At 34.4% G+C, this 72,089-nt stretch overlaps 1 protein-coding gene across 1 annotated transcript; it reads left to right on the forward strand.

The window, feature by feature from the left end:
- The first annotated feature begins 10,099 nt into the window (after positions 1-10,099).
- LOC128213291 (uncharacterized) lies at positions 10,100-13,433 on the forward strand. Its single transcript, XM_052918891.1, has 4 exons — positions 10,100-10,119; positions 10,525-10,624; positions 12,833-12,877; positions 13,116-13,433. The coding sequence occupies exons 2-4, from the start codon at positions 10,580-10,582 to the stop codon at positions 13,404-13,406; spliced, it is 381 nt and encodes a 126-aa protein (XP_052774851.1). The 5' UTR covers positions 10,100-10,119; positions 10,525-10,579; the 3' UTR covers positions 13,407-13,433.
- The last annotated feature ends 58,656 nt before the right edge of the window (positions 13,434-72,089 follow it).

Here is a 72,089-nt window from a genome sequence, read left to right on the forward strand (position 1 = left end):
TCCAAAGAAATGTTTTATAAAGATATTCCGAGATAATCCATTATTGATTTCAGCTAAATATTGTGGGAATTAGTTTCAATTAACTGATAAAGTTCAACAAAATTTAAGCAGACTATCAAAGTTGTGTATCCTAAACAGTTCAGTCAAAATCAATTTTATTTCACATTTTAGTAGTCATATTGATAAATCACATTCTGGATTGTTGCTTATTGGTTAATTATATCCCTCCGCAAATTTCTTAATTTCTAGACATTTTCCTTCAATCTTGAAGCTTCGTTTTATGACCTGCTGATGAGCAGTTATAGGCACTTGAACAACTGTTGCGGATTTCAAGACAAATATTGATCTGATCTTGACACTAATGGGCTTTGCAATTACAAGGGTGATATCTGACATCAAGCTGGTGTTACTGAGTGTTTTAACTGGTAATATAAAACGAAGGTTTTACTATTGACTGATTTTAGCGTCAATATAGTCCAAACTTATGAAAATAGGCTCTGGACTGAAAAAAAATATATCTGGCAACACATTCAATCATAATAATGTTAGCTTTTGACTAAGCTGACAGTACAGTGACTAAAGCTGAAACAAATGACTAATAAGCATGGATAACAAAAACCTTTTCCCCATTTCTTGTCTCATACAGATCGCATTGTAACTGCATAATGTCAAATGTATATGAATGGTCAAAGGTAACATATTTTATTATCTGTTTAATTTAACACAGGTTATTGTTAATATGAATGCACATTTGTATAGTTTTGGGTCACCGGATCGATTTGTTGATTTGTTGATTGCCCTTACAGAAGTATACCAACCCTTCAGGTAGCTCATAGTGGTTAAGCACCTGACTTGCAAGCAGGGGGTTGAGGGTTCGAGTCCCGAGGTGTTTATAGCTGTGTATAACCAGAACTCGTTATGCCCTATATTGTATCAGCCCTACTTAGTTAAAAAGCACCATCTACAATTTTATTTAACAATACGTGTACATTATACTCATCTCCCTCTATATATGCACTTGTTTTCTCTTTATTCAACAGCATTGATACTGGTACTGTTAGAATGGGCGCTACCTAAGTAAATACCAAACAATATATCTTGTACATGTAAGAACTTGAATTTGATTGAGAACTCAATCCTTCCGTCTGTAATTTCAAAAAAGAAGTCGATTTTAAATCGAAACAATAACAGGATAAAACTGTTTTCATCCGTCTGATCGCGTCAATTTGTGGTGTATGCTCCTTTTCATAGTTTCAGACTAAAAGCATGAACATTGATATTGATATATGTGTATGTAACACGTGTAACTTATCACGGACACAGCTAATGTAAGTATTAACATCATTATTAAAATTGTTATACGAACGCGTTTTGATGTGCAACACAATTTTTTAAATTACTTTATGTACAGCTCAATATCATAAAGCATTAATCATTGAAGGTCATTAATAGCAACTTGATAATGCAGGACGTTATATGTATGCGTGCGTGTTTGTTCGTTCATCGGTCCATATGTCCGTGCGTATGTTTCTTCTGTCTGTACGTGTTCTTTTTTATATGAATGTTAAAATGTAGAGTTCCAGACACATAACCTTAATCTTGACATTGTTATATTCATATAGACATGAATATACGATAAATATAAATACAAAGACGACCACGTCGTCAATGGTTGCGACAACAATCAAAAGGATTATGACAACGGTGATAACAAAATGAACATGATATTGAAGACAAAAACTATTACGAATCTGCTGATAACGATGGAAATAATAATGATAACAATAATAATTTAATGATTATGCCTATGATGATGATTAATATTATTATAAGTATTATCACGTCCAAAGAGCATTCAACTTTAGCAATGGTACGTCACATTGCAACGAACAACGGTGTTCAAAATATTGACACGAAAATATGTAAGAACATGACTTTAATTTTTTGCCGAAAAATGTTTGGTTAAGTGCAAACAGAATAGAGACATAATAAAATTTGGACTTTTGCAATAAAACAAAGTGCCATATTAACTTTAATTACATACATGTACTATGTTTTAAACTACACGATTGTTCCAAGTATACTATTAAAGTCCGAAATAAAATCGATATTATAGTCACATGAAATAGGCGTCTATACGACGTCTAAAGAAACACGGTAACTTAACTGACTATCTAACAGTTAACATTTTAGATTTGCTCCATTGCAAATCTTCTTCTATAAGAATAAAGCTTGGCAGATAAACAACTTTTATAAAATACTTCAATAAGTATGATCGAAGAAATATATATCTTAAAGAAACTGTTGTTTTCCATTCATTATCAAGATAATAAATTGGCTCCCCGGGAGGCCGCTGACAAGATTATTTCAATATTGTACAAAATTAGCATAGGGACCAGCGTTTAAAGTAGATGAACCAATGTTAACGTGTATAAGAACTCTTGCACAAGAAAAGATGTTTGATTAATGACTTCATGTATAATTTTCAATGTGATCTCATGATGACGCAAGTAACATAGATAGTCTTAGTAATCTGTTGCAAACAAAAAGATTGCGTATGCCTTAATAAATAATACATATGTATTACAATTGCATCACCGTAAAATCAATATAACAATTCACTAGAGTGACAGGTACATTTGTTTCAAGCATTTGTTTTACTTATCATAATAATATTACATTTTGATTCAGTGCGGCGAGTGCCTTTACTATGGTTAATTTAACGATTCTCATTTTTCGTTGGAAAAATCTAGGAACATACTGAAAGATTAAGATGTTAAGAAAGTGTATAAGCTTTTTCACCAGTCAATTTGTAACCACGCCCCCTCCCACATATCCGGCGGGATAGCCGGGGAAATGGGCCGTATTTTTTACCTTTCAGGTAGCCCGGTAGTGCCGGGTGAATGAGGTGGTTTTGTCTTTGCGCCAAAAATAGCCAGGAATAGTCTTTACTTGGGTGCGGGGGAATTTTGCGAGGATTTTACCACTAGTTTTTCCCCGAAGGACGGGGATCATGGCTGGACCAAAAGTCAAAGTCCCCGCTAATCCACGGACCTGGGAGGAGGGGGGGGGGGTTGGGGCGTGGTTACAATTGACTGGTGCATTACGTTGATATACAAGTATGCAGTGTCTATGTAAATGAACGTTACCTCCGTAATATTGAATGCAGCAAACGTATGTTTTAGGTACAATCTATGCATTACTATTATTTTGTAACCGTAAGTAAACTATATATAATCAGCAGCATAAAATTACAAGTTTTCGTTTCAGAATTTTTTTGATATTCATTTCTTTTTTTAGTATCACATTTACACTTTAAGAACTTCTTATTGTTGCGTTTTCATCATCGTACTGTTATGTTTTGAACATCGTACTGTCCTCTTTTCACCATCGTACTGTTGCGTTTTGACCATCATACTGTCATGTTTTCACCTTCGTACTGTCACATTTTCAACATCGTACTGTCATCATGGGACTGTCGCCTTTTTGCCATCGTACTGTCATGTTTCACCAACGAACTATCATGTTTTCAACGTGTAATGTCATGTTTTCACAATAGCACTGTCGCCTTTTCGCCATTATACTGTCATGTTTTCACCATTGTACTGTCTTGTTTTCACCATTATACTGCCTTGTTTTCATCAACGTACTATCATGTTTTCACCATCGTACTGTCATGTTTTCACCTTCGTACTGTCATGTTTTCAGCATTCGACTGTCTTCTTTTCGCCATCTTACTGTCTTGTGTTCACCATTGTACTATCGCATTTTTACCATTTTACTGTCATGTTTTCACCTTCGTACTGTCATGTTTTCTACATGGGACTGTCGCCTTTTCGCCATCGTACTGTCTTGTTTTCACCATCATACTGTCGCCTTTTAATCATTTTACTGTCATGTTTTCACAATTGTACTGTCATGTTTTCACCATCCTGCTTTTATGTTTCACCATCGTAATGTATTTTCTTTATCATGGGACTGCGCCTTTTCGCAATCATTCTGTCTTGTTTTCACCATAGTACTGTCGCGTTTTTACCATTGTAATGTCATTTTTTCGCTATCGTACTGTCATTGTTTTCATCATCGTACCGTAATGTTTACGCTATCGTACTGTCATGTTTTCCCCAACGTTCTGTCATGTTTTCACCATGGTTATGTCATGTTTATGCCACCGTACTGTCATATTTTCACTATCGTTATGCTTGTTTCACCATGGTACTGATACCTTTTTTGCCATCTTACTTTCATGTTTTCACTAACGCACTGTCAGGTTTTTGTCATGGTAACTACATGTTTTCACAATTGTACTGTCATGTTTCCATCATGGTACTGTCATGTTTTCACCATCGTACTGTCATGTTTTCACCATCGTACTGTCATGTTTTATCGTACTGTCATGTTTTCTACATAGGACTGTCGCCTTTTCACCATCATACTGTCTCCTTTTCACCATTTTACTGTCATGTTTTCACAATTGTACTGTCATGTTTTCACCATCCTGCTTTTATGTTTCACTATCGTAATGTATTTTCTTCATCATGGGACTGCGCCTTTTCCCAATCATTCTGTCTTGTTTTCACCATAGTACTGTCGCGTTTTTACCATTGTAATGTCATTTTTTCGCTATCGTACTGTCATTGTTTTCATCATCGTACCGTCATGTTTTCACCATCGTACTTTCGCGTTTTCACCACTATACTATCAAGTTTTCACCATCGTACTGTCATTGTTTTCATCATCGTACCGTAATGTTTTCGCCATCGTACTGTCATATTGTCACCAACGTTCTGTCATGTTTTCACCATGGTTATGTCATGTTTATGCCATCGTACTATCATATTTTTACTATCGTAATGCCATGTTTTCACCATGGTACTGTTACCTTATTCGCCATCTTACTGTCATGTTTTCACTAATGCACTGTCATGTTTTTGTCATGGTAACTAAATGTTTTCACAATTGTACTATCATATTTCCATTATGGTACTGTCATGTTTTCTCCATCGTACTGTCATGTTTTCACCATCGTATTGTCATGTTTTATCGTACTGTCATGTTTTCTACATAGGACTGTCGCCTTTTCGCCATCGTACTGTCTTTTTTCACCATCATACCGTCTCCTTTTCATCATTTTACTGTCATGTTTTCACAATTGTACTGTCATGTTTTCACCATCCTGCTTTTATGTTTCACCATCGTAATGTATTTTCTTCACCATGGGACTGCGCCTTTTCGCCATCATTCTGTCTTGTTTTCACCATCGTACTGTCATGTTTTCATTATCGTAATGCCATGTTTCACTAATGTACTGTCAGGTTTTTGTCATGGTAATGTCATGTTTTCACAATCGTACTGTCATGTTTCCACCATGGTAATGTCATGTACTGTCATGTTTTCACCATAGTACTGTCATGTTTTCAACATCGGAATGTCATGTTTTCAGCATGGCACTACTGCCTTTTTTGTCATCGTACTGTTATGTTTGTGTCATTGTACTGTCATGTTTTCACTTTCTTACTGTAATGTTTCCATCATGGGTATGTGGGATTTACATCATTGATTGTTTTGTTTTAATAATCGTACTGTCGCGTTTTCACCATCATTCTGTCATGTTTTTACCATCATACTATCGCCTTACGGTGCGCATGCACATAAGATAATTTGCCCTTAATGTGAAAAAAATATCGGATACGATCACCATCATTGTAAATCTCCAATCATAATTGCGTCAAACTTGATGAAAATAATACAGATGTATAAGAAACGTCTCGTAAACTTATCGGTCGTTTGAAAAAAACTAATGATAGCACAGCCCTAAAGCAAATGGCACAGTCTGAAGTAAAATGACGTAACGTCATATTTACTTTATAAAAGCACCTGTCTTTTTATGAATAATAATACTTCTACAACACTTCCTGCTATTGGATCTGATACTGCTACTACTACTTCTACTACTACTACTACTACTACTACTACTACTACTACCACTACCACTACCACTACCACTACTACTACTACTACTACTACTACTACTACTACTACTACTACCTGCTGTTGCTGCTGCTGCTGCTACTGATACTGTTTCTACTACTACAACAACAACAACTTCAACTTCCACTACTATTACTACTCTTGCGATCTCTATTCTGACTATTTGCTTGCTCATGCTGCTATTCTGTAATACAACTATTCCATTCGGGATTTAACGTGTTTGAGAACCAAGGCAACCATAGAAACCCAAATATGTCAGTCTTATACGTTGAATTTGTAGAACAAAAACATCTGAAATAATATTCCACAAGCACAACCTAAATTTTTTTTTCCGGAAACCGACCCTCCGTAGCAAACTTGGTGTAAATATGATGATTATTGAACATCAAATCTATGATAACTGAACTATTATTTTGGGCACATTGAATGCTATGTAAAGTAAGTGCAAATGTGCAACATGATGATGATGATGATGATGACGACGACGACGACGACGACGACGATGATGATGATGATGATGATGATGATGATGATGATGATGATAATGATTATGCGTATTGTGATTATGAGAATGTTGATTATGATAGTTACGATAATGCCACATTGGCGACAATTTTTACAATAATACAAATCACAATGCGACGACGATGACGTCAACTAAGATAATGATAACCATATCACGACGCAACATGACAACAATGATTACAATGATTATGTGATGACCACAACTAAGATAATGATATTTATAGTAGCAATTAGGCAACAACGACATTTATGCAAATCATAATGCAATGATGACGTGAATGGTGCTAACGAGGTTATAATGCGTAGTTGCTGTTGTTTTTGATGTTGATGTTGATGATGATGATGATGATGATGATGATGATGATGATGATGATGATGATGATGATGAAGATAATGATCTTCGGTTGAAGATATATTTCAAAGACACGCACCCCTGAAACCAACATGTTAGCACTTGGAGGGGAAATCTTCTTTGCTCATGCGCACCGGAAGACAATAGAACAATGATTATAACACGACAATACGATGATGACTTCATGACAGTGCGATGATGGAAATACAGTTGTACTTCAATAAAAACGCGATAGTACGATGATAAAAACACTATAGTGCAATAATGATTACACGACAGTACGATGATAAATACAAGACAGTACGATGATGAAAACACAACAGTACGATGATGAAAACGCGGTGATAACAGCAGACAAAATAATGAAAGAAAATTAACATGCATTAAAAGAAACCATCCTTTTATACTACAGTTATCAATTTCCAAGAAAGATTCTAACATTTGTTAGTAGGGGTCAGTTCCCACCAAACCTGCTCTATCATAGTTTATTACGCTGTTAAACTAGTGACTGGCTGATTTGATTATCCATGCTGGTATATAGTAGTAAAATTATGATAGTTGAAATAATTACTACAGTCCTATGCAGACCGCTGTTTGTTCTTACTGCAGGATTGACCAAAGTTGGGGGATTTATGGAGGATGGATGACTTGCTAACTGAATTGCCAATCTCAATAACACCTATAATAAACACCTAAATTATTTAATCATTCTCTTCGTTCCATCAGATAAATGCTACTCAGTTGCAGTCTGAGGATTGAAAAATGCGTCTCTTTGTAAAGTCAAGTTCTGGTTGACTTGCCGACAACAATGTACAAGCACATATTACTGAAAATAGAAAACTGGTTAGATAATAATAGCCGTCTCCCCGGCAATCTGTCCATTTCGATTTTTGTGTGAGTGAAATTACAAAATTTGAGCGACTCAATAAAACTTCATATATTAATTGATTACGAACAATGAGAGAGAATACGAACGCTATTTAAGTATTTTGAAGTATATTTGCATCATGTTTAATTTTAATGAAATAAAAAATATGTTTTACTTGGAATATTGATGATTGATTTGATTTATTTAATTTAAACACGATTAGCTCAACTCTCATGAGTTATACACAAATACACCTTTTCGAAGACGTCATCATATCAGAAAGTTTAAATGGTTTACGGTTAAACAGACATTGTTATCCTTAAAGAATTCTTTATATTTCACACAAGTTAACTACACCATGATATAAATTGGTAAAACATTTCTTAAACGAGGCACTTAATGCACTATAATCAGTTGGCTTTGACACAAAGCCCCTGGGATGTAAATGGCAATTAAATTTTGGCATTAACTATCCAGCCACCAGAATGCTAGATCTTAAATTACCCCAATGCCATGCTTATCAAACTGATCACAAGAATTAGTTATACATCATTATGCTGAACAAACTTGCATCGTGTCAGTGTCAGTGGCTAGCAGGGGAAAGTCTTATTTTGCATACGCACTGCCCTCTCCATTCCTAAGTTCACTAAGCAACGCATGCATGTAAAATGGAATTTTCAATGAAGTGGAGTATTGATGGTCATATCTTCCAAACTATAGAACAAAAATTCAATGGAAGAGTAATCAAGCATGTCCATTGTGGCAGCATTGGTTGCATTAAGGTAAATACTACTATAGTTTTGTTTATTTGTAAAAAAGATATGATTATTATGGTGTTATTGCCTTTAACCCTTTGTAAAAGCGGATGCACAGTTTTAAAACAGTTGCTGCCTTCATGAAACAGTGTAAAAGATACCTTTGTCAAACAATTTTCGCTAAGTTCCACATTTGCATTCCTTACACATTTTACTAATTTAAAACATATAATTTATGTTTGGCTTTTCAAACAACATTAGTTTTTATTATCATCTTTCTATCAACAAATTGCAATGCTATAATTAAACATTTATCAAGTATTATATGAGTTGATATGAGCAATTTGCAACTAAGTTTTGCCACGCATATTTTCCTAGCAAAGTTTATAAACGCCTTTTTAAAAATAATAATTATAATAATAATAATATCATATAAAACTTTTCACAAGCACTAGTTGTGATGATTATATTTATCTTGTTTAAAATAAATATCTTTCACAATTTTCCACAAAACAGGTTTCCTTTGAAGATGATGAAAGCATTCAATGCAAGTTAGAACAGTTTATTTCCGGTACGAAGCCAGGATTCAGGCAAAGCAGATCCCTGTTCTTGAAATGGTTAGATTTCAAGGTAAAATTGTTCAATGTATGCTCACTTTGCCCATTCTTAATAACTTATAACTTACTTCAGGTCGTCTAACTATTTATTAGTAAAACATTTTAAAGTAAAAGTAACCTAAGCCTTAATCCCAGGTGCATTACGACACAAGGTGGTTTACATTTCTGTTACGCTTTGTGACTCTGGCTCATATACTTATAAAAAAGTGACAGTTGCACTTTCCTAATCACGAATTTTTAAAGTGACACATGGAAGCCGGGCAAATACCAAATAATTCGTATTTTTGTAATGCAGCATTTTTGGCAATATGTTTTTACATAATTGGACTTCCTGTTGTTGTTCTGTTTATTTAATTAGCGCAACTAGGTATCTTTTCTGAAGTTTTTTAATGTTATATTTGTCTAGTTGTTCTTTAGTCATCACTATTTCAATTTATTTAAATATTTCATGATTTTGAAATGGATCGTCTGTAGCGTTTGCTATGAATCCATGTCAAACATCCATTTCTTTGTATTTAGATGTATAAAACTAAATTAATATCCGTGGTTTGAGGATTGTTAAATGGTGTTACAAGGAATGATAATATTTTAGGCACACCTGTGAACAATCTCTTTGCCCAGATTATCACTACGAGCTGCCATACTTTGTTGTATTTTAGGGATGCGAGATGCAACATATATCCCGATATCAATCACCTCGAAAAGAATTGCATCGCTAAAACGCGGCAAATAAATGAGGTATAGTACCCGGACTGCCAATATAGTAATGTTTTAAATGTTTTTAATTTGCTGGGAAAATCACACACAATAAGTTGTAAATACAAATATAACAAGCAATTTCTTTTCACACGCGTGAAGACTACATGAGATAAATGTGAAATTCCATACATTATTATGTTGTTGAATAGTATAAGGGTTTAATTGTTATTGTTTATTTTTCAGTTACAAGGGGATATTCAAAATTTGAAAGAAAAACTGGTAAATAAAGACAGGCAGATTGCAGATATGCAGGTAATATGCCGTTAAATCTTAAATGCTTAAAATGGTAAATGTTTTAAACTATTTTGATTAATTATTGACATGTCTTTTTATTGTATCGTAATATTTCCATTTCTGTTAAGAGACCTTGTCGGTGTTCAACTTTTAATGTAGTGTAAATAAATAAGCATAGGCCCTCTATTTTGTAACAAGTATTTCATTATATATGAACAACCTTATAAAGAACATAAAAAAGGAAAGCACACATGCTTATCTATAAATATTATTCATAAAATGAACATGAATTCTCTGTGAATATACGCCTATACACATTTTCAGAGAGTATTATGTTTTGTACTATTAAAATGTTTATTCAATATTTCCTATGTCGATTTAGAAAAATATGGCAAATTTTGAGGCCATGAACATATATTTCAGGCAAACCAAAACAGAATGTATGCAGAGAATGATAGTCTAATGCTCAAGAGTGAAAATGGCAGAACAGACAGCAGCAAGGGCAAGGGCTTCCCTACCAAAGGTACCGTTTTTTACATGGAAATAAATTATATTCAATAAAGCTCGTTATTTCTCATGATTATTATGTATATGTGCATGTTTATAGCTTCAACTTAAATAACAAACTACACAGCCTCTAACCACATACATAAATGCCGCATCTTATCAACCTAGAAGTAAATGGGGTACCTATTATGACCATATTCCTTGCATTTGGTTTTAGCTCGTCTGTTTAAGAAAGATGAGCTTACATCATGAAAACGTGTTAAAGTTGATATATGTGTAAGATGATTGACAAGTATATTATAAATCATAGTAAACCAAAGGGTCAACATTCATAACTCATGTAGTTCTTATTACTAATTTGCATTTTGGTAAAATATTGTTACACCAGCAGACAATGCCAGATTCGATAAGGTTTGTTTTTCTGAAGAAATACAACTTAAAACTAGGCTGAATTCATTTATTACATATGACTGATAATATTTGATAGACATACTTTTCTCCTACCTCAGATAAGTAGATCCAAAAATTTGGCCATGCAGGAAATTAGTATCTTGCCCTCGGGCAAAGATAAAACAAAGACCCGTATGAAATACAGTTGAACACTGCTATTCCGAACACCGTTTATCCGAATTGATCGCTGTTTTTTTGTCCCGATTTTACTCCTACTTTGTTTAACTAAATTTTTAATCCTTAACCTGAAATCGCTTGTCCGAATTAATCGCTATTCCCAAGTAAAAATTACGGGCCCGATTTGGTATTTCACACCTATTTATCCATTCTTATTTCGAACCTTATCGTGTCATAGTTTTTCACACCATACTTCAATTACACTAGGGCATGGGCTTGGGGTGACAATGGAGCACAATTAGCGCTTGTAAAAGAATGAAATTGAGCACGCGTATTTTACAATCATCGATGTCAGAAAATTAGCAATTCATTTAGGTGATGTAGTGTGTATATAATTTCTGGTTAACACAACATGAATATCAATCGAAAATACGCATTGCTCACTTAACCCGCTACCGAATAATCCGTACTATGTTCCGAATGCATACATGTGCTGTCAATTTGTTTTAAACGTTTTATGTTTTAATAAAGAAGTAAAAAAAAAAAGAATTATTTGTCATTTAGTACATAATAAATCAACAAATATTTTTGTATACGAAATATCACTCAAACCGAATGTATCATATTGGTAACGTGTAACCGAAATTGCAATCTTCACGACTTAGTATATCACGTCATCTATTATTCGCGAACGCTGTCAATTTTATGAAAGTTGTTAATCCGAAATATCGTTATCCCGAAATAGTTTTGGGTCCCTATGATTTTCAATTAACGGTGTTCAACTGTACTTTTTTATTGTCATAAAGAGTTCCAGTAAAAAATACATTTTTACCTCATTTTGTTAAACTGAGATGGGAGAAAAAGCATATACCATAGCCGCCCGTATAAGAAAGGTTCGTCCCAACACTCGCTCAGGGTGTTCTGTAAAAACTCAGTAAACCTCGAGTAAACCTCGTTTCCACAAAACACCCGACGCACAGGTTGGTAATGAACCTATCTTACGCTCTCGGCCATGTAGGATACTAATAATAACGTTGATACTTAATCGAATTAGCTAAACACTTCCAACTAAAAAAAAGAAATTGCCAACCGCAAAATTAAGTTAAAGTTATAGTTCAGTAGTTGTAAAGATTGTATGAAAATAGTAATTGAATTTAAGAAAAACAACTTATACATGCTAAATTATTAATGTTTATTTTCCATGATTTCTTTACCAAAGATAACTGGCAAAATCTTATTTTATGTAACAATTATAACTGAGCATAATAAATGATTTTAGTAATGAACTGAAACTTTCCTACCAGTATTCAAATGAAAACTTGGCAAGTGGCATACATGTATTGCATATCACATTCATGTTGTATGCAAAATAATAACAATATGCAATATAATACTCAGCCATATTCATGAATTTGGCAACCGAAGAAATAGTGCAAAAAAAATCATACATACTTAAGAGCAAAGTATACTTTTGCAATTGCTTTAGAGCCCCGGTCCTGTGGTTAGACCATATACTTTAAAATCACGCTGTTGCGGATTCGAATCCCGCCTCCGTCCAGCATATTTTTATTATGGTTTCCCCACCTCTGTTTGTTATATGCTTTTCATAAAGTTAATCGTTATTTTAGTACAGCAGGATTCAAAAATATATTTCCAGACAGCAGAAACTGAAACTTTAGCCGAAGTAGCAGACCATATGACGGTATGTTCAAGTATAAATACAGAAATATAAAGCCATTTGTCTATTAAAGTATGAAACATTATATAACAAACCATTTGTCTATTAAAGTATAAGACATTATATAACAAATATACTGAACTTAAAATGATCATTAATTGGATTTTGGCTGTAATGGCAATATGTAGTATACACTGTAATTTTAAGAATACACCACATCTATAAAATCTAGGAAATACTTATATGTTTGGTTCGTCTTCAGGTGGCAGTTGTGGAATATACAAACCAGAGTGTGTATATTGGAGAAATGGAGGGAAACATGATGACCTTTGCCCGTCGGCCAGTCGGAAAACTAACAAGTTCTCTCAACGTAAAAAATAAACAGAGCGTGATTTTGAATCCCTTGGACAAAATGAAAATTAATCGTCGATTTTTAATTGCAAAATTCGAAGGATGTAAGAAAGACGACGTAATACAATTATCGGAAATTCAGATTCAACTTATAAATCAGTCCGTAGCTTCGTATTGTTCCAAACAAGCTTCAGACATCTAAAACCTCATATATTTGGTATGATCATAAATATCAGATAACAGTGTGCCTGTACATATCTTTTAAACCTTGTTTTTGTATTTCAGTAAGCTTACATTGTGTTTACATTTTGTAAATATTTGTACATATTATGATTGAGTTATTTTTTATTAACTTTTGCTTTGCCTTAAAGCCTATTTTATTTTAGTAAGTAAATAATTCAAGTTTCATTTTTTGAACAGAGAGAATCGGTCAATGGCGAAGTCGGGAATCTAGTCTTGGTCTCTCGAGAGCCATTCCAGTATGCTAAGCTCTTACCCTACATAACTCATTATTAAAGTTTTTCCTGTGATTTCTGTGATGGATTTTTTTTTATTTATCCACTGCTCTGTGCATAAAGCCTGACATATTTGAGAAAGAGCCGTCTTTGGTATTCATGAAATATTACATTTATATCCTTTATTGTCACTTGATAACAGTTCGAAGGCCATCATGCTTTGGCTCATCTACTCTGTGTTTATTATATTTTTTTTCAATTTTCTTTTCATAATTAGTTTGTATGAAATACCCCTTCTTACAACAACATTTGTGTCCAGCATAAGCTGACTCAGAGTCTGATATAATGACATCCTTGTAGAAAATATAAATCCACTTTTAAATGTTTGCTATAGGTTGTTTATCATATACTATAAAGTATTCCGATCAAGAAAATGTCTTGTAAATGACGAGAACGAATGATAGCAGTATTATTATTTTCTTGAATAGATAACTTTAAGCAGATACTTTAGGTTTATTTTAATGATATGGAAAGACACATAGAACAATAAAAAAGTATTGAACCTGCTCCATGTTTACTGATGGAACATTCACCAATTATGTTAATCATGTTCTCGATGACTTTTTTTTATTTAAGCATACTTTAAATGTACAGTTCATAACATACACTTAGTTGTTTGTCATTCACGTTGTGAATAATTTTTTAAAACTATATGTGTTATAACCGAAAAATGTTCAATACTGCTATTCATTTAAATGCCCCAGTCTGAGAGGCAAATAGATTTCCCTTGTCTGTATGTTCGTCGGTTCATTCAGCTGTCACAAAACATTTTGTCACATGTATCTCCGGCAGTAAATTAGCAAGAGTCGTAAAACCAGCATGTCTAGTTTTGCATCTTAAGTTCTATTTGTCTGTTGGGTGTTCGTATGTTTGTCAAATAATCATATTTGTATTTCACTTCATCTGGTAACATCCCCGAATTGTTTTGGTTATGTTACCAAACCTTTCAAGATTTAGTTGGTAATATTCCCAGAAATATATTTAACTCTGTCAATAAATGTGAGCTGGTTAAGCTCTGCGATTATGTTAAAGAATCAGTATGTATTCGTAATGTTATTCCTAATTATTATTATTATTATTATTATTATTATTATTATTATTATTATTTTAGTTCATCCTCTGATACTGCTGCCTTTACGTCAACATATTTGTGTCTTTAACCATAGCACTAACCATGTACAAGCATTTGATATCAAAAAACCTAAGTGTATGTGTTTAGACGATGTTCTGATGTATATGACTTATAAACGTCTGTTCTGTTCTTTTCTGTGTTTTTTTTTTAAATCATAATATGCGAAAGTCCACACTTGTATTTAAAATAATTATTGTCAAATTGTAAACTTGCAAGAAACATACCTGTAATACTGAAATAACATTCTAGTAGGTTTAAACAACCAGGAATATGTAATCTATGTCTTTCTATCAATCAACACTTATTAGAGTCAAACGTCATGGTCATAACTCATATTCGCCATTAAAATGTTGTCGTATTTACTTATTCCCTTCTAGGAGGACACATTTTATCTGCAAATATATATTATCATCTGAACACGATTGAACACAATGTCTACTATCCTCACACTTTGAATGGTCATAATCTTTAAACTGCCTTAAAGTCATCCAATGGCAATGACCAATCAGCTGTCATTTAAGTCCATGCATATTTCGATTGTTCAAATAATCCTGACAACATGGCGCTCAGGGGGTGGTGGGGATTAATGTTTGACAAACATCTCTTGTTATAAAATGTTTATATTTTTATTGGAAATATTACCAAACATTTGCGAATATTGCATGTTTTAGAAATGCTTAGAACAATTTTAGTCATACTTTAGATTATTCTGGGAATATTACAAACATGCTGAAAATCCTGCTGTTAATTTTAATACTATGCAATGAAGATTTTGGTAATATTTCCAGAATGTTTCATGTCCTACAGCAGCCCACGTGGAGCTTTTTCTTTTGGATTATTTTGCGAATATTGCATGTTTTAGAAATGCTTAGAACAATTTTAGTCATACTTTAGATTATTCTGGGAATATTACAAACATGCTGAAAATCCTGCTGTTTATTTTAATACTATGCAATGAAGATTTTGGTAATATTTCCAGAATGTTTCATGTCCTACAGCAGCCCACGTGGAGCTTTTTCTTTTGGATTATTTTATTTCAATTCACCTTTTGATATGCCCAAAAAAGTTTTGGTAATGTTTCCAAATATTTCAAGATAATATAATTGTATTCAGGATGAATTTGAGAACGATAACGGACAATGTTCGTAATTCATTTTGGGAATATTACCAAATATTTGTGACAATTCTAGTTGAAGAATGATATAGAAAATCTCTCGGCATAATATGGATTATTTTGGGAATGTTCTCAAAAATGTTGAAAAGCCCCAGTTTTCAATACTATACTATGAACTGTTTGGTCCTACATAAACTATTTGTGGAGTTTTCAAAGGCTTTTTGTTGAATTAGTTTGTTTCAGTTCATCTGGTAATATTCTCAAATAATTTTGGTAATGTTACCAAATATCACGATCAAATTGGAAACCTCTCAACATACTATGGATACTTTTGGGAATATTACCAGAAATGTTGAAAACCACACCATAACTCTTCGATACTATATTACAAAGTGTTTGGAAATATTTTCAAAATGTTTTGGTAATGTTACCAACTTTTCAAGATCAAATTGGAAATATTCCCAGAAAACCTGAACATTATACTCAGAATAATAGCAGAAAATGTTCATCACCTATTTTGGGGAATATTACCAAATATTTGTGACTTTTCATCGTTGAAGAATATTTTAGAAAATCTCTCGGCATAGTATTGATTAGAAATGTTTAAGTTGGGAATGTTCCCACAAATGTTGAAACTCCCACCACAAATTTCAATACTATACTACAAAGTGTTTGGAATTATTTTCAAAATGTTTTGGTAATGTTACCAAATTTTCAAGATCAAATTGGTAATATTCCCAGAAAACCTGGACATTATATTCAGATTCCTAGCAGAATATGTTCATCATTTGTTTGGGAATATTACCAAATATTTGTGACTTTTCATAGTTGAAGAATATTTTAGAAAATCTCTCGGCATAGTATGGATTATTTTGGGAATGTTCCCACAAATGTTAAAACCCCCACCACAACTTTCAATACTATTCTACAAAGTGTTTGGAAATATTTTCAAAATGTTTTGGTAATGTTACCAAATTTTCAAGATCAAATTGGTAATATTCCCAGAAAACCTGGACATTATATTCAGAATCCTAGCAGAAAATGTTCAACATTTTTTTGGGAATATTACCAAATATTTGTGACTTTTCATAGTTGAAGAATATTTTAGAAAATCTCTCGGCATAGTATAGATTATTTTGGGAATGTTCCCACAAATGTTGAAACCCCCACCAAAACTTTCAATACTATACTACAAAGTGTTTGGAAATATTTTCAAAAAATGTTTTGGTAATGTTACCAAATTTTCAAGATCAAATTGGTAATATTCCCATAAAAACTTGGCATACTATGGATACTTTTGGGAATATTACCAGAAATGTTGAAAACCACACTATAACTCTTCAATACTATACTATGAAGTGTTTGGTAATATTCCCAAAGATATTTCTAATCCTACAGAAATGCTTTGAGGACATTACAAAGGGTTTCTGTTGAATAAAAATGTTACCATGCTGAAAAGGGAAAGTTGCGTTTTCCCTTTTCATTTTGCGGTTTGTTACGTGATAACATCGACTAGCTAATCACGCAGAATAATGAATTCTACCAAACGTAATCTTTTTAACAGAAAAATACGAAAAAACTGCGAAAGATAAATTAATTGTTATTTGTGTGATACTTCGGTTATTTAGTTTCAAAGCATTGTACACATCGATACCAAATTTATGTCAGTTTACGACAATTTTCCTTTTTTTTCACTATTTCATTACACGGTGTATAGCCCCTTTAAGAAGAAAGTTTTGTTCGACTTCCCTCTTCTGGAACTCAATTTATGTGAAAGTAATTGATACAGTGAAAAGCTATTAATTTGTTTCACACTCACTGCTTATAAATTAGACGCTATTTTAATATTTCATTCCACGTATATTAATGCTAACAACAACAAAGACAATACGATAAGTGGGGAAACAAAACACTGAAACTCATTTTTTTTATATCTTTAGCACGTAATGGGATTATCTGGACGCCTCAATTGGGTCAACCTGTTAAGAACATGCGATTAAGGGTAATGTATCTCATAAAAACAAATCTTTGTCATTTGTTCTTGTGATTAATCTTATTTTAATGGAATTACAGCAAAACACAAATTAGTCGATGCTTTCAATATTCGTCTGGCCAAGAGCACAACCTTCATATCATTAATAGTTCGAAAATACGGAATAATTTAAAAAAAAAAAACAACAGGAAAAATGTATAGGTGTGAAGGTTAACTAAAAATCCATTTAAAGGACATGTTTAAATAAGGAAACTACTATTATCTAAAAATAATTGTAATCATTTGTTCATATGTTCTTCCCCTGTATTCAAATGCTTATATACTATTGCATGTTATTCATATCAGTTAAAATGCACCGCCGTATATTAAAGAGACGTTTTCTCTCAAAAGATGAGAGGTAAATAATGCACATTTATATCCATTTTTCAATATTGTGAAAACGTTTAATTTGCATTTCAACAGTATGAGACGATGTCTAACCATAACACGATCGCAGACATCATAACTGGTGGTGATGACAGACAAATGGACAGATAACATAAAAACCTTTGTTATTTAGTAGTGGAGACATTCCGTTTATAGAAAGAGAACATACGATAAAATGTAACTTAGTAGTGTAGAAAGACCGTTTATCATCAGATATATGCTTTCGTCTTAAAGGATCTACAGAAAGGACGTTTTTATAATATTATTTCAGAATCGTATTGTTGACGTGCAATCTCACTTAAGTACTTGATCTTGCTTGCTTGCACGAATGTAGAGCTTTTGAAGTTATGCCTTTAATGAGATTTTATGGCTTCACTACAACGAATGGAATATATGAGATAGAAGTCACTTCTACAGTTATCACACATAAACCAAGCATTTAGACGTGTTTGTGTTAACGAGCTTACACAAACAGAGGACAGGAGACATGAGACAGGCATTTATTACATATAACGGTATACTCTTCGATATCTTAGGCAACTCTTCGGCAGTGAAATGCAATATCGTATTGACTTAGGAATTTTAACTTCATTGAACACTTGAATGAAAAACATTACTTTTGCCTTAAAGACATACAAAACACTTTACAGTGAAAACGAATCAATTGTGGATATTATCTGATTTGTGCCACTTATTGAGGAATAAATAAAGGCGAAAAATCGTCAATTTCCAACTCTGTTGGCAAACCTAAGGCTGTCGGGGCTTTTTGAATTAAAGAAAACGCGTCGCACTAACGTCTTCAAACTTGGATACCTTCATCAGAGCGATTATGTTCCCTATAACCATGAAGGTAAAAAGAAAGTGGAAAAGCATCAAATTAGTGGGCGCAAGTATATCATACATGCGGGCGAAATCACTTTATTTTTATTTTTTGAACATTTTGTGTAGGTTACATTCGTTTGTCGCCCTCTGTCTTCTTTTTGATGAATGTCATGGTATTGCCCTCTCGCTCCAAAATGTGAAAAAACACGTCGTATCGTTGCGTTTCTAGGTAGCGTTGCAAAAGAGCAAATACGCTAACAGTTTTGCTTTTCGGTAGTGTGGTGGAATAAAAAGTATCGAGACAAAAGATACCACTATTTTAACTAACCATTTCATAAGCATACAAACCGCTTAATAAAATTACATTAATTAGTCAAAAGTTCAAATTTCTAAAAAAAACTTTAAGGGAATGGTTGAACAGTCGAAACGTAGGCGACACACTTCAAATACCCCCTGACAGGGGCTACAGCTGTGCCTTTTTAACACTGGTAGGCGATAAACTGCCAAAGCCCCCTGACGGGGACTACAACGGTGCTTTGTTAGCAATGTGAGGTTCAACACTGTCAATGCCTCCTGACAAGGGCTTCAACTGGGATTTGTGAGTAAATGTAGGTTTAACACTGCAAATGCCCCCTGACCGGGACTACAGCTGTGCTTTGTAAGCAATGGTAGGCGACACACTGCAAATACCCCCTGACAGAGACTTCAACTGTGTTTTGTTAGAAATGTAATGTGTAACACTGCCAATGCAAACTGTCAGGGGCCGTATTCAACTTAGCAACTTAGATTGAATTTAAATGTTAGATTATAAACTAGGTGTTTTGATTGGCCTGAATATTTATCTGTCCAGTAGGCTAAAAGAAATCACTGAGGCATGTCTATGAATACGAATACAATCCATATTGAATATGGGACAGGACTTCAACTGTGTTTTGTAAGCAGTGGTAGGTGACACTAAGCAAATGCCCCTTGGCAGGGATTTCAGTGGAACTTTTTAAAGTCTTCATAGCTTTGCAAGCTTCATTTTCTAAAGTTGTACTTAAACAGCCACCGGTTACGGATACTATTCCTAAATAAGTATTTTTCACAATCGTCATTTCTTGTCATTAAAACAAAGGTCTTATATTTCTCCTGACCTTCCCCTCTTTTATTAAAGCACATTTTCTGTTTTATTTATATTGACACTAAGTTTCGATTAATTATAATAATCTTCAAGTAAAACCGAACGATTTTGTAATTCACGCTTAGATTCTGATCAAATAACAATATTATCTCCACACAACAAGAGAAACATTTTTAATTTAAAATAACACCATCATGGCCAATAAGCAATAAATGTTCTTAGATACCGTTTAAGTGCATACATAATGAAATAGGAGAAAAAGACTCATCCTGTCGATAATACATAAGCGTACACAAGCAGTAAAACATAAATCTGATATGACACAATCTATTGGCAGCGAAAAATCAACTATAGAAGCCGGGCAATTTGCATTTAACAATCATAGAAGTGTATCGTTTAAAGCGGAAGGAGATTTCAATGTTTCATCCGTTAGAAATATACTATTTTGTTTTCAATTCTAGATTCCTGAACTCATATATCATAAGTGTTCTATTTACCCTGGTGTTTAGTGAGGTGAATAATTCTCAGTTGTATCAAATTTAGTAGAACATAATACTACAATAAAATGATACTTAAAATTACGGTCCCGATTTGGTATTTCACACCTACTACAGTATTCAACTTTTCGATTTTCTTTCATTGACTTTCTCCGTGACAAAGTCTTGATCTTGGTTTTGTTTTCGGTTGATAACGCTTTGAATTACTTGCTATACGTATGCTTGTATATATTTTGTTCTAACATCAATATTATAGTTTATATTCAAGAATAAAATGAAAAATGATGAATCAAGCACATTACATAAATACCATTAATTTTGCATTAAAAGCATTGGTATTATCAGTGAGCAAGCCAGTATAGATGCATTGCATTATTTACTTTAAATATTTGCTGTAAATACTAGTACAAATTTTAAGGCAATAAAACATACTTCCTTAATATGCGGTCGCTTTAAAAACTTTAAACTGGGGTCCCGTCTGCATCAAGAATTCAAAAGTATCGACGCCTAAAATCTTAGCATTATAATACCGACTTAGTTTGAAACGAGGTGATGGCCAAATGATATCTACGTATTTTACTTAAAATAAAGCTGTGTCTTTGCTGAAAGCATTCCCGTAACGGACGATATTAACTGAGGAATATGAATTCGGTAATGATACAAAATAACAGGAAGTCCAGGTCTATCAAGTATTCAAAAGAAATTTATCTTAAAGCTGTTATTTGCACTAAAATATCTCATGAGAGACATCTCTAAATCAATAGCTTAATGTAACTATCTTCTCTCCTTACTTTATTGTCCAGGGACGGACCCATGAGAAGGCTTTAAAGGGGGAGAGGGCGCAACTGAAAAATGTAGGCTATACATTTAACAAGGGGGAGAGGCTCGGGGTCCTGCCCAAATCAAACATTTGCTTATATCAACCTACCGTTTTGTAGATTGGTATGTATTACTAAGCATAATCTTTCTACCATATGGTCGTAAAGAATTACTTCGGCATTTTCTTTAAGTAGTGCGACTTGTTCGCCCCCACCCCGACCCGAAATTTGTGAAACTAATTGATATAGTAAAGAAAAAAACTATTCATTCGTTTCACACTCTTTGCTTACATATTACACGCTATTTTAAGATTTAATTTCCCGTATATTTACGATAATTATGCTAACAAAGACAATACAATTATCGGGGAAACAAAACACTGAAACTCATTTCCTTTTTTTTATATTTTAGCATGAGCTGGGCTTATATTGATGTATCAACTTGGTACATTTTGAAAGAACATTCGAGTAAGGGAAACGTATTTCATAGAAACAAATATTTCTCTTTTTTTCTTTTTCTTAAAAATCTTAATTGAATGGAAATACAGCCGCATACAGACACATTAGTAAAATGTTGAACAAAATTCGTCTGGTCAAAACCACAAACTACATAATGTTTAAAGCTAGAAACCATGGGTAGAAATTTTCGTTTCTAAAAAAAACATATCGATGTTAAATATTTAACTGCATTATATCTAATCAAGACCTTACAAACAATTTAAAGGATATCATGAACATCAATGCTAAATAAGGTAATTTCACTATTGCTTAAATATAAAGATAATTCTTTGTTCAATTATGTTTAATGTTTATATGTTGTTGTTTTTTGCATTTTATTCATAATAGTCAAAATGCATCGCCGAATATTAAAGAAAAGATTTCTCTCAAAAGATGAGGGGTAAATAATGCACCTTTATATCCATAAGTCCATATCCTGAAATCGTTTGATTTGCGTTTCAACAGTATAATACGATATCTTCGCATAACATGATCATCGACACTATAACTTGTGGTTAAGGCAGACAAATTGACGGAGAACATACGACCCTTCGTTATTTAGTAGTGGAGACATACCGTTTATAGACATAGAACATAAGATTTAATGTAATAATTTAATGTAGTGTAGTAGTGGAGAAAGACCGTTTATCATTCGATATATGATTTTGGCTTTAATATCTGCAAATCAATGATATAAGATTGCCGACAAATGATCAGATCGCAGATTTTCATATTTCCTTTCGAAAATTAATGTTTTATGGCTTAAACCGTTACTAACGGTTTAAGAAAAATGCATTAAACATCAATTAATTTTTAAACTTAAATATAAAAATCTGCGATCTAGTTTTTTGTCAGCAGTCTTAAATAAATTGTTTCCATAGATATTTTTCAAAAATTGGCTCGTTCCAAGACAAAAAATAAAAAAAGTTGTCAAAACTTTCAATCTGTGAGAGTGCAGCTTTAAAAAGATCTACAGAATAGAGATTATCATTATATCATTTCAGAATCGTACTTTTGATGTGAAATCTCATTATTAAGTCTCGATCTTACTTGCTTGCGCGAATGCAGAGCTTTTGACGATATGCCTGATTGATTTTTGCGGGTTCACTATAACGAATATAAGTTACTTTTTACAGTACAATCATATAAACCAAGCATATAGACATGTTAGTGTTTACATACCTAAACGAACAGAAGAAACGGGCATTTATCATAAATTTCGGTAAACGCTTCAACATCTTCGGCCGCTCTTTGACAGTGAAATGAATATACAATTGGCTTAGTAATATTACCTCAAATGCACACTTGAATGGAAAAAAATACTTTTGCCTTGAAGACACATAAAACACTGTACAATAAAAACGAACGACGTGCGAGCAAAGTATGACCTAAGGCCACAGCTTTTTTACTCAATGTATAAAACATAAAAGAACTAATCAGGATTTTAACTTTACAGCACTCCCAATTGAACAATAAGGAAATGGAAGCTGTAGAACAATCAAAGACACAAAATATAACCTCAAGAAAATTTCACGTTTACCATTCTCCAAGCTGCCAAAATGGAGTTGAATTACCATTCGGAACTCCTCGGCAAATTTTATCGAAAACAACATCGGATGTATATGGACGGTTTACAATGTCAGAAATCGGGTCATTTTAAGTCCGCTGCAAGTAGATCGCGTAGTAATTTAATTTAGCAGTTAATCTTTATAACTTAAATCTTGGTAATCTTAATTATGTTTGCAATAGCACAATGTCAATCAATTTAAATTTATATCAACGAATACAAGCTAGAACACTACATTCAATGAATGATATCATTCAAACTACTTCTACAGATGTTCCGGCATACATCCGAGGTTGTTTCGATAAAAATGGCTGAGGAGCTCCGAATGGTTGAATTACATAACCACAAGCAATTACAGATTCTCACAGGCTATGATTTTCCAATATTCACATTTGAAATGGTCTTTGCTGCAAAACAGTGTCATCTTTGTCTGTTCTTGCATTCAACTTAAAATTTAAATGATTTAATTTAATATCACAATAATCGGATTTGAGCCATTTTGCGTTTGTCGGGCGAAAGGACGAACACGCGTAAAAGCGATATTCTTCGCGTACATAACATAAAAGAACAAAACGAATCAATTCAAAAGTGTCGGTTTAAACAGATCGTTCTTTGATAGCAATGTAAGGTAACACCCTGCCAACGCCTCCTGACAGGGACTACAGCTGTTCTTTAAAAGCATTGGGGGGGGGGGGGGTTCTACACTGCAAATGCTCATTGACAGGGACTTCAATCGGTCTTTGTAAGCAATGGTTAGAGACACCATGCAAATGCCCCCTGACAAAAACTTCAACTATTCTTTGTAATTAATGGTAGATGCCACATCACAAATGCCCCTTTATAAGGAGGACGTCAACTGTTCTTTGTAAGCAATGGTAGGTGCCGCACTGCAATTGCCCCTGACAAAGACTTTAACTGTTCTTTGTTTGTAATGGTAGATTCCACACTGCAAATGCCACCTGACAGGGACTTCAACTGTTCTTTGTTAGCAATAGAGGGCGACACACTGCCAATTCCAACCTGATAAGAACTTCAACTGTTCTTTGTTAGCAATGGTAGGCTCAACACTGAAAGTGCCCCTTTACAGGGACTTCAACTGTTCGTTGTTAGCAATGAAAGGTTCAACACTGAATATCCCCTTGACAAGAACATAAACTTTTCTTTCTTAGTTATGGTAGGTTCGACACTGCATATCCCCTGACAAGAACTCCAACTGTTCTTTCTTTGAAATAGTTGGCGTCAAATTGAAAATACCCTCTTTCAGGGATTTAAGGTATTATGTTTTTAATTATCTCTTAAAGCAAAACAATGATCGTTCAAAATTAGAAAATACTTAACTACACCAAACAAGTGATTTATCAGTAACCTGTATTTGTACAACAACTACAATAAATATAAATAGTCAAATTAACACTCATACACTCCTCATTTTTAAACGGAACGTGGATGCGTATAATGCTTACCTAATTCAAAATGAACGTACCGTCATAAATATCGTTGGCGTTGCTAGCGCAAACGACGTGGACCATGTGATGAGGATGATTTTCCGCGCACGCGCCCATGTACATCTATACTGAACCACAAGAGGCCGACAGATGGCGTAGTACCTTCGTTTGAAAATACAAAATGAAAATGTAATAAAAGTATAATAAACATTAAGAATTGAATAGAATGTATTTACTGAACAAAACATAAACTGGTGTTTAACATTCTTATTTTTTTATAGTCATAACCTTTTTTAATATTTAAATCAAATTAAATTTTATGCGCCAACTGTCATGTAATTTTAACAAATTTCTCGGAAATATAACCCTCGATAATTAGTGATTTCACAATTTATAAGGCTGAATACGACGGATCACGACGTGCATAATTATTTCAGAAGATTTACAATTTAATGCAACTGCAGTAAATTATCCTATCTCAATTGTTTGTCTTTGTTTTTCATTCTTGGGTTTTAATGAGATATGGGACATAAAAAATACGGTACCGCAAAACATGTCAAGTCATTAAGACTTTATGGCTTTGCACGTAAGTTAAGAAAATATTAGTTATTATCATCAGTGTCAAACGTTTGTGGTAAAAGCGCTTTTTCTTGTGGTGTCCAGTTATAAAGGTATTTATTCCTGCATTTACAAGATACTGTTTCTAACGTTAAGGTTTCCACTAAATCACCTTACCAATAACCTTTAAAGTACCCGGTAGAAAAAACTATTAGACTAATAGGTTAAGACACGCATTTCCATTATTGGTCATAAAATATTTGGTTCAAATCTTGCCTTAAGTGATTCCGACAAGTCTGAATAAAACTAAAAGCTTTTCCTTTTAGAGTATCCGAGTGTTAAGTTGATGTTTATCAGTGCTAACACTTGTTATTTCGTTTGTTGTGATATATTTTTGTTTACTTTTTTTATCTATTTCGAGTGGTTATTTTCGTGTTCATTCCTAATTACGTAAAACCTCTTTCATTTCTTTTTTATATTTGTATTGGTGATGCTATTGTTGGTTGTTGTCTATTCTTGTTACAAACAGATTCTTACATTTTTTTTCTCTACAGTTTGTACCACTTTACATCTACCAGGCTCTTGGTTGTGAATATGCTACGCCATCGTCGTAGCCGTTCATATATATATTCATTCATCGATGGAGAGAACGAATATGAATTATGTCGGTTTTCGACCTTTCTGATCTTGTGATACACCCTAGTATTGTGCTGGTGCGGTGCTTCAATCCACATGTGTCAATTTGATGTTTTTTCTTCTTTTTTCATCTTTAACAGAGAAACATTTTGCAAAATACGTCCTTGCCATTTAACGTTTTTTTGTTTGTTCCAGTTTTTTTTTCCTCTGCCGCCTGCCTATTGTCCCAATACCCTGGCTTCCGCTAGTCATCACTGTGTCTGGCAGAACATCGGAAGATTACTTGACGACTGGGGTACTAACAGGTTGCCTCTGTGTTCCCATACAACACAGTTCTCGTTCCCCTTGTAAAGGATTGAAGCTCATTCCCGGAAGTAGAGTAACTTGTAGGTCATCCGCTGGTTCAGCTAATATCATAGTATCTTTTTCGTCTGTTAGACGAGAAGTCAATGATTGTAGTGCGTCAAAATGTTATTCGCTCTTCAAAAGCATCCCATTTCTTTCATCACGGGCTCGACGTTCTAGGTTCAATTAGAATGCTCATGGTCTTGGCCAGGTCCCGTGTTTCAGCTGCGGTCATTCGCTAGTGAGCAATGTTGGCCCTGGCGAACCAAGTCAGGCAGGCAGGCAGGCGAACAGTCAAGCATAAACGAGAGCTGGGCCGAGCTTCATGCCGCACTGGGACGCGAGGCGAGCCAAGCAGGCAGACACTTCGGCTCCTGGTCTCGGCCGGCTCCCCGAACAATAGCCGCGTCGATTCGTCGGGAGGTAGATGTTCTACAGGCGACGTTGGCCAGGCAAGCAGGCTCGCGGAAGGTACGGACAGCCAGCCCTTAGACGAGAGCTCGGCCGGGCTTTGCCTCGCAGGTCACCTATCACCTACCCCCGGTCACTCTCGGCTCTGTCAGTCTGCCTGCCTGATGGACCAAGCCGAGCCGAGACGAAGTTCTACTGGAAGCAGATGTGGTGAAGCCGCGGACTTTTTTAGCGAGTAGGCGAATATCGCGGGCCGGTGGCCCAGGCGAGAGAGCATTGCGGCGAAGGTTTAGCGAGGGTCTTCGTCCGCCGCGCGTATCTCCGTAACGCCTCGGCCAATCCCGACGTTCATGGATCCCTTGAAAAGCTGTTGGTCTTGGTCGGGTACCCGTTTTCTAGCCGCCGTGATTCGCCGGCGATCAGAGCTGGTCCCGGCTGCGCTGGTTAGGCAGGCAGGCAAACAGCAAAACATTGGCCGGGAGCCGGGCCGGGCCGGGCTCTTCTCGGAACTGCCTGCCTACGTATATTTTCAGATTATTAAAGAAGCTTGAAGTTTTGTTTAAGTTTGCGCAATATCCTTTTTATCCTTTGACGGTCGCTGTATATTTCTTTTTTAGCATCATCTACGGATATCTTAATAAATATTAAGAGATAAAGCGCCCACAGTTCAGATAATTCGGTAAGTTGCTCATGTCCACAAACTGTTGTGTTTTGTTGCATCGTAGCGCATAGTCCCCAAACGGACAACCAGATCGAAAATGCTAGCCGCAAACACCTATGAAACACACACTAGCTTCATTTTCATATCGTCTTATCCATTGCTGCTAGCAGCCATGAATAAACATGTCTAAATCGTCTTTGACTATATTCAAGTTGATGCCGCATCCGATAAGGTTTATATGTTCAAAATATTTATTTTATCGACAAATGTTTTACAAGTGTAAGGTTCAGGAAACATAAGCTTCTTTAGAACCACTGCAGCTCGATCAATATAAGAAAGATAATATAAAAATCTTTATTTTATTGTTACGTTTGTGTCTCGCGTTTAGTGTCAGCTAAGCAATAAACCTTAAATAAGACTTGAAAAAGCCAAAATATAATAGGTGAACTAAACCAAACTGAACGTTTGAAGAAAAGTTTACTTCAATTAGAATGTTTTTGTCTTTTGTACTTCAATCAAAACCAATGTGAAAAGGTTTTGACCTCCGTTTCCATGCCATAAGTCGACAGGTAATAATATTTGTGAAGGTGTCAAGATGTCAAAGAAATAATCGATTGTATGTCTTTATCTCCCCTTGAAAATATGATGAGAAAATCATGCTTGTCATCAAGTTTTTCTGTACAGATCATGTCCATTTTGAAATATAAACCGTTTGTTTATCTTTCGAAGGAAAAAGGTATATCAACGAAAAACAACGTCATAAGAATGGGAAAGACGTTTTGCTTGCGGACGGTTGGATGGAAGTCAAATATTGGTTTCCGTCGACGTATTTAAGATATCATTAATGTACAGTTATGAAAGTTGGTTTGATGGTAGCTTGTGAGAACAGCTAGTTTAAGATTGCTTTGGTGGGGGGGGGGGTTAAGGTCAAAGTCATTGTTAATAAAAGTACAAAACTACTTTGTAACCAATAAATTAGCTAACAATTGTTGAATAGTTATGAAAGTTGGTGTGTAGGTATGAAAAGCTAAATTTGGATTGCTTTTGAGGGTGGTGGAGGCAAGGTCAAGGTCACTGTTACTAGAATTAGAAATATGATTTCCACCCAATAACTTAAGTGAGAATTTATCTATAGTGATAAAAGTATGTAGATTGTTTATGTGCAGAGCTAGCTTAGGATTGTTTTTGAGTGGGATGGGGTCAAGGTCACTGTTACTAAAAATAAAAAAAATGATTTACGCCCAATAATTTAACTTAGAATTGAAATATAGTTATAAAGCTGGTGTGTAGGTAGCTTATATGAAGAGCTAGCGTGGGATTGCCTTTTAGGATGTTGGGTCAAGGTAAAGGTCACTGTTACTAAAAAAGTAAAGGAATGGTTTCCGCTCATTAGCTTAAGTTAAAAGGGATTGATAGTGATTAAAGTTGGTATGTCGGTAGCTTATGTGAAGAGCTAGCTTGGGATTGATCTTGAGTGGTGTGGGGTCAAGGTCACTGTTACTAAAAATAGAAAATTCGTTTCCGCCAAGTCCTTTAGAAGTAATGGATAGTGATGAATGCTGGTGTGGAGATAGCTTATGTGAAGAACTAGGCTAGCATGGAATTTCTTTTGAGGGTGTTGGGTCAAGGTCAGAGTTACTAGAAAAACAGTTTCTGTCCAATAACTTTAGTAAGAATTTAATGTAAGAGCTAGCTTTAGATTGTTTTTAGGGAGATGGTTTCAATGTCAAGGCTATTTTCAGCTACGTTTCCTTTTGATAAAAACGGAGGTAAACGCTGTTATTTTCCATAACTCATTCAAGAAGTAAATTGGCTATACTGTCTGATTTTCAATATCAAAAACCTGGGTTCGTTGCATTGCGGCACTTTAATTATTGAATTATTTACAGCATACCATGTGACATTCAAACAAACTTCAAGATGACAACTTTTAACCACATAAGTTATTTATTGAAAAATTAAATCCTCAATTCATAATTATTCTAGTGCAAATATTTAGTGGACTGAGGCCACTGTCTGCTCTGCCACAATGAGTTGCCATGGTAAGCGCCTCTGAGTAAAAATATTAGCTGATTAAAACTCCCTCCTTCATAGTCTAAAAGATTTATAATGTCGCCACATACTTTGCCACAGTTATGTCTATTGTTGTTTCTTTCATCTATTTAACCTTAAAGCTCTAGCTTAAGCTTTCTTTTAGGACTCCTCGCGCCCAACCCACCAATTCTTAAAGAAACAAAAAACAAAAACAACAACAACAAAAACAACAACAGAAAACAATAAAATAAAGATCTCTGTAGTTTGATATAATCATCTATCCAACCTCATCAATGCAGTCATTTGGACACAGCTCTCAATGGCAATTAGCAAGTACACAATACACAGTCGTGTGGCACTCAACATTGATAACATGGGATGCATAGCCGGTGCATTCCTTGAACTAAGCATTTAATAATAATTTAGAAAAGAATGCATGCTTACACCGGTACACGGGCGGTGACAGTATTGTTCACAATTACAATCAAATTTCATACTTTGTATTTATATATGCATAGATAAACAAGAGAGTGATACCAAAGGATGACCCTAAATATAGTCTTAAACCTTGTGTTTATTTATACGTTTATACATTGTGTATGCGATGAACTGCGTTGAGGTAAGGATTGATTCCTTAATTTTTGACAGAAACGATTTTGTCTTTGGTATTTTTAGGCGTGCTATAATCTTTATTCTAAAAAACCTTATATTTTTAAATCATCGAATAATTTTTTGGTGCGAAGTATCTTTATTCCTCTATGGTTCATATTGGACATTAACATGTCATATTGGAGTTTTTACTAAAGTGTGTCTCCTTTAATTTACTAGCTGGCTTGTTTTGTACAGAGCAATGTAATACATCAACGGATGACTTGCCTATTATAATAAAATTATAATTTACGATTTCGATTTTTCATATGTATTTGATCATGAACAAGTTAAGACTTTCCCTTTAACAAATCCTCAGACTTATCTAAATCAGTGTTTATAATCCTGCTGCCCATAACAGTTTTCCCTACGGCAGACAACCCACTTAAGCCATCAAGCAAACACTGAAGTATTGTGCTAGATGCCCTTTGGTTTGTAATCCCAGCAACAGGGGATCGTATCATGCAAAAAATGATGTATGCCCCAAGCTGTTTTCCTATTACATTGTCATTATTTTAATATCTATGGTTCCTATGAAAATAACACCGTTCATTCAACGTCATTGTCCATGTAGCGGGATGACATAATTGCCTCCTAATTGAGACACTCGGTCTGGTTTTGAGGCTAGGATTATGTTTCCATTAGGGAGATATTTATCATGTATATGAATGGATAAGAGTTATCCTGACAACGAGTCTATTTATTAAGGCTTTAACCACGACTTTCTTAAGTACGATACTTCAACAACTGAATGCTCGTATAGTGAAATAGGGGTAATTGAATTAATCATCAAGAGAATAAAAGAAATGTTCACTTTTTCTTGCTTCCCTAGACTGCTCAGTTATGACAAGCATGTTAAGAAATCGTTATTTGACAAGAACTCATTTGACCTTCTATTATAACATTTAGTAGCAATTAATAAGTTCTCTGAACGTAATAAAGGGACTCGCTCATGTTTTAGCACCATTCTTTTTCGTCCCGGTAATGCATCTAAAAACCCTTACATTATTATTTTGTTACTCTATGATACCGAAATTGCAGAAACAACACTTTAAGTAAAACAATACATTCTGGTTAAGTGGGTACCGAACCCAAACCGGTACTGACAACAAAACACCACACTCACAAGCCTCGTACACTAAAATGAGGATAACTTAACCTTAAAGCCTTTTGTTGAATAACGTTACTAATGCTATTCAAACTCGTGGACTTCAAAGGCAATATTTGAACAGCTAATAATATTTGTTGAAGGTATTTAACCGTCAGTTTCTTAGCTTTAATACTCCTTATGATTTGCCTCACTTTATTTCGTATTACAAAACAAGTGCATTTTACAAAAATAAACATGAAATTGTGCTTTTTTGTACTTGATGCAAATAGTACAGCCAGGAAGACAAACATTGAAAGTGTGTACTGAAATGTACTGTACCTTTCAAAACTGATAGTGGTCAAGGTGAGGACGGAAGAAATAAGGATGACGTCACGAATGTAATACGACAGCTTACACGTCACCTCCGTAAAAATTGAGGCAAGGTAAAACTGCTCAGTCACCTGTAAAAAACAGGTTATCGATGAAAACTGTTTAAATGCGTATAAGTTTGGCTGTATATGCATTTTGTTTGTCAACTCAGTATACAATTGTGTGTTCAATAAATGTACGTATTTTTGTCCATGCAACAAGATAATTAAACATTAGTATGTATACATTCCCTTTTCTTTATATTAAAGTATGTTTCTGTTAAGCCTAACTAAACGATTGACAAGAAACATACTTGTTCTGTTGTTTTGGTAATCTCCGGTGATATAATGTAGACTATCGCCACAACAGGAGGACATTTCCGTAATAAGACAAGATTTCATCACGATAATAAAATCAAGTAGCAAGCTTAATTTGGAATTTTAAAAATGTGTTTTCTGTCTGATTTGTTGTTATCTAAAGCTGATGAATTATGTAAACTTCATTAAATACCCTTTGCGTGATGTATGTAAATAACTTAAATCTACATAAAATAACTTTGAAACAAAATTCCGAAAGAAAAAACACTTGAGCAAATGCTAAGTTCTGTAGTGTTTGAGACAATAATTGATATAATATTTATTCAAGTCAGCTTTCAACGGTAATTCATCATGTCATACTTGGCTTATACAATAAGTAAGCTTAGCTTTTGTTACTTCATTTTGTTGCGCAGCCCTGCAAAAACTTTTGGGGGTTATACCAACATCGTTCAAAAAGACCAGATCCTTACTTAGTTCATGATTGTATTGCCTCTTGAGTTCATTATAAGTCCGTCACATATCGTTTCTCCTTTTCGTTTTGTCCTTGTTGCAGTTTCATTAATGGTACAGACGCATACACGGATATTTCCGGTTGGGGTACAGTGCGGTACGGTACGGATGGGATAGATCCGTGAGTTTGTTGAGGTGTAGGAGGGAGGTAAAGTAAGGGTTATGTTGTTCATAGGTAATCACTAGGGTATTTTTGGATACATATTGACTAATCAATTATCATTTTGGCTTACTTTGACCGAACAAAAAAGTTGACCAGTTGTATACAATTGTCTGTTTATGTTCAAGAGTAGGTGTGGTTCAGTCCCTCTTTAAGTTAAGCGACATTTAAAAGTAAGTTTAACATGAAACAAACATAAACAACAAAAGCATATATAAAGTTTCTTTAAGATACGTATGAACATACATAATCTTGAAACTCTACTTTATATTTATCTATATAGATAATTTGCTAACATTGGATGAAAGGTCAATTTTTAAGCTTTGGTCAGTTCATGACTTATATGAAAAACTACAGAAACAAGCTCAGTAGCAAAATGTTTTAACATAAACCCAGTTTAATGGCACTGGGTAAACGCCAAAGACATAGAACACAAAAACAAAAAATCACAAACAAGAAACATGGAAGAACATCACAAAATTCCACAAACAGAACAGTGCATACATACTATATATAAAAAACTAGGTATGTTTATCAAGGATTTGTACGTACCGACTTGGAACGATCAGGAAATTATTTCCTGATTACTAAAAATGTAATTTTTCATGAGTTTTTGTTTACGAGCAAAAAGAGAAAAAAACAGGTTTAATTTGTCATCATTACTACCTAAAATGTCGACGAAATGATAGCGTTTTTCTAAAGTATGTTCAAAGTACATACAAGTACATAATTGAATCAGCGGTATTGACTTATTCCTATGTACACTTACGAATTGTGTTTTTAACGTTATGTAACGGTCTGGTCTAGCAATTTAAAGGTTATGAGTTCGAAATCTGCTTCCGATGAGAACTTTATCAGATTAATTATTCTTTGTTGTTGTTTTTTGGTTCCTGTAAAACTAAATTCACTTTTAAAGGGGCTAGACATTTGATGTTGCAATTGCAAGAATATCAGAATTTTTTCAAAGACTTACATTACTTGACATAGTTATAAAACGCATTGAATCTAATTTACTGATGTTTCACATCGCTTACGAAACATCTTTCGCAGTTTTTGCCTTTTTTCCAATTCGAATTTCGAACTGTGGTTGTCTACCACGTAAATTCGAGTCGGTTTAAAAAACAGCGTCAGTATATTTACCTGTAATCATACAGATACAACATAAACTGAGAATCTGTTTGAATGTGCTTTTTTAAACGGGGAAACACAGATGAGACAGAAACATGATGGTTGCGTTTATTATTTTAACCATGTAAAATAATGTATTATCGGCCTCCTAGTACCTCGCAATGACAGTTCTAGTGTGTTTTGTTTAGGAATACTGTATTTGCCGATTTTAGGGCCATCAAGTGTCTAACCCCTCTAACCTTTGTATATAGAAATGTGACTGATTTGCAGCTAATGGAACTTCACGAAGTGTTGAAACTTTACCGTCATCTTAAAACGAGACATGTCCTAATGCTACAACATTGGTGTGGGGATTATACAATTAAAACTACCGTACGAGTAGTCAAAGTTTTCAGTACAAATGTCCTGCTTAGAGGCTCAAGGCTTGGGTCGAAAAACATTGAACGAGGGAAATCAACGCAAACAGACCACACATGCAACAGTCAGAAAGTGTACCTTCAGTGGCATGCAGATTATTAGAAGCAGCAAGTCGGAGCAGGAAAGGCTGGTTATGAAGGCGAAGGTTGGAGTCCTATGCTTCATCCAGAACAACAACCCGTACACGATCAGCACGTTCCCTGGAAACGTAACACCCATTCTTTCCGGTGATTTATAGAGATATATCAGTAAAATGATATTCCTTTATTTCAAACGTTTGCTAACGACATACTACATTGATACAATCATCATAAATGAAAACTACAGGGACAAGAATAGCCAACTTATTTATTGGTTCACTAAAAAACAGATAAAAACAGACAAAACAAAAGGCTAGAGGAACAAACTGCGTATTTAAGACTCGACCTCAACATTTTTGGGGACATCTTAATTAGTTGCTGTATCAGATTAAATGTCAGACCTTCTACCGTTAGACCCACTTCAAATGTCACCAATCTTTGTTACATAAAAGACCTCAACGATGAAATCAAATTGAAATGTCATCATACAAACATTTGCTTTTCGACTTAAACTTGCATTGTCGTGAACTGTAAAAAATTAACCACTGGACACTAAAGCATATAATAGAAGCGAAATAGCGGTATGATAATTGCATTGTACTTCAATCTCGAATGTGCACTTTTGCCGATCATAGAAACATAAGATGACAATAAAAATATTACAAGTGTATTCGTCGTCTTGAATAGGGACTAGCCGGTTGATGGTAACGTGTAAATGTAGAGGTATTGACCTTTAGTTTGATACCAGTCACTGAGCTGTCCATTTTTTAAAACTGTTTGGCTTAGTTCCTCGAGAATACAACAAGAAATCTACGAGCGAGAACACACATGTTATACAAAAAACGCCTCAACAACCCTTACCAATACAGCCGACAACGAAGATAACCGCGAAGACAGTGACGACCGCTATAAACTCGGGCTTGTTCTTTTCGGACAGTGGGTCGTAGGAGCTCTCCTGAATCTCTTCCGCTACGTCCGTCGGCACGTTATACTCAATACACACACCCCGACACTTGCACATCAGCGGTTTAATGTCCTCTTTACTGTAAAAAGAAACTTCTTGTATGCATACAGGAAGGTTTTATTTCAGCATTTACGCTATTTTCAATATTTTCAATGTAGTTTTTTTTTAATTAAACAGAAACTATTTACACAGTATACAAATATGTTCGTTTTTTGTCTGCGCTGTGACTGTAAAATGCCGCCCTGTACTTTGTCTATAATGTAGTTATTTATTTGTTGGTCATTCGGGATCAGTTAGTTTGTCTTTATGATTGGTTTAAAAATAATCCGCTTAAGTTAGTCCTAGGGGCATTGACAGAATCACACTTTATGAGCATTATAAGTCAAGCTGCTACTGAAGATTTACGGATCAAAGTGCATGTGCTTATTTGCAATTAACCAATCGGCTGTGTATAACTATCGGTCCAATAATCTAAATAATCGATAATCTAAATAAAATTCAAAATCAAATACAATCTAATAGCAATGAAGATTTTGCAGAGGAAATAGCCACATTAAAACAAGAATTGGATAGTTATACGACAGCAAAAATAAACGGAATGGTATTACGTTCAAAAGCTCAACACGTAGAATACAACGAGAAAAACAGTCGATATTTTGCTAATCTCGAAAAATGTCATTACGAACAGAAAACAATAACTAAGCTTAAATCAAATCTTACGGTATTAACGGACATAAATGATATTTTAAGAGAGCAAAGACAATGTTATAAAAATCTGTACCAGAAACAAAAACAACACAATAATCTCTTGAATTAGTCTAATGTTCTCCCCTATATAATATATTATATAGGGGAGAACATTAGACTAATTCAAGAGATTATTGAATATTTGAATAACTCTAATAAATCGGGGCTTCTCATGTTTGTTGATTTCGAAAAAGCGTTTGATAGCATTGATCACCAATTCATAATTAAATGTTTAAAGCACTTCAATTTCGGAGAAGAGCTTATACAGTGGGTAAAATTGTTCTATACAGATATTAAAGGAATTATTCTAAATAATGGTCATCTCTCGGATAGTTTTACTATAGAACGAGGTGTACGACAAGGGTGTCCCTTGTCTTCTTTTCTTTTTCTAATATGCATTGAAATACTTTCAAATTATATTGAATGCTGTCCTGAAATCGAAGGTATTAAAATACAAAACTCTCATATAAAACAAACATTATTTGCTGACGATGCTACGTTTTTCAATAATGGAAATGAAAGGTCATATACAAATCTAATTCATTCAATTCAAGATTTTGGAATAACGTCTGGATTAAAAATAAAAAGATAGTTCTTCAAGTAGGTGTCTTAAACGGAAAAATTATACATTTTAGTAAGGGAAGTAGTTTTACTTGGACCTCAACATCTGCAAAAGCTCTTGGAATCATATTTTCCAATAATAGTGATTTTTTTACCAACAATATTATATCAAAAGTACAAGAATTTAACAAATGTCTTAAACAATGGCAACATAGAAAGTTAACCCTTCTTGGAAAAGTTAATGTAGTTAAGACATTCGCCCTACCAAAACTAATTTTTCCTTTTACTGTGTTACCAAATCCTCCTGATTAACTGATAAACGAGATAACAAAAAAAAATTTTGCTTTTATATGGGATAATAAACCTGACAGAATTAAAAGAGAACAGTTATACCTCTCCCGTGAAAATGGGGGATTAGGGCTCCCGAATTTAAAAATATTTATACAAGCTATAAAACCAAGCTGGATTAAAAGATTAATTGATGATTGTAATCATGGGAAATGGAAAATATTTTTTAATAAACTACTTTACAAAAATGGTGGAAATATCATATTTGACTGTAATCTGTATGAAAACGATATCAAAATTTTATGTGGTCAAAACATTTTTTTTCAAAACATCCTTACATCTTGGAACATGTTTAAAAAGAAGCAAGCCAACACACACATAAGAAAAGTCATAATTTGGAACAACTCCGAATTAAAATGTAATAATGAAACAATATATTATAAAGAATGGCACGATAAGGGGATACTCTATCTCGATCACATCTTCGACTTTAGATTTAAAAAGTTCTGTTCATTTGATAACATGCAACTTCTATACGAAATCCCCAATCGTGACTATCTAAAGTATCTACAACTTATCAATAATATACCGCAATATATGAAAAATGAAATAAAAATATCAGATATTACAGTTTTGGTTAAAAAAAATCGATGTCGGAAAAAAATAAGACCCAAAAAAACATAACGCCGTTTCTGTATAATAAACATATTCAAAATAACACTTTTGAAATATAACATAAACATATATGGGAAAACTCTTTAAACGAAACACTTAATTGGAAGGAAGTATATTCACTGCCATATATAGCAACAATTGACACATCTATGCGAGCCTTTCAGTTTAAGATAATCAACAGAATTATACCAACAAATAAATATCTATTTAAATGCAAATTATCCAATTCTAGTTTATGCATCTTGTGTTCCAACTTTGAGGTAACAATAAACCACATGTTCTGGGAATGTCATATCATACAAGACCTGTGGAAAGATTTGAAACGCTTTCTCCACTCAAAAAATATTAGAATTGAACTAAATCTAAAAAATGTTTTATTAGGAATAACCGTTGAAAGAAATTATAGCTGCATTAACGTCATTGTCATACTTCTAAAATTCTACATTTTCTGTTCAAAAAACAGAGAAACCATTCCTTACTGCCGAAATTTTGAAAAATACATATACATTCGAATCAATATTGAACGTGAAATAGCTATTATGAAAGATAAATTAAATGTCCATTTGCAAAAATGGGCTTTTCTTTTATAATCACTAGATATATAATACATTTTAGAAAGCCAGATTGTCTCCTCCTTTTCTTATAATTTAAAAAATGGGTATTTTCTCTTTCATTTTTTTTTTAATTTCGCCCAATCTCCCCCCTTTTTTTCTAAATCAGAAAATCGCAAAATAATTGGTTCTTCATATGAAAGATACTTTTTATATACATGTCAAATGTTTTCTACGTATAGCTGTATGCAGTGCTTTTTGTATATGTTTGAATAAAAAAATAAAACTATCGGTCCAATCCAAGTTGTTATTGATAATAATACAACAGAACAGATAAACATTTTATTTAAAAATGTAAATCGTACATTAGGCCACACCAAATTGATAACTTGTTCATCGGATTTCCCGCACCTATTTCTTCAGAAAAGCAAAAAAAAAAATATTATTTTTTTATCACTTGCGCCCGCACCATCTAAAAAAAAATAGTTAATTTTTTTACGAGCGCTAATTTGTTTAGTAGAATGTAGCCTTTTCCCTACCGCGTTCTTCGATCGTAACACTTATCAAAGCACCGGCTCAATCATGCAGCCGCTCTAATTAGAGTCAAAGAATGATATAGACCCGGACAAATTTTGGACAAATGTGTTTGTTTAAATTTGCTCCCGCTAAAAGTAAACGTATATATACTGGGCAAGAAGTGCTGAATTTTATCGTGAATGACAGTGATGATCCAAAGTTTGAATTTGGTTCGGACATGTTTGACGGGTATTCGGATAACCGTTACATTGAAAAGACAGTTTCCAATCGGTCATCTATACCTACTTCACCTGTCCAGGTAAAAACTTCAGGTGTGTATTTTAACTTCTTTGTTGTTTTGCTGTTTCTATAGCAAATATGATGTTTTTTTGTATTATTTGTTTCCTTCAAAAATAATTATACATTTAATGATTTATGCATGTTTGTTTTTATTTTGCTACCGATCAGAGTATAGTGTTTATTTAATACATATGCAATGCATGTACAGTAATAGAAAAATAAAGTTTGGCCAAGAAACGAGCAACACCTTTCTTGTGTTATCATCAAACTTTTTCAGTAATGCATACAACATTATGCTACAATGAACATTATGTATAATATTGCTTATTAAAATTTCAGATTCCTCAGACGCAGCGGATCATGAAATTCCTGTCCCCATGAGGCAACGAGGGCGTGCTTGTGGTGGAGGCCTTGGTCACCGATGAGTCAATGTTCGTCGACAGTAGAATGACGCTAATAATTAACCTGACTGACATTCATATGTGCTTCATGCAATCCCATGAGTTTTACCATTCCCACAAAAACATCCATCAAGCCGGATTGTGTATATTTTGTAAATATTAGTCAAAAAGGATAAAAAAGTATGGTGTCAGACTGTATGATTTGAAAAAGGTATTAATCACACTTTGTGTTGCGAATAAATGTTTATAGATTTTTTAGATGTTCATGTGTATATTTAAACTATATATGGAAATCATTCAAGTGTTAACTATTTATGTTGATTGGTTTTTGTCTATGAAAAAAATGCATATTCTTGTATTTTCTTGAACATTATTTGCTGTACAAAAGAAGTAAAAGTGTCTTTTGTATATATGTTTATGTTTTCTATTACTTGTCTAAATTTGAAAAAGATACCAAAAAAAAACATTAAGGAAAATCTGCAAGTTTAAAAAAGATAGGTGTTAATTTCTGAGAAAGCCTAAAATCAAACTGGCGCTGGCTGGAATTTTCTGTGACATATTTTCAGCTGAAATGGTTTACAGTACAGTGTAGGTTTTTTGTAAATTCTCTTCCAGAACTTAGATGGCTTCCGAGGCCAATTGTGTAGTCAAAGCAAGAGCAATAGCTGTAGATTATATTTGATTGCAAATGCCTAAATTCATTTTGTGAGTTATTTTTCAAGTCACCTTGTCTAGTCATTTCCATGGCATGAGATATGACAATGTATTTTAATAGAGAATTATTTTTAACCAAGTTTTCTTAAGGAAAAGTGGAAAACCTAGTTAAAAGATTTGGATATGCCATTGGGCAGGCAGGTGGCTGTGACCATTGGCGCTTGTGTCCAGGCTTTAACTTGGCCATGCATAGGGTATTTTGAAAAAAAAAATTCAAAAAGGTTAAAAAAAAACTGGAAAATGTGGTTTTGAGTTTTGAGTTCTCTCATTTATGAAATAGTTTAAAGAAATACATTTGCTTGATCTCAAATAGCATTTGTTTGATCTCAAAACTAATATTTGTATAGAATTATATTTTCGTGTTATCATTCCTTCACTGGATGTTATCCTTGTACTGTTTACAATATCATTGTTTAGTTAATAAGTGAATAAAATGTGAGCAAAAGTGAGTTAAATTACTATATATATTTGTTCGCTCTTCTCTCGCTCCTCTTTTTTGCTAAATGCAAAACAAACATTTGTATTATTATTTCGCTCGCTCGCCCCATTATTTTTTGGAAAAAATCCGATGAACAAGTTATCAATTTGGTGTGGCCTTATCTGGAATGTATGCATGTTTTATATGATTCGGTGAACCTGTATATACAATGGTATAACATACAAGAATGTTGTATTACAATATAGTATACAAAACTGTTCATGTAATAAGTAAACTGAAATGTGCAGTTATATTTTATTTTATTTTATTTTAATTATATTAATATGAGGTTGACCTACACATTTATATCTCAAACAGGTTACAAGGTATTTCTTATTACCAGAGCTTCTTTAGCATATAATGAAAGTTGAATGATTTTATTCTCGTCTTATATCCTGCCCAAAAGTTTACCGATAACGCGCAATATATTTCGAATCCTTTCCGTAATATGTTTAATATCGAATCTATATATATATTTTTGAGCATTCACTTATATTAATTATCAAGGAGGCTGATTGTGGAATTATTTCTGTAAAACGTTTATTCATTTTCTAGATATTTTGATTTTGAAAACTGAATATATTAAATAAATATAAAATAAATTGATTTTTATCTAAAATATAAGGTGTTGGTGAGCGATTATCAGAGGATACAATGTGCTTCATCAGATACAACAGGGACCAGTTATTGGATTTAGCTAGAGTGCCCAGGAGATATTCGAAACCTAACAATGACACATTCACAACACTGAAAAACCTTAATCTCTTAAACTACAGAGGTGCCCGGGGAGGTGGTAATTATGTATTAAGATCTTGGGACAACAATGGTAGAGTTAACTTTTCAAACCTTCAATCCTTACCGGAAGCAATTTCAACAGTGACATTGACTAATAGACACAATACATTATTACAAAGTGGCAATGACAAAATAGAATAAAGGCACTGACAACAATACATTATGAACCTATTTCTATAGTAAGAGGCCAAACAAAGTTAAATATATGTTGCATCAACCCTATATCGGTTAAAAATAAAGTTCTGGCCATCTGTGATTTCATACTTTCAAACGAATTCGATTTGGTCGCTATCACCGAATCATGGCTTGGAACATCAATTGACAAAGTATGTCTGAGTGAACTTTTACCAGAAGGCTATCAAATCTAACATGCCCCGCGCCCTGGTGGTAGAGGTTATGGTGGTGTCGCCGTCATTTATAAGTCAAACATTAACGTTCAGGTTCTAACCTCAACTCATGATAGTGACTACGCAAAATTTGAACATTTGGATTGCAAGATTACAATTAAAATTTATTCAATGAGGTTAGCTATTGTTTACCGACCACCCCCATCTAAAGGAAATGGATCAAAAACTTTCTTGCACAATTTGCTGTGACTGATAAGAACATTATAATAACCGGAGACCTGAACTTCCATCTGGATACCCCCACTCAATTGGACACAATTAAATTCACAAGCATTTTACAATCATGTGGAATGGTGCAACATGTACGAGAACCAACTCATGTGCTTGGACATACACTTGACGTCGTCATCACTAGAGACACGGACACATAAGTTTCGAACATCATCTTGAAAGCACAGATCTCGAACAACTTGTAGGAGTATATACAAATGTACTATCCACGTTACTCAAAAAACATGCCCCGCTTCAAACAAAGACAATAGTGTTACGACCTTCTTGTGCTTGGTATACTCAGGAGTTACATGACGCAAAACATCTGCGGCGTAAGTTAGAAAGAAAGTGGCAATCATCTTAACTGACTGTTGACCACGAAATATACCGAAATCAATGTGCAAAAGTAAATAATATGCTGGTAGAGGCTAATGCGAATCATTATTTGGATAAGGTAGCAGCTTGTGGTCGAGATCAAAAACAATTGTTTCAAATCACAAAAGATCTACTGAACGATCTAACTGAGACATCTTTACCTACAAACATAAAAACTCAAATTGCCACAAGAGTTTAGTGACTTTTTTGTTAAGAAAATAGAAACCATCAGAGATGAGATAAAATCAAAATTAGTTCTTAACCCAGTCGAATCAGAAACAGAACAATTGAGTGTTAAAAAAGTCTGACTCACTTTGAAACAACATCAGCAGAAGAAGTTAAGAAAATAATCAATAAATCTTCTAATAAATCATGTGAACTGGATCCGATACCAACATTGCTTTTAAAATCATGCCTCGATGAACTTTTAACATTTCTTTCGAACATTATCAACATTTCGCTCAGCACAGGAAACGTTCCATCAGAGTTTAAAGGATCTTATGTTCGACCTCTTTTGAAAAACACAAACACTGGATTAAAACATTTAAAAAAATACAGACCTGTTTCAAATCTATCATTTGTATCAAAGACACTAGAAAAAGTACTGAGTTCTCGCATTGATGAACACTTGACAGAAAATCAACTTCAAGAAAAACATCGCCTATCGTCAGCCTATCGTAAATTCCATTCGACAGAGACTGCACTTATCAAAGTCCAAAATGATGTTCTCAAATCCCTTGACCACGGTAAAACAACCATCTTAGTAATGCTAGATCTATCAGCAGCTTTTGACACAATCGATCACAAAACTTTGTTACAAAGACTTGACAATGTGTTCGGAATCGCTGTCAACCACTGGAATGGATAACATCATACCTTCAAGATAGAAAACAGACAGTATACACTTGTGCACATTGATGGGGTGCTGTCAAACCCGGTCACATTGAATTTTAGTGTTCCACAGGAGTTCGTATCAGGGCCGAAATTTTATACAATGTACACTAAACCCCTTGGTGCCATTTGCAAAGAGCATGGGCTGCAAAACCATCTCTACGCCGATGACTCACAGCTGTATCTATCTTTCAAACCATTAGATGACATTTCTAAGGAAGAAACATTACAACGCATTCAATCGTGCCTTCGAGACATAATATCATGGATGAATTTAAACATGCTCAAACTTAACACAGAAGACATCATGTTCTCATCTCCTCATAACTCCAAACACATTGAAGATCTATCGGTAACCGTCGGTCACTCGAAAGTTAAACAGTTTGTTAATATAAAAAATTTAGGTGCCATCTTTGATTCAAACATGAACATGGCAGATCACGTTAATTCAGTATGCAGATCATGTTACTTACATCTTAGACAAATAGGCAGAATTGAAAAATATCTGACAATTGATGCATCTAATCAACTTGTGACTTCATTGGTTATCTCGCGCCTAGATTACTGCAATGCACTACTGTATGGAGTATCTCAAACATTAGTCAACAAACTGCAGATCGTTCAAAATACAACTGCCCGCATCATCACCAGAACCTTGCGGTACGATCATATCACACTTGTACTTAAAGAACTACATTGGCTTCCAGTGCAATACAGAATTCAGTTTAAAATTTTAGTGCATACCTACAAAGCTTTCAACGGAAAATCACCAGAATATTTGGAAGAAATGCTATGTGTTTACAAACCACGAAGAAATCTGCGATATCAAAACAAAGCACTTACTTTAGTCATACCAAAAAGTAAAACTGTAACTTACGGCGACCGACGATTTGAATATGCAGCTCCGAACCTGTGGAACGACCTATCATCCGGTGTGAGAGACTCAAGTTAATTGTGTTCTTTCAAACGTGCACTTAAAACACACTATTTCAAACAGGCGTATGAGTAGCATTTTTACCAAGAATGATCTGTGACAGTGATTCACGAAGACTGTGTGACTATTATGTCATTTTAAACATTATTTTACAACCTGTTTTAATTCTACCATGATCTTTAAGTACAGTTACATATCCTATGTAAACTGTTTTAGACTATTGATACAATATATAAATGCAATTTAGATGTCGGGCGTAAATTATATTAATATCATTTTTATTTTTTTTCAAAGTTTCGCTAGACTTTTTTTATCGTATGATATTGATATTTATTGTTTTTAATTCAGACGACCAGTTAAATAACCACATTTCATTTTATTGTGTTTCATATTTTTTAGTATGTTGTTCATTTATTGTTCAAAAGCTGTCTAGTATTTTAATGATATTGCTTGTAGTTAGCTATCAGATTATATCGTTGTAAAGCGCCTTTGAACGTGTATATGAAAAGAGCGCTATATAAGTTTGGTAAATAATAATAATAATAATTCCTCGAGTGTGACATATTAACTTGGAAATAAGTCATTCCTCGAGACTTCAGACACATTAACTTGGAGCCTAGTCATTTGTTACGACTTGTACCACATTTACTTGGAATTAGGTCATTCCTCAAGACGTCTGCCACATTTACTTGGAGCCTAGTCATTCGTCACCTCATATCATTACTGCCATTAATTAAAATCAAATATTTAAAGAATACGCATACCTATACTTGTAGAAGAAGTTGTAAGTGCCATACTCTTTCAGTACATCACACGAGAGAGTACCCTGTGTGCCTGGCTGCTCTTGGACTATGGCGCTGCTGGCGTTGATTGAATTATCCGTAGCGTTAGGGCTGGTTGCCGTTTGGTATGATGAGTGCCATAGGCCGTCCATATCAGTCTTGGTTGTCTGACTCGAGCTTGAGTTTGACGCCATGGTCTCTGTAACTTTAGAAAGAGTTAATTGTGTGTTAAACAAGTATCAACTATCTTTTTGATATACTGCATAAGTTCCACCCATATAAGGTGTTAGCATTTTTTGTGTGCTAATGACAAAGGAGGATGTTCATTACTTTCTGTTCAATAACTTTACGTAGATTGAATTTGACGAATGCACCAAAAAACACCAAATAAGTCAGAGCCCAATTTTGACGATTTTCCGAGGGGGCTACCTCGGCCTGCTGTTAGATATTGAATTGCCGACAAGGAGGGAATGGGCAATGCTAAATATTGGTATACTTTACATTATCACGCAAACGTGAGACGGCTTTTTAAAGATGAAAAGCATCTACGACGGACTGTGGTTACTTGTATTCGTTTTTATCCGGAATATGCTGATTATTGAGATATTGTTTTACTTCTCGCCACTGGGCAATCTTGAGGGCATTAGTCGAAAAGCCTTTGAGGTATTGACTTCAAACTCGATATTATACGGATATATGTCATTGACGACTAATGAGGCGCTCTGGAACCATAACTCCGGCTGCAGTGTTTATCGGGTTATTGCCCTTTCATTCATACTCATTTTAGTCTGGAGTAAAATTTTAAAGGTCTTTGAGGTATTGACAATTTTCATATACAGATAGATATCATTGAAGAAAACACAGTGCACAGGCCCCATAACTGTAGCTGCTGTATCTTTAGGTTATTTTTCCCTTTTTTAATGCTCATACTTATTTTTAGTCCGGAACATAACTTTGAGGTATTGACTTCAAACATTGCCCAGAAACCATAACTCTAGGTGCCGTATACTCGGCCATTGCTTTATTGAATTCCTTTGTCGTAAGCCGCATTAAATTATGTTCTTAATTCGGTAGGGATATGGCTTTGCTTCTTTAAAACTAAAGATAAAATATCATACCTTATTGTTATGTTATAGGCCTTATTTCTGTATGTGGGACCATCTTGGTTATTTCCTTCTAACGGACATACGGCATTCAATGAGCAAACATTACTGCTCCCAGTGATACATCTGATAACAATAATGTGGTGAAGGGGGGTATAAATCACATCCAGTGATAGCTCCAGTTACAACGTGCCTAACTTAAATATCCTTTGTCGATACTGACCACTTAAACTACATGTATTAGTTGCGAGATAGTATTACTATTTAGAAATATTGTTTTGAACAAGCGAGTGTATATTATAGTAAAAAAAGGTTTAACATTTTAAAACCAAAACACAATATCGGGTAACATGCCTTGTATTTACCAAATATAATAACTGGTTCTTGTATTAAACTAACCAATTTGAAATCGAAAAAAAGGAATATTTTGTGCAAGTGAACGAAGTGTTACAACTAAGATTGCAACCGACGAAAATTTGGCCCGTTATTCGCAAATAAACACACTCCTTATAATTAGCTTGAAATCGAAAATAATATGCGATGTTGCAAAGACTCATATCGTGGGCCCATTACTCAAAATTAATTGTTTCTTCGCCCCGTTTGTCGAAATAAATCATGCTCATTAAGATATTTCTTTTAATAAATCAATGTGCTTAGGAAAACTGTTCCAAAAACCTCTTCTTTTCGGACAGCATGATCACCCCCTTCACGGTTCTAAGTAATAGTAAAACGACATGAAGTAAATTATTAATGATTAAGAATGAGGGGAGTGAGTACAGCCTCACTGACATAGATTTCAACCTCATTGGCTGATTGACAACCCAAGATCTGACGCAGGGAGTGTGTATCGGAAGATTGGCAGTATTCGGAACTTTAAACACGCGCGAAAGTTGAACTTCTTAATGATTAAATAACTACTAAATGATTGACTATCTGCCATTCCATAGGCTAAAATTGTAGGTATTATTCTATTTTCAAGTTCACATATGCCATCTTTACAAAAAAATGGACTTAAATCAAGAAGTAGACGCCATCCCCAAAAGAGATAACACGTAAACATTTCGCTGTAAATACTTCCACATATTCTAACACAATACGCGGAAAAGCTTAAGACCACATAGTGAGATTTCGGCTACCTTGGGTTCGGCATAGTTTTTCGATCATGAGCTAGTGATTGTGAACGTCTACAGGATTTCAATCTTCAATAATTGACCTCTAAATAACATTTAATTATTACATTAAGAAATCATTATAACAAATTCAACAAACATGACGTTTCTTACACAACGTTCATTTTCTACAGTCTACGCGAATTGCCTTTATTTACGGTCATCTACAACTGAGCGTGAGAGTGGTTTCCTACAGAAAGCTTGGAAATGTCTACTTATAGGGAAACATTTTAAAACATTGACAACCAATCTTTAAAGAAAATAATGTTGGATTAATTCCATTTGCCATAAAATCAATCTGTTATCAATAGCACAATGTTTCAGTAATGAGGACATAAAAATCGTATTTTGAGGCCAATTTATGTGGAGTCGTTACTTTTTTAGAATAGTATTTGCCAACAGCTTGTGAGTTTCTACAGCTTTTCCTGAAACGATTGACCACTATTTTAACTAAAAACACGCATTGTCCATTTATGGTAAAACAATAATTTAAAAAATACGTTTTTTTTTTCCTCTCAGCCAATGTAAAATACAAGGAAATGAAGTATGTCTCAAGGAACTTTTGACGAGTTGAATAAACATTTAAACTTCATACAGACCACCCAAATTATAACGTATTTTTTTATTTTATTTTTTTATTATTTCTATTTTTTTTCATTGGTGGGAAGAGGGGGTTACGGGAAGTCGAATTTCTGAAAATATCAAAGCATACTTATAAATAGGATAAAGCGTTTAGATAAGCACAAACTAGCCCATTATAGATATTGGCTTTAACGCGTTATGTTTAAAGGAAGACTTCATCTTGATGGTAATAGACCACTACATTAATTTCCTATAGTCAATTGATCAAATTACTCACTCATTCTAATGTTTCACGACCCCGACACCACATATGGGATGAATGTTTCACTTGTGTACGAAGCATTAATAAGTTGAAACAATTATCATAAGAAAAAAACATTAGTTTAACGCGCCCTGTCCACTATATATTGGATAAGTGACCACGTCAGATGTAGGAATACGAACAATACTGTGTAAACAAAACAGTAGATCTCGTAGATCCAGCATGTTTACAAACTTGTATTTTAATGACAAACTATTCAGCTTCAAAGCCTTTAAAGAGGTCAAATGTCTGAGATGATATAACTATGCTTTGATTCACTGTCATATGTTAAAAAGGGTAAAAGCTTTAAAGAATCAGTAGTCACTTCCGAATCGGTGTAATTTGCCCGTAAATGCTCAGTTTGGAGACCGACAAATCAAGTTCATCTATATTCTGTGAATAGATTAATTTGTACGTGCAGTTGCACTGATTCCTGAATTTCATGGCCCCAAACATTATATAAAAAGTCCATCTTGTCTGCTTAACATTATGCATAAAGAAACGTACAGAAATTGTTACGTTTTTTATGAGCAAAAATACAACGCGTGTAACAATTAGAAGTCAAATTTACTTAAACTGCCCTTTAAGTTCAATTTTATTCCATGTTTAAAGCTGGAGCAATATCTTAGTTATGTTTGATGGTATCCTGCTCATCAGTTATGTAAAAAATAGGGATGCAAACGAATGGCAACATTGATATTCGAATATTCGGTAATTCTTTCGATGAATATTCGATTACCGAAATACATATTTTGGAAGACGTAGTAAACTACTATAATTAATCGCTTAAGTAATTAACCCTACTTTGTCGTAGCCAGTACGCGCGGCGGACCCCGATATTCCCCAAATGAGCCTTTGAAATTCGCAATTTTCAGGAAGAAAAAAACAATACATTATAAACAGACAAACAACAAAATCGAATAATTTCAATTCCGCTGCCTTTATATGTGTAAACAATGTGAAATTAGATGGATTCCTAGTCAAATAGCGTTTTGCACCAACGAAGGGTCTTTTCGTAGGACAAGCAGCCTCGTTCTGAGATTGACCTCTAAATTGACTAAATACAACTATGGAAAATCCAAACCAACTCGGGAACTAGTAAAATAATAAAACGAAAACATATCTGGATTTGACTCATCCAGTGTTCAACAATAGAGGAAATTTATCCTAAAACGCTATACTAGACATTTACATTTCAAGGCACGAACATTGTATCGAAACATGGAAAACAGTTTAAAGCACATATATGTAATAACATTATTGTAGCACATGGCATTCATATCATCACGGCGATTTGAGTTGTGTTGCACAGCTTAATTTTCAGCCAAGACAAAACATTTGTGTTAAAGCCGATTCCTAGACAGATATTGTAAAAGTAGGGGGACTTTTTACAGTACCCGACGATATGTCCCTAAATGACATATGACACGTGTTTGGTGTATTGTCATCACATTCACACCTCTGGCAATAGGGGCCAGTCGTTGTAAAAACAAAACAAACGAACTTTATAAACGACAACAGTGTTTAAACAATTTTATTCCTGTTGTATATTGTCGTTTTGTGAATATTGATATGCTTTTAATGACCTTTGTACGATATGCTATTCAAATAAAGTCATAAAGAGTTCCACTATCTTTTCCTATGTTCTTTTTTATGCAGATTGGAAAATGTTTCAGATAAATATTATTTCCAATACATAAAAACGTTAAAATGCCATCAAGCATAATGTGAAGCACTGACCCATCAACTGGTTATAAATTTGATCTAAGATTTGGGTGATTTATCTAAACGCATACATTATTAATGTTATTTACGGGCTTTTTTAGTACATGCGTATTATCACGTATTGGTCTGTGGTATTATCGTGCTTTTAAAAAGTGTTGTATCAGAGCTTAGATAATTTCTGACCTGTCAAACACTTTCTCTTGTTTCTCTTGCTGAGTGAGATAAACATGTATTTAATGGATGTATTGTTATCAATTCATTCACTGTTAAAATTTCCCAGAGATGTTCTTCCGAGATATCAGAAAGAATTACCCTCAATATTTGGGTCTTTGTTTATGGAATGGCCATTACTGTAACATTAGATCGGTACATATATTTGTATTTATTATTGATAAAGATTCAGTGTTTTATATAAAAACTAGGATTTGTTGTTCAATTGCTTTGGTTAAAAAAGAACAAAAGATGTTTTCGTTGTGTTAAAATCGTGTATTGGACACAGATAAATTGTTTGACATGGTCTTGCTTGTATCTTCGTCTCATAATTCGTGTTTCACGAAAAATGAACATAAAGCGAGTTGTTGTTTTTTGTTAAATTGAAATGTCATACATAAAGATGTCTTCTCTTCATAAGGCGAAACCCCACATAAAATTCCTGTCCTAAGATATTCTTTAAAATTGTATTTTGATAGGAAATTTTCTATGTTAACTAAAACTTGTATACTTAAAAGTAAAAAACAATCGTACCAAAACAAAAAAACTCTTCCAAAAACCTAAGTTAGGGCATTTGAAAGAAGTTTTAAAATGTCACACTTATATGTCGTTCATGTCGAAAGACACATACTTACTTATCCTATGTCTTAAAGTGGCACCCTTATTCAAAATCAATACATACACATGTCTAACAAATATAAACTATGAGCGAAAAACCTTTAACTACTTACTAAATAATGCATGTATGGAAAATATCAGTTACTGATAACAAGTTTTAACCGTGTATTTAATAGCTGTAAACGCAATAATATTCAATGAATGGTGAGTGCTAAAAGATTTACTGTGACCATCTCATAAGGTAGAAATACCGTGTCTGCTGCACCCCTCTTTCAAATTAAACTCGGTATCCATCATAATAAACAACATTGTTTTCGATATGCATCCATCCTTCTTGGTATTTAAAAGAATTGTATTAATTGTGGTAAATCTCATCTCTTATTTATTTGGGTAATAGTTCATCTTTAACATTAATTTGTCATTTCCTCTTTTGTGTTCCTAGTAACAAGGTAATTAACTGCTAGATAACAATAACGTTATAAACGAATGTTTGTCTTGAATTAAATTATTAAAATATATCAACACGTTCTCCTTAAATATTTAAATGTAAATTGCATATTTTGTTTATTGTTTCAAAGCCATTTGTAAAACTAATTGCAATAAATTCAATTTTTATAACAATAACTGTCCACAACTCACCTTGATTAGCCGTCAGTAATCCCCAACACAAGAAACTTATTAGAAAATGGACACATACTTTTTCGTTAGACATACGATGCCCGACAAAAACCCGCCAACCCATTCCATCAATTACTACAACAGCGCAATTGATCAGACAGGCGTAGCACTCTATAAAATAGCCTTAAATTGAATGCAAGCGATGCTCCGCTGTTGTCTTTAAGTTAGAGAAGAAATGAGAAAATAAAGCCAATCTGATTCGCCGAGCAGCAACAGAGGACAATTACGTAGCAATACCATACCGTTTGTATTTATATGAATGTTACCGTATATTATATTCGTTAAATGGTGTTGTTTAAATGTTTTAATGTCAAAATAGGTGATATACTGCAGGTCGTATCAGTTCCGAACTGCATGTTTTATAATTACAAATGTCCTACTGAATCCTTTGCTATCATTATTGTTTCCTGTCCTTATCTCAATAATAAAATAATGAATCATGAGAAACACCGGAACAAGCCCTGTAGTCAAATATAAACCATGCAAGGAGGCTCAAGGTAAGCGCCACAACGACACTGAACGGGTGGGGAACGGTGTATAGCGAGTGTATCTAACTAGTAAGTTTGTCAGTTAGTCGAGAGTCACTACGTTTTAAAACAAACGTTAAGGGCAATTGCAAGCCCAACTGACACGATATTCATTTTGTAAGGTTACTTGTTGTATGAAGAGAGTGAAATGAAAGTAGCTCGCCTACGTGTTATTGTATTTATCCAAGCTACGCATATAATGTGAACATTGCATAGTTTGAAACCGATTGGACTTGAAACAGGATATATTTTAAGAAAGTAAAGCCTCGTTTTGAAAATAAGATACTCTTTGTAAAACTGAAAATACTATATAGATATAATGTAATATTGGTCAATTAGGTTCAAGTCTGCTTATTCTTCTAACGTTTTGGGACTTCTTATATGATTTTTTGCCTAATTCAACGTAAACAAATACTCATATGATACTCATTCGTAGCTAGCGTGTGGACGTTGACACCACACATAAACTTTCATTGAACGTTTTCAATCAAACCGAGACTGCTAATTTCATTGGGAGGTTTTTTAAATGAACGTTTAATCAATTAGGAATGTTTCTTAAGAAAGCTTCTGCATTGATGAGCCCTTTTTTTATTTCCTTAATGTGCGATGTTTTTCTTCGTATGAACTAAACAAACCAAACAAAATCCACTTTTAAACATTCATTTTGGATGTACATTCGATCGATTCCACCTTAAATCAGTCTAAGTTTTTCGCATAAATATTAGTAATTACAATACATTTTTGTTTCATTTAATTCACTGCAACTGGATGCAAATATCCCCTAGCTCATGAAGAATGCAGATGACGTAGCTATTTCCAATGAATATATACGTTTTAAAAGTGAGACGGAAATTGCCAGTTTAATTATGCCAAAATTTGCAAATTCAGAATTTCTCTGAAATAGATTGTGGTTACAGACTTAAATATATGTAAGACACCAAATATGTTTAAAAACATAATGAATGTGACTGTTGAATGTCGAGTGAGAGCAAAGTCAACGTGACTTTTCAGTGTCATCTAGCCCTTTTTCTTTAATTATATCAGGGTGAGGAATCACGTGCCTTAAAGGGGTTCTCACATGGGTCACCACGGGTCGAAAGCTATGTAAACAAACAAGTAAGTGGCGATATTTTTTTTATTTTTTCTATGCCAGCAAGGATATGAAGAATCTTAGCCTTTAAAATCTATGCTTCTACAAGTTTTAAAAGGTTTTTATTTGCTTGTACTTTAATGATGCAGAACTGGGCCAAAAATTGAACTTGATTGGACTTGTAGAATGCTGAAACGTTGGCCATACATATATACCTATCATAGATCTTCGAGCAATACATATCGTAAAATATATTTGTCTGCACTCCACTGCGTAAACAAAATAATGCCTCACTTATACGTAATTTATCTGGTATTTAAGTGATTTAAACAAGGAATTGGTATATTCTACTTTATATATGCTTATTAGTAATATGTGTTGATCCGAATGTTATATTCGCCACACGTGGATTTTTGCAGATTTTGATTTCACTGGGCCATCGCCTCCTTAAAAATCAGCTCGAGTCTAATACAGCCTCAGTTCGCACTACTTATGTAGACTAACCAAAAATATGTGTCATTATTTGTTAAGTATTTACCGTTATGCAATTATATCTCTGAAATGATTTTTTTCGAAAGGACCCAATCTCATTATAATCATATCGTGACGTTCACTTCATTTCATTACGTTATGTAACGTCGTGAAGCGTGTATTGGGGATCTGATTTTAATGAGATTGGAAAGGACCCAGACGTGAATTTATTTTAAACGAAAAGGTTTAAAGTACACTGATTTCGATTACAAAGAAACCCGCGTTGTTTCAAGCACATATTACGATGCATGAGCATTTAAGGTAAAAATCCCATTTACTTTTTTTTACCCAACTGTGAGCTCCGGTTTGTTGCTGACCGCTGCATGATGGTGCGAATGGAGCAGTTGTTGTTGCTGTCATGGTGACCTGAGGGAAGGATATTTGGCACTCTCAATAGGCAACAGATCTCATACATGGAATTCTAGTTGAATTAAATCGCAATAAATCATTTATCACAACACATTTCTTTATTTTCAGTAAACTTAAACTACTAAATTACTCTTTTTACATACAGCACGCATGGACACTGGTAACAGTCGCCATTTTGATTTTCTTTTTGGAGAAGGATGATTACAATCTCATAGTCCCTGGAGTGCTCTGTGCGCACGATTGGATGGAATAACTTTGATCACAGTTTATTTTCAACTTATCGACTTATTATTATTAGGGTCACATGTACAAAATTAGAGTTGTAAGTGCTGCTTTTTACTTATAAGTTTTTATGAGACTGTCGTGTGTTGTTTTTTTCTTTTTAATGTAATAAGGCGCTTGGCTGAGTAAAAGCAAAATTTGCAAACATCCACGCGAGTTGATTACACAATTCCGGATAAAAACGCACGACTAATAGCCCTTAAGTATACACATTACTGGTTTAAATCACCCTAAAGACACATTATTTCAAAACAAGTGTCATTTCAATGACGCATTTGGTTTATTTTATGACGTCATTTTAATATCGTGTAATGACACGACTCCAGCATAATGGAATACGGCCGTATTGCACGGGCTACTGTATCCTTATATAATAATTGCGTGTGTATATTAGAGACTAAACACCAGATGAAACAATAGCACAAAAAAGAAGATTGTCAAACACTCAAAAATTGATATCGTTTTGTAAAACGCAATGAGTCATGCTTAATGATGTATCACATTGCTTACGACACATGCGTTTTGGCAGAATATGCGCAAATTTCCAAATCGAATTTACTGGGGTTGTCTACCACATTCAATCCCAGTAAGTTTAAAAATAGGGTCGGTTCATTTATCTGTACTCATAAACATTTATGATTAAAACCTGGAAACCATATTGCGCTATTTTTTGATGTGACAGCTACATGTGGCATTTATTCTTTTCATCATGTGTTATCGGCCTCATACAACCTCGCATTTACAAGTTAAGAAAATGCTGTGTTTGACAATTTTGGACCACCTGTTGTCCAGTCTCGTTAATGTTGGTATCTAATATATATGCAAATCAAGATATCGTTAAATCACTTAAAATAGTATTGGCTTTTTATATCCGAAAAACTATTAACAACATGTTGTTTACTAAGATAAATTGCACACCGATACAAGGAATCAAGCTATTTATGCTGTAGATTGATAGCAACAGCAAAAGAAGATAATACTTAATGGCTGTTAGACGTCCGTTCAAAGGTGCCACTGTCGTGCGAGAAATCCCGAAGTCCGATACAGCGCTTCATACCAGAGGAAGGCTGCGATACTATCGCCGTAATTGGCCTCCAAATGACAATATTTCGTATTAACGATTACCAGTAATTATCTTAAAACAAAATTGATATTTCATGTAGAATCAATTTCATATCTTACATCTCAACTCGGCGGAAATAATAGGAATTAAAAGAGAAAATCAGAGACACTAACTATGTCTGATAAGGAAAAACAAACATTCGATTGCACGCAAGACTATCTGTTAATGTTTTTATTACGTCTGTTTTGTTAATTCCAATTTGAATCAAAACACTATCCAGACCTGCTTATCATGATTAGCCAATGTAAGGTCAACAAGTGAATGCAATGGGATATACTTTCAACTTCTCAATAGCAACGATGTTACACATTCGATTTCTTGTGAAATATATATTTTATTTGATAGCAATTTCTTAATGACGTCAAATAATCATATATACATTTAACGAGTATTTCCAATTAAATTTACACGTTGCTTTGACGTCGTCTTCTCCAGGGATTATCTTGGAAAGATACGACATCGAAAAACCGAAACATACGAGCTCTTACATTTGATTCCACTGTAACCCCTTGAATGAAGATCATGGCTCTGCATTTCATATTCCGGTACAATATACCAATGTCACGTTTGGTTTGGAATTCCTTTTGGTCAATAGTATACTCTTATTGAAAAGCTTGTCTGTCGATAGTCAGAGCTATTTGTGCGAGGTCGAGGAAGGACATGCGTCGCGTCCGATATGCTGAGTGTATTATCAATTGACCGACAAATTTTATGCATTACATGCCATTTAAAATAACTAAACACGTTTAAGATGTCACTGTTTTATTTTCTATTGTTTAATAAGTACTATAATATTTCAGTCGCTCACCGTGTTGCTATGTAAAGTATGAACAAACTCATTTTTTCACACAAAGGGTACTACCGCGTAGTACAGATTTAAACTGATTTTTTTTATTTAATTTATGTTAAATACACACACATTTTTCTTACGTGAAACGTAACAAAACGACTTGATCTTGTTTCTAGATTAGTTTATAACCTCGGAGAAAAAAAGTAAATATAATACGCTCAAAAGGCACAACTTCGTACTAGATTTGTTTTAACATGTTCTTGCGGTGCTCTCCCAAACCTCCCTGTCAATATTTAAAACCAATTTCCGTTCTGAGGGAGGGGCGAATGTCCAAAAGGTTGTGTTCCAATGTTACTCCCCCTCTAACGTCAATTTCATGCATCCCATCACCTCCCTGGTACGTTTAAAAAGCCCAAAAAATATGAAAGCCGGCGTTTGCTGCGCGCTCTTGTATCTATACTTTCCCACTTGGTGATGAGGTCATGACAATCATACGCCCAAAAGCCGATCAGAAGCCCGGAAGAGCCAAAATGGTTAATCTTATCCAATCAGGAGTCATGCGGATAAATTGTAAATTATACGTAGATGGCACCTTCTCCGTTTCCGTAAACGTGATTAACGGAGTTGTTAATATTGTAAAATATGTTTTAAGGCCTTTTTATAATAAATTGGTTAACGGTTATTCGAAAACTTCTCAAAAATTAAAAAAATAATTGAAAATAGAAATCGGATTGGTTTTGTTTTCTGCGGACGTGGAAATTAATGGATGTTCATGTAAAACCTGTTGTCTGTTCCTTTGTAACATTAGGGTGCATTTTTAAAAATTGTTTTCAAAATGCCGGCTTTAATGAAGCTGAGGTCATACATGAAATTTATTCTCAATTTCAACATACCATCTGCATTAAAACGATTTTTTGTAAGAATTGACATCTCAGCTGAAAGCATTGTAATCGCATCAGCATCAGGTAAAGCAAATTAACACACTGTTTATGCGTCAATCGATGCAAAATACAGCACAGAGATATCACCAGAAATGGCCTGCCAGGAGATCTTCGATTTCGGAAACCGGTATATCAAGGCTGATGTCTGTATCATTGTTAAGAATTCGCTCATAAACGAGTGTTATTGTAAAATATATCGGCATGAGTTGTTTAAATATGCCATATATGCATATTTGTGGTTAAAGTGTTTTCCTGTACCAAACATTATTTACAGTTTAAATGTATAAAAAATGTATTTTAGAATTGGCCTGATCCAGTGTAAAGCTTTATAACAAAGGACTACAACTAAACATAACTGTCAAAACGTGTTGTCTTTTAAAACAAAACAAAAAATCATGTTTTTTTTAAATTGTAGAGTCAAAAGCTGGTGAAGCCAAAGAAAAGGAAACTATAACTTATGCCTACGAAGCCATGATGTCACTCCTGAAACAAATTGCCAAATGAAAAGTACATTCTCTTACTGCTCCGTTTGCACAGGTGTCTTATTAATAGTATAATAACAAGAACTTATTATTAGCTTGGATGTTGTTATGATCTTTTCTTAATGTTTTACTTACTTTAGATGATCAGATGGAAAAAAATAACATAACAAAGATATAAAATAAATACATATGTATAATAACTCTAACAGTTCTATGCTGGCCAGGTTAGCACAGTTAGTAAAATGCTAGTATACCAATTCAAAGGTCCTGGGTTCAAACCTGTAGTCTGCTGACTATAGTCACTTTTGTGATTTGTTTCAAGATTCATGATCAATCGAGAAATGTGCTGGTTGTGTAGCCCAGGCAATTAAGTGGCATTTTATTTCTACTATAATTACTACTATATTTATAAATCTGTTGTAATTTGAAGCCCAGGTTTAAAGCCCAGATCTCTGTTCAAACTATTGGAAAAGACGTGTTGTTTATTGGCAGCATCATCTCGACATGAACCACTCAAGATGCTGGTTGGTGTTGATTTGTTTTAAATGAATCCTGTGGAGCTACCCAATTTTCATTTCCATTATTTACATTTCCTTGATCCATTTAAAAAATAATTGAGTCTTGTTGAAATGTAAAGTTTATACACAATATGTTTTATACTGTAAGTGTGTCAGTGAAATTTGCTACAGTGTGCTTTTTCTGTTGAGAAGAAAAAGTAGTGCCCTGCAATGATGAGCAACTTGCTGATCAGAAACAGGCATATGTCATTGTAAGGCCTCTATGTGGCAATAGTGTTGGAAATGGGAAAACTATTGTAGTCAGGTATGCGCTTCAATAAACAACAACAAAAGTGACACTAAAACTGAAAGTTTGTAATATTATTGACTCTATGTGACATTATTTTAAGGTGAAGTAAATAAAATGCTTATGACATTATTGTCATTAATACTTTAATTCAAACTTGAAATTGGTAGGGGATAACATTGGACTGTGAAGCCAAACATTTGTGAGCATTTGAACATATCAATATGTATTATAATATTGTGGCATTGCAGATATTGAGTTGACCAGAAAACAAATTATGTTGATTTATCTGCTTTAATATTTCTTTTCAAATATAGCAATGTTAAAGTAAATGCAATCAGACAGACAAAAATATTGTATGTACAAGAAAAATCTGGATTATTTTCAGGCTACCAAAAATAACCTGTCAAATAGCAAAGTCTATTTGCATGTTGATTTTTGTAGGGTGCCATGTAATGGTACTCTCATATTAAGATTCTAATTTATTACGACATGAACATTCAGTTGAAAGCACATATTTGAAAATTAACGAACGTCAAACCTATGGACATAAACGATTTATCATACCTTACATCGAGCGGACTAAGGCCCACACTCGATGAATCTTGGTTTACCTTCAATGAGCAATAAAGCTTTTATATTCGAAATAGTTTGTATTGCTATCAATTTAAAAAAGCGACCACACCATTCGTACGTTGATCAGATATACGTGCTCCCTTATTGGCGTGTATGGTCTGACAGCTTTATTGCAATGGTTTACATTATCTATCACTGAAATCATTCATGCGCGGACTACGCATGACGGTCTCAGATACAGGCGGAGCTTTCATCCAGATGAGCGACAATGTTAGAGGCGATGCCCGTGGCCGTGGAACCGGAAGAACTCTTGATGGTAGAGCCACCGGTGGAAGCCCTCGGACCCCTCCCCTCGCGGAACAGGCGGCAGCAACAATGAGACCTCGGACAGAACTGCCTGAAACATATAATAAGTGTTATAAGAATTTTCAATCAGTTTTTAGGACAAGCCAACGCCTTGATTTTATAGGCGCCACCTCTCGATGGCATATAAAATAAGGGCCGGGTTATAATCTAAAAAAGATATTGGGGGTCTTTTTGACACTCAGCCACATTTAAAGGTAAAGAACCTACTTCTTGTACGGACACGTCTACGCGTGTACTTCTTTTAGTGAACTACGTCATCCGGATATGCGTATTTTGGCACGTTTAACATAACATGTACGGTAGTGAGTTTTGCAATATTTGCGAGCCTACAAGTTCAAGTTTAAAGAAATATTGTAACGGTATTATAAGCTCAAGTGCAACATTTACCTTGGCCTGTTGCTACGCGTACATGTAGAAATTGTTTTAAGGGGATCCTAATGTTACGTCAGGAGGGATCCAAATCTCGTTCGTTCTAGATAAATGACAAGAACTCTTGAGTACGAGTCCAGCAGGGGAATAGGTTCATAGCGGCCTCGGTGATCAGTGTTTGGAATCCGTTGGGCCTCGCAGCTAAGATGAATAAACCAGGTAAGCAAAAACATGCGCAATTTAAAAGCGTTATTTGGGAATGTATGAAAAAAGGGCGACAACTCACAATGACAATGCCGGTCATGAAGAAGAAGGAGCTTTGTCAATTTTTGGATAGGTCGTCTTTTCTCAAATGTTGCATCTTAAGTAGCGATTGCATCGCTCTAGGATCTGTGCTGAAGTATTCATGTACAATTAAGTACGTAAACATGTTCAATTAGGTACTCTTACTACAAAATACATGACAAAGGGTGACAACTCACGAAGACATTGCCATGAACAGGAAGGGATTCAGGGCACTACTGAGATACGTCAGGCCCTCCGTGATGAGCGGCTGCAAGGAGCCGCGCCGGGCTGCCATGTTGTTAGCGTTCATCACTTGGACCGTGAGTCGCGCGCCCCAGCAGACGATTAACACAATCACGATGAAGATTAACGCCTTGATAACCTGGATGCAGAGGTTAAATAAATAAAAATAATTTAACGGAAAGTTGTAAGAACGTGTTTGAATATTAAAAATACAACCTTTTTGAGAAATTGGTAATGTTTGAAAATAACATTTAATATGGACATATGTTTGCCAAAATAAAACCCGTTGCTTAGATGCTTATTAAAGAATAGGAAACACATACCCGACGTCTCGATGTGACGTCATCCTCTCGCGGTGACGTCTTGGTGTTTACGGAATGACGACCGTTGCCACACTTGACGTATGTTTCTCTGTTAAAAGTCACATAATTTCTAAGAGCTACAAGAGTATTTTTTTAATAAACGCCAGGAAACATATACACTAATTGACATGTTATGTGCATGAGTTCGATGTTAAAACAGCACGTTTTGAATGAACATTTTAAACATAGTCGTTGAGTGAATCAAAAGTGTCGAATTGTTTTTTTTTAAACAGTGCAGCATCCGATATCGACTACCTTACAATGTAATACAGCATTCGACACCGACTACCTAACAGTATAATGCAGCATCCGATACCGACTACTAAACAATGTAATGCAACATCCGACACCGACTTCCTAACAATATTATGCAGCATCCGACACTGACTACAAAACAGTGTAATGCAACACCCGACACCGACTTCCTAACAATGTTATGCAACACCCGACACCGACTACCAAACACTGTAATGAAGTATCCTACACGAACTACTTAACAATGTAATGCAGCATCCAAAACCGACTACTTAACATTGTAATGCAGCATGAAGTTTTCCGATCAGCTTTTTGTTTCTGCTTGTTCTTTAGACACTGATTGAACATTTGCTTCCGACATCAGACTTTGACTACAAAACAGTGTTATGCAGCATCAGACGCCGACAACAAAACAGTATAATGCAACATCCGACACCGACTACCAAATCATGTAATGCAACATCAGACACTTACTACAAAACAGTGTAATGCAACATCATACACTGATAACAAAACAGTGTAATGCAGCATAGGACACTGACTACAAAACAGTGTAATGCAACATCATACACTGACTTCAAAAAAGTGTAATGCAACATAGGACACTGACTACAAAACAATGTAATGCAACATCAGACACTGACTTCAAAACAGTGTAATGCAACATCAGACACTGACTACAAAAAAGTGTAATGCAACATCAGACACCGACTACCTAACAGTGTAAAGCTACGTACGACCACGACTACCTAACAGTGTAATGCAACATACGACCACGACAACGACTACCTAACAGTGTAAAGCTACGTACGACCACGACTACCTAACAGTGTAATGCAACATACGACCACGTCAACGACTACCTTACAGTGTAATGCAACATACGATAACGACTACCTAACAGTGTAATGCAACATACGACCAAGACTACCTAACAGTGTAATGCAACATACGAGCTCGACAACGACTACCTAACAATGTAATGCAACATACGATACTGACCTTCTTACAGTGTAATGCAACATACGTCCACGACTACCTAACAGTGTAATGCAACACACGACACTTACTACATAACAGTGTTATGACGCATATGACCCCGACAACCATCCGGCACTGACTACAAAACTGTGTAATACATCGCCCTGACTGACTACCTAGAAGTGTAATGCAACATCCGACACCGACTACCTTACATTGTTATGCAACATCCGACATCTACTAGCTAGCAGTGTAATTCAACATTCAATACTGACTACCTTTTGACGCCTTGAAGTATCCGTGACGTGAGGGTTGACCGCCAGAGCCCACGGCAGCTGAGGCCGTACGTTGCGAGCGTGATAAGCGCCGGAAGTACGAACAACACGCCGATCAGGTAGCCGAAATAGAGCGCCTGGTAAAGCTCGTTCTTACACAGCGGCCGGCACTCCCAGTAGATGAACACATCCGGTTTGAAGAACTTCTGAAATAATATGATATAAAATGCATTTATCCATATATGTGCGAGCAGGGTCTAGACATACCATAATAGACAAGATCGTTGGTAACATTTACACATCAAATTGATGATGGCGTGTTCTTATATTTAAACAAAACAAGTACTGACAGAATAAAAGCTGTCACAAAATTTGTTAGAAATACCTCAGTTCACAAGTGTTTCAATAAAACTTCAAGAGCAGTGAAGACATGAAAATAACAACAATAACGTTAACAACTGTGTTAACTTTAACAAAACTCTGAACAGTACGCCCAATTGCGTGTTTAATTTGTTTAAGATGGATTCTTTCGGCGACAAATACATAATTCTGGTTAATACAACAGCCATAACATGAGAGGTAAGGAAATATGCAGCATGTTTTAGAATCAATTTTATCCATTCTAGGCTTTAAATTTTACAATTTATACGGTCAACTGAGTATATTGGCAAATACATATTATAGGGTTAATACACCTTTTAGAGGGCGTTACCATCTGCAAAGGCCCGCAAAATGGTTTACAGCCCGAGTGCGTAGCTCGAGGGTTGTAAACTATTTTAAGGGCCTTTGCAGATGGAAATGACCGAAAAAAGTTCTAATATCGTTTTTATTGCATAAAATACACACCATGAGTACATTTTATTTCAAAAAAGCTGTTTAATGTCACGAAAATGCCAAAATAGTCAGTTCAATATAACCTCTAAAACAGGTACTTGTGTGACGTCACGAGCGATGTCATTGAAAAAGTTTAACATAAAGCTCGATACGGGCCGCAACATAACTCGACAGTTGCATTTTTGTATGGACGACATTTTTTTCAGTGTTAAGTCGATTGGAGAGCGTGTTAATTTTAGAATTTTATTGGATTACTTAGATTATTTACACACAATACCTTTTGTGAAATCGATTAATTACCGATATATTTCTACTTTAACATTTATATGTTTTGGCAACTAAATTATACCGGGAAAAATGTTAATATGCTCTGGATAAAAAGTAAATGATAAAACATCTTCAGCATCAGAGAAAAAACTATTTTTCATTGCATACGACGTAATGGAATCATGTCCATATAAGTCGTTTGTTTTGAATAAAATCGACAGATATAAGTCAAGTTGGAAGGAGTCAAACGGTTTAGACTTAATTTAGTGCCTTAAATGCAAACAAATAATCAAAACAACTGCAGAAAATACTACCTAAGAAACACACCTCAGCTTGCCAGGAAAAGACAACTCAGAAGAAAATATGTAAGTTAAATGCGGTTTATTTAATTTCTTTAATATATATATATATATATACAGCTGTTTATGCTGAAATATGTCTTTGTGCAAACGTTTGCATCGTTGACCCACTTTCGGTTAGAAACCAGGTCGCTCAGCGTCCATTGTTATGATGCAGGCCCTAATACCGCTTATGTAAAACAAAAGGCCGGTCATTAACGGCACGTGAATTTACTGAATAATGCACGTTTTCTACGGATAACGCCCGGGGTTTTACGTTTTAACACACCATGATAACGGACCGAAAACACATATTTTATGCAATAATTAGTATTTCATTGCAATATTTTAAGATGTAGTGTTTGTATACCACGTGATGAATTACGTCATAAATGCTACGTCGGAAGGCAGTATTTTGCTTCGAAGAAAGACTTAAACAAAGATAACTTTTCCTTTTTTTCATCTTTTTAAATGAAACAAAGGGCAGTATATGCCGCTTAAAGTGTCCCGCCTTCGTTTAACTACCTGAGTTTGATAAGGTGATTAGTAACACTTCTACAAACCTTTTTTCAAAAGAACGTTTTGACAATGCTCCATCAGTCGGAGGTTTAGTGAAAAGGTTTGTCGAAATGTTTTAAGAAAATAAACTTTCAATCAAACTCTATTAAAAGACCAAAAGCGGGGTTATGTAAGCTGCGAAGACTGCGCTATGTTACATTATAATGGTGATGAAATGGTGATGAAATGGGAAGTTGTCTTTGTCTTATATATTGCCTTTCGATGAAGCATTTATGACGCAATTTATCACGTAGTATACACAAAATGAAGGGCAAAAAGACAACTCAAAATAACAAATTGATATAATACTGGATTTCAACCCTTTATTTTTCTTTCACATTCAATGGAGAAAACAGAGTTCGAACTACATAGAACAGTAATTTTGAGTAGCCCCCGATATGTGGACTGCCAAATCTACATAGACTCAGATATTTGATAAGCTTTTTAAGTTATTAGAGTCAAATCAATTGCAGACCTCTTTAATTGATTTGAAGACGTCTCTTATTATTGGTTACTCTCATTTTATAATCATTGCTAAGAACAATTCAATTCTTGCTCTCTCAAATTAAATTACCGAGATGTTCAAATCAATTTAAGAGAGATCCAATTTGAATAATGATTGCAAGAAATAAATTCTTTAATGATAGCAACATATTATTAGAGACCTCTGAGATCTTCGATTGACTTGATGTGGTCTTCGATTGATTCGAAGAGGCCTCTTATTATATTAAGGAGCTCTTTAATTCAATTGTTGGGAGCACTAACTCGGCTTTAAAGAAACCCAACAATTTAAAATAAAGATGTGGATATATCTTAAATACTATTAGAGAGTTCTCTAATTGATTTGGAGAGCTCTACAATTCATATGAAGAGCTCTTCGATTCAATGGATTTAGAGATATCGTCAATTAAATTATTAAGCTATTCAAATGATTTGGAGAGGTCTCTTATTCAATTGATATTATAATTACCTCGATTGGAGCCCTCTTTAATTAAATCTGAGAGGTATCAAATATTCGAATTTATGTAGATTTGGCGTTCCATTACTAATAGCTATATTCTTTTGACGTATCATATTTGATAAAGGGTTCGCGAATGGTGTGATGCAACACAGTCGCATGACCATTTAGTTGTGTATGAACAATTTAAATAAAAATATGTCAAGTTAGAGCCGATGTTATGCTTTCTAAACATACAAAAAATACTAATGAATGAATTACAATCACCACAAAAACTGATTACAGGATATAATAAAATATCATTATTTCATTAAAAACATTTTGGTAAGATATCTTACGCAAAATGAGCATTAACATGCATTTTCAATACAATGTTTTCCTGGGTTTAACGAGTTATCCGGGTTTATTTCCGGGGAATAAACCTCCCCGAATCCAATGACCCAGATTATATTTTTAACCGGTAGAATCTATATCCCAGGCCGCGGACAAAAAGTAAACACAAATAAAATATACACAAGAAAAAAAGTCGATGCGTTAAAATAAAAGAAAACTACGCATGCAGATCACCCAAAAAAGTTTTTAGTTACTTCAATGATAACATGTTAGGTTACATATGTTCAAAAGGCAATATCGTTGATAATACTGTTACGATTGCATATGTTTTTGTAAACACACTTTACTGTTGTGCAAAAATAGAACGGAGATATAAAAAAGACTATACAATATGTCTGAATATCCGAAAGTTATTCTTTCGAATGACATTTGCAAAACAAACAATTAAGCTTAAAACTTCATTTTTAAAACTCCTCAATTCGCTGTTGAGAAACATATTGGAAATTTTATAGTACCATTTAACCTCCATCTATTCGGGGAAATGTGGTATTTAAAATCAATATTTTCAACAAATAATATTCAGGGCCGTTATAATTTAAGACCTCTTTATCAATTAAAGTATAGCTTTTTATAAAACACACTGTACTTTAAATTTTATCGTGCAACGTGGAAAATATCGAAAGCATTATATTCAATTTATGAACAATTTAGGAATCGGAGCTACATTTTGGACATCCTTCTGGGCGCAAACTAACAATCACATGCAGAACGCATTTCTCCGTAGCTATAAGTGCTATAATAACTATTAATGTAAATAAGATCGTTCTAACAGCGCTCGAGTTGATACGCCCGCATTATTTTGGTCAAATGTTAAAAATGTTATGTCGATCTACGGATGATAGATTCCGATTTACGGTTATAACAGTCTGTAGACCTAGCAGCCTACAGTCTAAAAACGGGAATACCCTTTGCCGTCCATGTTTCTGATGAATTGCAATTGAAACTGTCTGTAAATATATTATGACAATACCCGTATACATGTTCTCTTGCCGTTGTTATGACAATCCACTACAATTCTGAAATACACTATTCTACCTACTTTCAAAATAATTACTAAATAATAACACCTGAAGAAACTAAAGAACATCCACATGATATTTTATTAAAGTAAAAAAATTGGCGGACAAGCGGCGACATATTAACTATACGTCAGCCGTTATAGATTGGATATGAAGGCCGCCCGTTGTTCACTTAGTGTACGTACTTCCGCATCGCCCACGAGTCGTTAGCTGCATTTTATACTTGCGTGTATTGGAATAATAGGAACACGTCAGCTATTCATCGAACGACCTCCGATGTAATGGACTGATGAAAACTTCAGAATTCTTGACATTTAACTACGCTGCATTAGATCGCGTAGTAAGTTCAATTAAGCAGTTAAACCCAAGGACTTCACTCTAGGAATCTTAATCATATATGCAATAATACACTTCACATGAATTCGCTCGCTCACTCCGTCCTTACAAATCATTTAGATTAAACACAACATAGTCGAACTATTTATTAACTGTATACAATATTATGATGTCAATGCAAATATCAAAAAAAATAATAAACAACTACACTAATTGTAACAATATCAGATTTATATCCACTAACCCGACCGACACTTTTTTTCCTCCAAACCCTACACGTTTTCTACTTAGTATTGATTTCCTTTATTTCCTATACCATCTTTTGGCCGTATTAAATATCCATTAACGTTACCTCGAGGTTGAAATGTTTCCAACTGTTATTACTGTCAGATTCCTGACACTGTTCAACTAAAACGGACGACTGTCTCTATAGCTTTTGACAAACAGGACGGAAATGATGTCATGTGTTGAAAAAGTATTCAAAGATGACTGATTATTTTTTCTACAAAGAAGATTATGGAAATTATTAAGTTTTGCTTCGCTCTGTACCATTCAAAAGTTTTATGTGTTTAGCGTGGTTTAACAAAAGTAGAAAGAAGAGAATAGTTTATAGTCAGTTTCAAATAGTTTATTTTCAATGCATAAATGCTATAAGCCCATGAGCATTTTTGTAAATAATGTTGTTCTAAAAAGTTCTCCATAAATGAAAATTGAGTATAAGTTCTAATACCAAGGATATCTTTACAAAACTTAAAATGAACTCTCTCAAGCTAAAAACTACCGTGTACACCCCAAACTTCACAATATTAATTTTACACGATATATATCAGTTTATAAAAAAGACACATGGTGACTGACTGATATACCAGGAAAGTTGCATTAAGTTTGTATACAGCCTCAGGGCTTGGCTAACAAGAGTTCCAAACGTTTTTCTTAAACAGCAAGCGGTTATGGATACTCGACCTAAATAGGTATTTTTTCACAATCTCCAATTTCTCCTTACTTCTTTTTAAAGACCATATTCTCTCTTTCATTAAAATTGACACTAACTTTTGATCTGTTGCAAAAGGCTTCAAGTAGCACTAACCCTTTAAGTTAATCACTTTCAGATTCTGATAAAATAAAAATACCATCTACATATACAACAAGAGCATTATTTTAACGTTTCTTTATAAACACTATCATGGCCATCAGGCATAAAATGTGCTTCGATATCATTTAAGTACATACAAAATGAAATAGGAGACAAAGATTCATCCTGTCGATATTACATAAGGCGTAAATAAAAAGTAAAACATTAATGTGAAATGACACAGCAAATTTGCAGCCATATCAACTAAGAAGAAGAGCAAGTTGCTTCGAAAAATAATTGAAGAGGTAGGAGAGTTCAATGTTCCGCCTGTCAAACTCCACAACAAGGATGTCCTTACGGTTAAGCTTTTATATCGCTAGATCGAAACGATTTTTACTTACACATTGACTGTTGTTAAAATAAACATATTCTGGGAAATCTACTTGAGCATAAATTCAAAATGTTGACGCCGAAAATCTTGTCTTTGTAATACCGACTTAATTGAAATGTGGTGGTGGCCAAATGATATCTTCGTATTTTACCTAAAATAAAGCTGTATCTTTGCTGAAAGCAGTCCCGTGTCGGAATGAAAGGAACTGAGGGATATGAATTTGGTAATGATACACAATAACAGGAAGTCCAGGTCTATAAAATATTCAAAATAAATTTATCTTAAAGATGTTTTCTCTCATGAGAGATGGATTTAAATTAATAGCTTGATATAACTCTTTTTCTTCATTATCCAGGGACGGGTCCATGAGTTGGCTTTTGAGGGGGAGGGGGGCCCAACTGAAAAATGTAGGTTTTACATTTAATATAGGGGTGGGATGGGGGTCCTTCCCGAAGCATGCTTATATAAATCTACAGTTATTTATATTGGTGTCTTCTATGCATATATTCTTTCTACCATATTGTCGTCAAAAATCATTTTGGCATTCTCTTTAAGTAGGGGGTTACTTGTTCGCCCAACCCAAAACTCCCCACCTCTGGATCCACAATTATGTGAAAGTAATTGATACAGTAAAAAGCTATTTATTCGTTTCACACTCACTGCATATATATCAAACGCTATTTTAATATTTTATTCCACGTAAATTTACGATATCTTAACAAAAACGAAGACAATACGATTAGTGGGGAAACAAAACACTGAGAGTAATTTGCTTTTTTATATCTTTATCACGTGATGGGATTATCTGGAGGTCCCAACTGGGTCAACCAGTGAGGAGCATGCGCTTAAGGGAAATGTATTTCATAGAAAACAAATATTTTTCTTTTGTTCTTGTGATGAATCTTATTTTAATGAAACTATAGAAACACACATTAGTCGAATCCTACATAAAATTCTGGTCAAATTCACAAACTACATAATATTAAAAGTTCTAACCCATTTTATAAAGCTGAGATTTATTTCCACGAAAAATATATCGATGTGAAGGTTTAAATTGAATCACATCTAGTCAATAATTTACAGACAATTTATGAACATCTAAGACATCAATGATCAATAAGGTAACTTTACTATTATGTAAACATTATGATATATTTCTTAGTTCAACTATGCCTCCCCTGTTTTAACATGTTTATAGCTATTGAATTTTATGCATATCAGACAAAATGCATCGTTGCATATTAATGTGACTTTTTCTCTCAAAATGAGAGGTAAAAAATGCACATTTATATCGATATACCCATTTTGTGAAAACGTTTGATTTGCATTTCAACAGTATGAGACGATGTCTTACCATAACACGATCGCAGACATCATAACTCATTGTGGTAGACAAATGGAGAGAGAACATAAGACCGTTTGTTATTTAGTACTTAAGACATTCCGTTTATAGACAGGGAACATATGATTTAATGTAACTTAGTAGTGGAGAAAGACCGTTTATCATCAGATAAATGCTTTGGTCTTGAAAAAAGATCTACAAAAAGAAGCTTTTATAATATCATTTCAAAATCGTATTGTTGACGTGCAATCTCACTTAAGTACTTGATCTCTTCTCTTGCACGAATGTAGAGCTTTTGAAGTTATGCCTTTAATGAGATTTTACGTCTTAACATAAACGGATGGAATATATGATACAGAAGTTAATTCTACAATAAAGACACATAGACCAAGCATTTAGAAATGTTGGCGTTAACAAGCTTAAACACACAGCAGACAGGAGAAAGGAAACAGCTTTTATTACAAATTACTGTATACTCTTCGATATCTTAGGCCACTTGAACATTTGAATGAAAAACATTACTTTTGCCTTAAAGACATATTAAACACTTTACAATGAAAACGAACTAATTTCTCAAAATGGATATTATATGTTTTGTGCCACTTATTGACGAATACGTAAAGGAAGAAAATCGTCAATTGCCAACTCTGTTTGGCAAACCTAACGCTGTCGGGGCTATTTGAACTAAAGAAAGCGTGTCGCACTAACGTTTTCAAACTTGGATACGCTCATACTAGCGATTATGTTACCTATAACAATGAAGGTAAAAAAAAGCGGAAAGGCATCAAATTAGAGGGCACTTCAACACCTTTAAGGGTTAGGTTGTACAGTCGCATAAAATGGTGCCTTCCGTCATTTTACCCTTTTGAAGGGAGGTATGACCAGAGGCCAAAGTTAATTTTACTTTATTTGTGAAACATATGACACTAATCTGGATTTTGACTTCCGAACAGTTCCGATTGAAAAACAGGGACATCGATGGAAGCTGTAGACCAACTTAAAGACACACCATTTAGTAGTAAGAAAACATAATGTTGACCGTTGACCCGACTGTCAAAATGGACCTTAAGCTCATGTCGCCATCGGCTACAAACAACCAATTCACAGGATATGATTTTTCCAATATATACACTTGAGACTAACAATTTTGCAATATACTGCCAACTTAAAAGTTCTATGAAAAAAACGGTTTATCCTTCAACTTTAATAACATATGGATAATTGTACTCAAGCACTGTTTTTATTTAAACATCCAGATCTTGGTTAACGAGGTGCAAATAAATGTGGTCTTGAGCCGTTCATCCAAATATTGACTGTTCGGTTATGGTTTATTGAATCAAAGTATATTTCCGTTTCATACACTTTCATGTCCCGCGTTCATTTTGTCACTGCTGTTTATAACTGAACATTCCTACTGTTTGAGTAAATCACCGGTTTAAAGGGACTAAACACCAGATTGGCACCAAAAAAAGTTTTTTTCTGTGACGAAGCTCAGTACAATTATTTAATAAAATGTTTTACTCTTTGATATCATAATTGTAAAAAAAAATGTAAAAAGAAATCGAGTAGGAGACCGGGTTCGAACCGGTGTCGCCAAAATTGCAGTCCAGTGTCGTATCCACTGTGCTACGAAGGCTAACCCTTAACTGTTGGAATATTTAAGCTATATACCTAACTTGGTAATATCACATGATATTACCGACTGGCCAATCACGCATAAGGAATGAATTCTACTAGGTATGTCTATCTTTTTTAATGGGAAAAAACTGCGAAAAATAAATTAATTCTGAACTTTGTGGTACTTCAGTTAGTAAGTTTCAATGCATTGTACACATCGATACCAAGTTTATGTCAGTTTTCGACAAAAAAAATTCTTCCGTTATTTCGGAGTACAGCCCCTTTAATTACTTCCTTTATTTACAATATTGATATAATTATCTAAAATTGTAGTAAAGTGGTCATTTATGGGGTGCTATCTCACGGCTGGGATCGTTATTTGGATTTAGACCTGGCTACGGTAAATCGTACTATGGATAATCGTGTTGTTATCATTTCGACTTGGGCGCGAAAGGGCGAACATGCTTAAAAGTGATCTTCGCGTCTTCGCCTAATCGCGTTTAAAAAGCGAAATAGTAAGACACGGGGTGCCCCCTTGTATACTTATTACCAAAAAGAGTCAAAGCATCTCCTTTGTTACGTAAACAGAACGCAAATTATCAAAGTAAAAGTATCGGTTTTAAACAGATCATTCGTTGTTAGCATTGTTCGGAGACACGCCGCCAACGCCCCTTGGCAGGGCATACTTGTTCTTTGTGAGTAAATGTAGGTTTCACACTGCAAATGCCCCCTGACAGGGACTACAACTGTGCTTTGTGAGCAATCATAGGTTCCACACCTCCAATTCCCCCTGACATGGACTTCAACTGTGCTTTGTGAG

The sequence above is a fragment of the Mya arenaria genome, chromosome 13 (assembly GCF_026914265.1).
Source record: "Mya arenaria isolate MELC-2E11 chromosome 13, ASM2691426v1".
In the NCBI taxonomy this organism is placed as follows: Eukaryota; Metazoa; Mollusca; class Bivalvia; order Myida; family Myidae; genus Mya; species Mya arenaria.

Excerpts from the sequence above, each read along its gene's own strand:
- LOC128213291 (XM_052918891.1), top strand. The coding sequence starts at position 10,580 with ATGGCAGAACAGACAGCAGCAAGGGCAAGGGCTTCCCTACCAAAG. Across the intron at positions 10,625-12,832 it reads CAAGGGCTTCCCTACCAAAG|ACAGCAGAAACTGAAACTTT; the intron begins GTACCGTTTTTT and ends ATATATTTCCAG. Across the intron at positions 12,878-13,115 it reads AAGTAGCAGACCATATGACG|GTGGCAGTTGTGGAATATAC; the intron begins GTATGTTCAAGT and ends GTTCGTCTTCAG.